Source organism: Acomys minous (genome assembly GCF_964271855.1).
Source record: "Acomys minous genome assembly, chromosome: 4".
NCBI lineage: Eukaryota > Metazoa > Chordata > Mammalia > Rodentia > Muridae > Acomys > Acomys minous.
Window position 1 is genome coordinate 84498712 of NC_140486.1, and position 70242 is coordinate 84568953.

Here is a 70242-nt window from a genome sequence, read left to right on the forward strand (position 1 = left end):
CCTATTTGTACTCCCTCTGATCTCTTTCAGTTGTCTTATTGCTCTACTTAAGACTTCAAGAATTATACTGACTATGTATGCGGAGAGAACGTGTATGGGTTATAGGTCTGTTTAAATTGCTTATTTAATCTTGATTGAACTTTGGTAGGTGGTGTATACGGAAAAAGTTATCCATTTCTGTTAGATTTCATGATGTGATGGAGACAAGTTTCTAAAGTATGTTCTTATGACTCTTTGCATTTCCTTGATGTCTGTCATTATACTCTTGTTTCTGCTTTCATTGATCTGAATCTTCTCTTCCTATTTTTTAGTTAATTTGACTAACAGTTTGTCAATCAATCTCGCTGATTCTTTTTCCAAGAGACCGCCTCTTTGTTTCATTGATCCTCTGTATTTTTGTTTGTTTGTCTCAATTTTATTGATTTTGGCCTTGAATCTGATTATGTCTTGCCATCTACTCAGATTTAGTTCTTCCTGTTGTTCTAAGCTGTTAAATTACTAATTTGAGATTTCTCCAGTTTAAACAGAGGCATTAACAGCTGAGTTCAATAATTCAGAAGAAAAACATGGCAAATTTAATTTTTTTAAAAATCTGTGACTTTTGAAATTTTGAAAAAATAGTCTTTTCCTTCCTGCAAGTGGTTCAGTAAGAGCCATGGACAAACCACTTTTCTATCCATACAAAAAGGTGTTATCCATAAGTCTGTTGGCTGTCCGATTTCAGACTGCAGAGCCAGAAGACACGGGCTTCTGTTTCCATAAGCTCCCTGCCTATAATTGCATAATTGCACAGAAAGCCGTCAACCACATTCCACACCTTCAGACACTCGACCCCTCCTCCACTTCTTTACACAGAGCCTCGGGTGCTGGGATGAAACAGCCTGGCAGAGAGCAACTTGGGGGAGACAGGCCTTGTTTGGGCTAATGATTCGAGGCCCGGATCCACCATGGCAGAGAAGGTCTAACACCAGGGGCACAAACCCTAGGGACAGTTGAGTGACCACACCCAGCACACTTTCTCCTTTTCATGCCCCCACCCCACTTTACATGGGCCTCTCCACCTCCAATTAACAAGTGACTTAGTAAACACTCACAGGCACGCTCAGAGGCTTGTTTCCAAGGTGTTCCTAGATCCTGTCAGTCACTCACGGGCACGCCTGGAAGCTTGTTTCCACGCTGTTCCTACGAGCACAGTGCTCCTTACAATTGCTCATTATGAGAGCCATGTGTGCCATGACGGGTATAACCCACAATCTACTTCCTCCAGCTAGCCCTTAGCTTCTAAAAGTACCAGAAACTCCCAAAATAGTGCCACCCTCCTGAGACCAAGTTTTCAAACACGTGATCCCTGTGGGGGACATTTCAAATTCAACCCACAACGCGTACATTTTTCCGTAGTCCCATCTCGTTATATGTAAATTATGGCCTGATTATTTCGTAAGAGTAAGGTTTCTTAGTAGCTAAAAAGCTACCACAATAAGCTCACACTGAGTCGCTGCCATCTACCTATGTCTGGCAGGTTAACTCTTCATACTAAAGAAACAATACCGTGTCTCTGTATTCACCTTCTTATAGTCAGGAGCCACAGAGGTTTCCCAGAATGCCTCATGGACACCACATTCATCTCTTCTCCATGAGAATTTCAGACCGTGTCACTGCATTTCAGGTAGACTGAGAATCAAACAACGAATAGTGAAAGCATCTGCCATAAGATAGAGACCCTTTCTACTTTATAGCATTACTTATAATGAACTCTAAGTAAAACTAAAGCATTTCAAAGTGGCTTCACTTGTATTTTGAATATGCCCTTGCACTGGGAGGCTGTTTAAACATAAAACCAGAACAGGAGATGGTCCACGGTCCATGTCCTCCCTGATGTGACTGAAGAAAGGTGCTCGCCACAGCCTCGGTTCAAAGCTCAGTTACACACTCTGCTTGGAGTTTTACCTGAATCAAACATTTGCGCCCACAAGGAGGGTTTTTCTCCAAATCACAAATTATTCATTGAAAAATTATTTAAAAGAACACATAGCATGCTGATGAGGTTGAAGAAAACGGGTCTTGCATTGCCTTGTGTCAAAGAGCAGCTTCAAATGTTGAGTATCTGCATGTGTGCATGCATGCGTGCGTGTGTGCGTGGGTACGTGAGTGTCCGTGATAGTTGCCTAGGACATCAAGAAAATGTTCTTTGTTGCTGTTACATCCTTTTACCAAAAGGGTCAGCATTTGTAAAGGGAAGAGACCCGAGAGCAGGGTGTGGTTTCTCCCTCAGCAGGCCAGTGGACTGCGGCCTTATGACTCCAATCCAAGCATGTGTGGAGATACAAATGCTGGTTTGTCTTGCAGAGATCCATAAAAAAAAAATCACCCAGTTTAAACAGAGGCATTAACAGCTGAGTTCAATAATTCAGAAGAAAAACATGGCAAATTTAATTTTTTTAAAAATCTGTGACTTTTGAAATTTTGAAAAAATAGTCTTTTCCTTCCTGCAAGTGGTTCAGTAAGAGCCATGGACAAACCACTTTTCTATCCATACAAAAAGGTGTTATCCATAAGTCTGTTGGCTGTCCGATTTCAGACTGCAGAGCCAGAAGACACGGGCTTCTGTTTCCATAAGCTCCCTGCCTATAATTGCATAATTGCACAGAAAGCCGTCAACCACATTCCACACCTTCAGACACTCGACCCCTCCTCCACTTCTTTACACAGAGCCTCGGGTGCTGGGATGAAACAGCCTGGCAGAGAGCAACTTGGGGGAGACAGGCCTTGTTTGGGCTAATGATTCGAGGCCCGGATCCACCATGGCAGAGAAGGTCTAACACCAGGGGCACAAACCCTAGGGACAGTTGAGTGACCACACCCAGCACACTTTCTCCTTTTCATGCCCCCACCCCACTTTACATGGGCCTCTCCACCTCCAATTAACAAGTGACTTAGTAAACACTCACAGGCACGCTCAGAGGCTTGTTTCCAAGGTGTTCCTAGATCCTGTCAGTCACTCACGGGCACGCCTGGAAGCTTGTTTCCACGCTGTTCCTACGAGCACAGTGCTCCTTACAATTGCTCATTATGAGAGGGTCAGCCATTGCTAAAACGCCCACGGCTGGAGTCAAGCAGCCTCCACAGGCACCGGCCAATCCCAGCTGGAGTCATGTAGCCACAGATAAGATTCCCCTAGAAGCCCTTTAAAAAAAAAATTTATTCAGATTTACATCCCGATTGTATCTTCTCCTTCCCACCCTCCCTCCCTCTTCCGCCCTATTCCCCTCCCTTCGACCTCCTCCCCCACCATGTGACCACAGCCTATCAGGTCTCATCCAGATAGCTCAGTTCCCCTTCCTCTGTGTGCCTCCACACCAAGGGGTAAAAGAGCCTGTGAGCTCCTCCTGGGAGGTAGATGTTTGACCCCTGAATGCAGGCTGTTTCTGCAAATAAACACCCTTAATTTTTATATACTATGTGAGTCTGGGGGTCTCCCTTCAGTGATTTTTGGACCCTTACACTTACAGAAAAGTGGAAGAAGCCACTCTTGCTCCAGGAAGGACACACACAACCTCTCCTAGAGTCTAGACACCAGAAATCACACACTGAAGGCAGATACCATGGTGTCAGTGTCAGCGCTGATTGGCTGTGTTCTCTGTCAGGGAGGGACAAACTGTAGCAAAAATGAATACAGCCCTGGCATAAAGAAACTGCAGAAATAAATACAGGAATAACTCACAAATTTAAAAATCTATAATCAATAAGAATGGGTAGATGTGGCAGCGTTCTTAGATAAAACTGCATTTTCAACTATTTTAAAAATGCTTCCCATTTGGCAGAACCCCAAAGGGACCTTGCCAAGCACTTTTCTCTGCACTTTTAAAGTGCATATGTATTTCAAGGAAAATTTAATCCATATGCTCTTCTCTCATTTACACAATTTATCAAAATGTTGCTTTGAATGAGCCATTTAATGTCTAAGGAAACTAAAGAACACCACTTTCCCTCCCAAGTAAGACTTTTAGCTTTTATTTTTTTAATTTCCTGAATTAAAAGTGTGTTCTGAACAGCATGGAAAACTAACTGAAAAATTACCAATTCTGTTTTAATATTCAGAACCAAGTAATATCTGATAAAGCGCGAACTAATAGCAGAGCACACGCTCCCTTATGCTACTGTTTGTGGCTTCCTGTCATAGTTCCGAGGGGCTAGGGGTTACCCGAATTAAAGGGACCACAGAAATGACTTTTCCCCTGTCACTTTAGAGAAATCGAGTCTGAGCAAACCGAGGAATAGGCTGACGTCACAGGGCAAGAGTCAGTAGTGGGCCAGCATATTCATCCAGTCAAGTGAGTTCTTTGCTTCTCTAAACCCCAGTTAGAATCTCACTCTGTAATGTGTGAGTGCCTTAGAATAATACAAGATCATGAAAACAGTTCAGCTCATCCTGTGTGAAATGAGCCCCCTGCTTTCCCCCAGACACAGGTTAGGAAGGCAGGGAGGGGGCAAGTCAGAAATTCAGCATCTGGTGTTGCCACTGCCAATTTCAGTCATCTGACTCACCAAGTGGCCTCTAATGTAGATCCTCTACTCTCTCCGAGAAGGGTCAGCTGTGCATCTGTTCAAGTGTGTGTGTCTGTGTATGCGTGTGTCTGTGTGTGTGTGTGTGTCTGTGTGTGTATCTGTGTGTGTGTGTGGTGTGTGTGTGTGTGTGTGTGTGTGTGTGTGTGTGTGTGTGTGGTGTGTTTGTATGCAGGCAAGTGTGTTTCATTGCCGGTATGTGACATCAGAGGACAACTTTCATTCACTGTGACTTGATTCAGATCATGAGGCTTGCAGAGCAAGCATCCCCATCCACTGAGGAGCCGTCTCACTGCCCCTGTTAAAAGACCTGCAAGTCCAGCAACACCAGACACGCTTAGCAAGAAGAAAGAATAGGGAAGGACATTGCGTCTGAGAGTCAGTGATGGAGCCTCCCTGGCAGGGCCACAGTCCACTTGGGGTTCAGCTTTTGTGGCCAGTGTCTTCAGATGCCTCATTTTCTCCAGGTGGAGAGATAGACCTGAGGAGAGAGTAGCTTGCTTCCCCAGGGGGGAACTAAAGATGATTGGAGTTTCTTTTGCTCAAGCCACAAAGGAGCTTGAGGCTACAGACCAATGAATGATTGATAAAAAGGTCCCTCTAAGCTTCTGTATCCTTGTGGCTTCTCAGTGTGTAGGCTGCAGAGCCTTCTTATACAAAGCAGTGACTACAAGAAAGTTCTCGCCCTCTCAACGCAGTGGAAGAGAGCAGGAATGCAGTACACATGTGCATCTTGCCTACAAGCAGTAATAGAGAGAGCCAGGAGCTCTTTGGTGGAGGGGAGCACCAAAAGGCTGCAGTGCGGTCACATCAACTGGGTGCTGGTTGCTTAGCCCTGGGAGGGCTACTGGACCTCTGCCTCTCTTGCTCCTCTGTAAGTGCAAAAGGACCCGTGGAACTGTTCGTGTAAAGCACTTAAGGCAATGTTTGCATAGAACAAAAACTCAATGAAAACAATTGTGGTCAGCTATCACTTTCCCCCACCTTTGTCTTACTCATTCAAGCAAACTGGCTCAATTCCCAGAACTTATGGCCAGCAAAGAAAAAGAGAGTGTCAGTGGGTTATTTAAAAAACCAACAAAGAGACCTCAGTCTAAGCAGGTAAAAGAACTTGCAAATCAGTGAAAGCGGTTTTCTAAACGCGACCATATACTCAAAATACAAAGCAAAGCCAGGCTTGATGCAGCCGCAGCGGGTATCCCTGTCACTCAGCGCGTAGCTTCTAATAACTGTACCACTCTATCTTTCTATCTTGATTTCCGGTTGTCACAATGAGCTAAGTAAGCTGGCTTGCTCATTACAAAATACCCAACTGGACAGAAGCATCGCAGGGTGGTCTGCAAATATGTACAGCTATTATGTATCAGTTCCGAAGAAAATTGACTTGAAAGCAGAAAGTTTTTATTTAAAAAAAAAAATAGTGTACTCAACTACACTTAGTGTACTTAGACAACCATTGTAACCCAAAGCAAAAAGCCTCACCAGTACCTCCAGAAGTTGCAGATCCAGAAATGGCTACATCAGCAAGGAGCTTGGTGACTTGATATCCGTGGGGTACATGTGAGGCCCAGTTCTGAGGTTGCTTGGTGACCGAAGAGGAAAATATAGTGGGGAAAAAAAATAAAGGTCGTTGCTGGGGAAATTGGGGTCCCTGCCCAGCATTCTAAGTCTCATCAATAAGATGGTTTAAGATTAACTCAAAAGAACGCTCAAGGACAAGTTTGCTCATGTTCAAAAAGAGAAATCACGGGTCAGGAAAACTGTAAATCGTGGTGAGCATCCAGATAGTGGAGAAAGATGGAAAAGGAGAAAGTCATGGCTTTTGAGTCAGGTGTCGAGGTTCAGCCATCAGCCACGTGCCTAAAAGAAGAGGACATCATAGAAAGACTAGGAAGATCACAAAGTACCACAGGAAACATACCCAGACTCCAGCCAGCATCCAACAGAAGAGAAGAGTCAGGCACTAGAAAGACTGGCTGACTTAGGGAGCCTCACCACAGCTCCATAGTGACTGCACAGAGAATGTGGACTCAGGGAAGAAACATATATTATCTCCTTAAGGGGATAATTATTCTAGTCCAAGTGGATGAGCTCTAATTCTTTGTGTAGTCAGGAATGTTAGTCCCCACCTGGGCCAGAGGTGAATTCCACTCTCTTGGCCAAGAAGACCAGCCCTTACTTGGCCTCGAGAGAACTCTGATGAGGTCTGTAGCCCTGCCACTCTGAAGATGACGTTCTATTTCCAGGTTTGAAAAATGAGACTGGATTTGGTGGTCATAAACATCTTTACCTTCTGGAAATGTAACTTCTGTGGTAAAGGGCTCGCCTAGCATGCTCAGTTGCCTGGCTTTGAGCCCCAGCATTTTCAAGTAGAAAAAAAAATGCAGTCCCCATGCTAACGTTTTACAGACCTATCATAACCTACAGCGGTGAGATGGCTTCTGACACTCCTTAACACTATTCTGTGATAATTGATGATAAACTAAGCTTGATGCTGGAATCTGGACTCCAGTCACATGATTCTGTGACTAGAAAAGTAACTGCTGTGGATCTAAATTGTTTCCATGATTATGTCAGGATCATTTTCTGTGTCATAGATTTGCAATGAAGGTTAAATAAGAGAGTTTGCTTGCTTCATGATAGATACTCAATACAGAGAACGCTAATACCAAGATGGCAGAAGAAGGCATGATGGAGTCAGATGTTGATGGAAGGCCTTGTACAACAAGTGAGCATCAGTTTGCATGCACATAATGCTTCCCAACCCAAAAGTTGCTCCTACTTTTTCCACATGCTAAAATGTTTATCAGTAAATATTGAAGCAATAGGACACCGTTCATTGATGGGATTAATAAAATTGATCTTTTGAAACAGACTTTTACAAAGCTAGAGTTCAATTACACCACATTCTTGACCATCACATTCATAGCATTGGATGCAGAGGCCTGATGTAGACAGTATGCATTGTATTAATAAGTAAATAGATGTTTAATATTAAAACAGTAGAAGTAATCAGAAACATAAGAGTAGTAACCAAGGGGATGGCCCAGCAGTTAAGGACACTTGCAGCTCTTACAGAGGACCTGGGATCAGTTCCCATCATGCAGAAGACCCATAGCAACTGTCTGTAACTCCAGCTCTGGACTATCCAATGCCTTCTCCTGACCTCTGCAGGCTACTGCATGCACACATGGTACAAATACATACATGCAGGCACACACACACACACACACACACACACACACACATATATACCCGAAGAAGCTACACACAGATATAGTGAAAAACGTCTGGTTTCAGAATATTTTCAGAGGTTCAAACTTCCTGTTAGGGTTTCTTATCACACACAACAGAAGCAGGTAAGAGTGATGCAATCCAGGTAGTATCTGTAGTTTATCTCAAGGGCCATCTTGAAAAACAAAGAGTTTGGTAGGCTTGGGAAACATCTGGTAGCCAAGCTCCACGTTCACTCGGAACAACCTTCATTGATGCTGAATCCAAGATTTCAGTTGACAGAGAAAATGAGAAACCAAACGGACCAGGCATTTCGTTCCTTTCCCTACTGGCTGTTAAGGACTTTCTCTTCCTTATTTCTGTTCCCTATGATCTTAACCAACAAGCCTGTAAAATATACTGGAAATAACGTGTGTTCCGGAATGGTGGGGAATGGCCCCGTCACACTTTACAGTGAGGCTTGAAAGTGAGAATGAAGTTGCCAAGGACAGGGAGCAGGCCTTGTGGGAGAATGAAGCCAGGGGGCTGAGCTCCCCAGGATCTCAGGAAGGAAGGAAGAGGCCTCAGATGGACCCCAGGGAATCTCTGATAGGGCATAAGGCCAAGCAAGGAAACTACTGCCTCTCTGTTTCTATTATTTCATGCTTTCTGTATTTTTCTCCAAGCTTACAATCCATTTAAAAATTTCTGGTACATAATAACTCTCTCTTACAACTTTTGCCCAGTGCTTTCTGGGCTTGGGGGAATATTGAAAAGTACAGTTCACTAGGAAATAAATCCAACCTGATTACTTAACCAAACTTCCTGAAGGGCCAAGGTATGAGTTCATATCTACTTCAAAAATGAACAGAGCACTGTCTTGTAAAATATCATCATTTCCTGGCTTTGAGAAGGAACTAGAAGGATGTGTCTAACCTGCGCAGAATATTCCAGTCAGGTCTTTAGGTTGAAACTTACATGTCAAAAGAAAAGAGAAGAAGAAGAAATGAAAGCAAAGCTCATGAGCTCGCATAAACAAATAGTTTTCAAATATCTCAATCCGCCCCATGTACACTCTTTTCTCTTCTAGGACCTTGCCGCCTCTCCTCATTTCAATCTCGAGTCAGGCATACTGGAACTGATCACCTCTCAGCCCCAATAAGTCCTTGTTAATTATTTTAACATTTCAGGTTTAGGAAACCTAACCCCAGTGTTTGGTAACTGCTCTCTTCCTTGATTTGTATGCCCTCTTATATTACAAGGGAAGGGAGTGCACGTGTTTCTGATTCATTTTTTACTTAACTCATCAAGACATTGTTTCATAAAGGCCATTTGATGGCCAAAGACTCTGCTTAAAAGTTCTGGTCCTCAAGCCATTGGCACAGACTAGGACAGAAGAGTGAACTCGCCTTACCTCCCCTGACTGGCTTTCATAGGAGGGTGGGATATCTGGAGAGAGATAGCAGTGTTTCGGGGTGGGTTGGGGGACTGCACTGTAATTTTGGGGAGTCTTTCTTAAGACTCTTTATGAGCTGACACCCAAAATAACCCTTAAAATGAGAATAATATTTTACCTCAGCTGCCTTGTTGTAAGAACCGCAACTCCAACTTGAAAATTTAGATCATAGTTCGATAGAGCATGTTTCTACCTGAGACTGTAATCCTCCTGTGTATTTTTACAGGGGAATGGTGTCTTCCTATTGGTTTCCTTTGGAGTAAAACTCACACCCTGGCCTTTTAATGTGTTTGCAGAGGGACAGTGGGAAGACACTCAGCACAGAGGAAACTTTTCCATTTCTGGCACAAAGGCGGAAGTTCTCCTGCTATTTTGTTTTGAACATCAAATATCAAAAGTTAAAGCTCCTCTAAATGAAATGACCACAGATTTAGCATGTATTGGCAATTAATTAAAAAATAATTATTTCCACTTTCTACTCCCCTTCCGTAACTCACTGTCACTCACTGGACTTGGGGTCCCTAGGTAGAGAGCCTGTCAGTTGACCAAGTCTCCAGAAAGCAAAATAAAATTCAAGAATCATTTTTGACCAAGATCAGAAAGCAAGTAGATTATGAATCAAAATAACAAGACATTACAGTAGATAAGTTCAGGTGAAATAACAGCATCTGTTGGTCTGATAATCTATAACAGCCAGGAGTTCTCTTTTTTTTTCTCTCTCTCCTATTTTGCTCTCGCTCTTGCTCTATCTCACTTGCTTTCACTCTTTCTGTCATGCTCTCTCTTGTTCTCCCTTTCTCCCTCTCTCTTGCTTTTTTACTCTGTGTGTGTCTACCAGTCTATCTGAGCATCTTCTGGTTTAATGGTGTGTGTGTGTGTGTGTGTGTGTGTGTGTGTGTGTGTGTGTGTATGTGTCTGTCTGTCTGTCTGTCTGTCTGTCTATGTCTATCAGTCTATCTGAACATCTTCTGGTTTAATGGTGTGTGTGTGTGTGTGTGTGTGTGTGTGTGTGTGTGTGTGTGTGTCTGTCTGTCTGTCTGTCTATGTCTATCAGTCTATCTGAACATCTTCTGGTTTAATGTGTAGAGAGTACTCTCGGACCAGGCAAAGAGCTGTCTCACAGTCAGTAAACACTGGGTGTCCTTTGCCTTGGCAGAATCACGCTGGGATTGCACATGGCTGGAGTAGAGCAAGTGTGCTGAAGGAGACAAAACTGCATCCTTCCCTTCTGGCTTTTTACAAGGTTCTTATGAATGGAGCCGTGTGAGAAGGGAGAAGATTTTTGTCACCAGCTGTATAGGCAAGTAAATAGCAGTCCTGAGGAAACCTGTGGCTCCACACCAATGTCCCCTGGAGATCTTGCAGCAAGTTTAGACCAGCCAACGTCTCTCCTTCTGAGGATGGGAATCAATCTTACCTGGTTCTCACCAAGAAATCTTTAGAAATTGCATAAACATCCTGTTGTGTCTCTATATAAGTGAATTGTTAAAAAGACCCTTTAGGAGATTATCGCTTGCTCGTGGGTGGCAAGGGGAAACCAGGAGAAGGACACTAGCTTTATTCCATGTGTACTGAAAACAACAATAACAACAAAGAAAAAAAAACACCTAAAAATCAGCCATGTAGGAGTTTTTAGACAGAAAGCAAATGATGACCACACAGCGTGGAAGTGACTGCATGGAGGGATGAATGACAGAGAGTGCGTCACAAATGTGGTGGTGACCAACCTTGGAGGCAGGAGGGAGAACATGCTTATGATGAGAAGACAGTCTCCAGGGACACCGGCTGAGTAAGGGAACTCCGTGCTGAGAGAACCACAGATAGGCTGTAATTACAAACAAGCCAAAGACGCTGAAGCAAAGGATGCCTTCACATGCACACCTCACGTTACACACTACAAAGGTGTCACAGCATAAGAACCTGAAATCCAACATACGCAGGGGTTTCTCAAGTGCCTCAAACGGTTAACAAATGCCAGACCCATCTCAGAAGTGAAGTTTCCTTCAGGACCTGCTCTGGCCAGGAAAGGAGAGGACTGCTCAGCGACGTATCTACAATTGTGTTTTCGTCTAGACTGATCTGAGAGCAGAATGGAGTAAGCTGTCCCTCCAGTTGGCTTTCTGTGTCCTTTGGTCAGTTTCCCTATGTCCTGTACCCTACACACAGTACAAACTTGGGTACTACTGTGCCTTAGGAGAAACGCAAAATTCCTTTCTGGTCCAATCAAAGACCATAGCTCCCAGAAACAAACTGATATCTCTAAAAACAAGAAACTCCTGGTATCTAATGGCCATTGTATTTATTTATAACTATTTCTGGTCTAGACTCTCAGAGGCTGGGTCACAGCATCATCTTTCTGATGTGCTTTCTTCCGTGTTTTGGCTCATAGAAAAGCTGAAAGCCCAAATACCTCAAGGTTACTTGTGTTCACCCTAAAAGAACTAGACTGTGCCAGGGACACCCACACACCACAGTCACCTACTCTCCAACCTCCGCAGCTACTCAGTGGCCTCCCACCCCTGCTCGCTTTCCTCCACAGCTGGGTGTAGATGAATTTACCTTCTCCACAGGCCTGAATGCTGCAAAGTCTGAAATTCCATAGCCACAGCTCTCAAACTGGAACAAGAGGGTCCTATCTGAACATGTGAGCACGATTAAGAAGCACAGGCACGTGTTTCTCAACCATCTTAGCACGGCTTGAAAAGCGTGGTGCACTGGTGTGGAGGACTATGGGTAACTTGAAGGGCGAAGCTGTAGTGATAATGTGTCTGTTGCCATATAGAAAAAGCATCCGCAGGTTTATGGGTATAAAAATAGGAAAACACATTTTAAAATGTCTCTGTGGCTCAGGAATTTGAGAGTAACCCAGCCGAGGAAGGAGGACTCATGAGATCATAGTGGCTGTGACTGAGGTCATTTTGGAGACGTCTTAATTTCCGCGTCTGAAATATCAGCTAAAGGCTCATGCGCCTGGTGGTTAGAAACACTGGGACTCTTCTCAGCTGTCTCCTCACTTGTCCTTTGCACACAGCACCATCGGGGGTGTGGAGTTCCTACCTGACAGCTCAGCTTCTCTGCCTAAAGGCATGTACTAGGGTATAGAGTCAGATGAAAGCCAAGCCATTGCTCTCAACGTAGCTTTCGTAATGCTAGCACTGTTTCCATCTGTTCATCTGTCCATCGAGTTTTATTGAACGAGCTGCTGAGGCTGGCCCATCTTCAAGGGTAGGCAAGTAGACCAGAGCTTTTGAGACAAGGCACCATGTGGCCCAGGCTGACAACAAGAAGACCTTGAACTCTGACCCTCCTGCTCCCACCTCTTGAGTGCTGGGACTTTAGGCCTGTATCACAAGCCCATATTATGGGCTGCTAGACATTGGACCCGGGACTTCCTTAATGCTAAATAAGCACTGTACCAGCCGGGCTACACCCCCAACCCTTAATTCTGGACCTTGTAAATTGCAGGACTGCCTAAGAATCTGAAGGTCTCTTTTAGGCGACCACCGTCAGGAACGGCTACTAGCAACAGAAAACAAGCAGCGAGCACCAAATTGTGGGAGCCAGTCACCACTTGTGTCTCTTAGAATCTGCATTGCATGAAACTCTGTCCTTAAAAAAAGCTTTCAATTGTACTTTTAGAATATTTTTATTTGCATTTTAACTGTTTGTATATGTGTGTGTCTGAGTGGGTATTGGACATGTGAATGCAATGCCCAAGGAAGCCAGAAAGGGTTTTCAGATCCCCTGGAAATGAAATTGCAAGTAGCTGTGAACCTCCCAATATAGGCCCTAGGACCCAATGCCAGGTCTTCATGAGCAGCAGAGGTTGTCACCACTGACCCGCCTTGCCAGTAACTTTTATTTCAGTCACACTTGTAATAATATCAGTTTGGTTTTCACTCAGTTGGTCAGCTGAAGTTGTGTTTCTTAATCCCAGGCATGTGCAAACAACTGACCCAGATGCAGAAATAAATCTCACTGGTTAATTCTTGGAGGAAATACATAGCCAAAGCTAGAGAGATGGCTGAGCAGTTAAGAGCAACTGCTGTTTTTGCAGAGGACCCATGTTAGGTGCCTATAACTCCAGCTGCAGGAGAGTATGGCTCCCTCTCCCGGCCTCTCTAGGTACCTTCTCTCTCTCTCTCTCTCTCTCTCTCTCTCTCTCTCTCTCTCTCTCTCTCTCTCTCTCACACACACACACACACACACACACACACCATTACAAAATAAAAATTTATAAATGCTGTTCAAAGAAACTCACAGTCATTTTACTGTTTCGTGCAACAGCTACACTAGATGCACAAGCAAGACAGAGATAAAACAAATAAAGGAAATTAAAAATAGCACAATGAAATCATTCTAGCACCCCCATTCTATGGACTTGGGGAAATCAAACTTCCAGCTCTACCTGTTTGGGAAGATCATAAGCCAAACTGTTCCCACTATAGGAAAGTATTTCCTACTATAGTTCTTCAGGTTAAGGCCAAAAGAGGACCTCCAAATCATGACACAGAGGCAGAAATGCAGTCACTTCTCCTACGACCCAGCTCTTGAGATATCTATGCCCTGTGCATCCAGACAGACCACAGCCTGGCTCAAATCGATCCTCCTGTGTACAAGGGGGTGCTGACACGATGGATCTCACACTGTATATAATGGGGGATAAGGTCTGTGCTGCAGGAGGTCCTGGTTCATCCTCCAGCTTGGGAGGCCTAAGAGGTAGCACAGGAAAGAGGCATCACACAGGGCAGCACCAGGGGAGGTCTGAAGGGAGAGACTCACCAAGGAAACCCAGTGATGCTCATAAGGGGCCAGGGCAAGTGACAAGCGAACAAAGAAGCAATACAACCCTGGCACAGTGGCCAAGGTTGGAGACTTCCAACAAGGAGGAGAAACAGCCCTGTGAATGAGCAGTGTGGGTCCAGGATGAAGGCTGTGGTCAGTGCCTCACAAATCGGCTGGCCCCCACATGGCCTTTATGAACTTCCGGGAGCACATCACTGACTGGTGGAGAAGCCCAGCACACTATTTCCAGGCAAACGGTCCTGTGGCTATCTTCCAGTCTTCCGACCAAATCAACAAGAGGGCACGGGGTGGGTGCAGTGTTCACAGGCACCTTCAATGAGTCCACACGTCAAAGGCCAAGTGTTCATTACTTCCTAGCATCAGTTAGCTTGGCTTATCCACCAGGGAGCCTCACACACACTGTATCTCACGAGATATGTTTATTCTAAAACGCCCCTATGCTACGTTTATTTCTAAGTACATATCTTGAGTTTTTGTTTCTCCCGCAGTGGGGGAAAAAAAAAGGTCCATCAGGACATGTTACGAGAAAAGGGAATGTTTATGTAAAACTTTTAGACAGAATTCAGGAAAAATAATCTTTCTGGTTAGAGAACATTGTTGGAGGAGGTGAGGAGCCGACTTCTCAGAAGGGCTCTTAATTGCATTTAAGTTTATCAGAAAATTGCCTAAGCGTTTATCAGGGTTGCTGGTTTCTTTCCAGATAAAGTTGGTTATGAAGTATCTTAAACACAGAAAGTTGTTCCCAAAAGCAAGTGCGGGGCAGCCTTTCCCCATCCACTTAACCTCGGTTACGCATACTTCATGCTTCCTCACGTCAGCGTGTTTCTTTTTTTTTCTGCTTCCAAGTGCTAGACTCCGGTGACCAGCTGCACTTCTTTCTCACTGGTTCAAGGCAAGATCAAATGTTCTTTTCTCACAGTGAAAATCTTCCCTCTATAGTCTACCCTAGCGCCCTTTCACTGCTCAAAGTTGCTTTCAGTTGTTCTTTCTTGTGTGAGTTGGCTTGGGTTTGATCATTTTTAGTGGTTTTAGATAGCCTAGGCTGCCTAGAACTCACTCTGTCAGAATGCCTCACTCTGGACTCATGGCAACCTGTTGCCTCTGAGGATTGTTAGAACTGTAACTGTGTTGCCACCGTGCCTGGGCCTTGTTTTGTGCTTAGCTCTTATTTTAACTCTAAGTGAGTATATATTTTTCTTCTGTGTAGACATACTAGTTTTCAAAGGTTCTAGTCAGTGACCTCATCGCTCTCCTTTCTTTATGCTCTGTGATGTTCAATACGTAGCTTCTTCCTCATGGTTCACCATGGATGCCGGATCCCCAGCCATCTTGTCTTTATTCTTGTCAGTGGAAAGGCAGCAAAGGATCCCTTGGCTCTTTTTCTTTAGGGTCGTGTTTCAAATGCTCCCACAGCTTCCCTGCTTGCCTCACCTCTGCCTTCACGGGTGCAGAGAGCCACTAGTAGTGGGGGAAAGTGAAGAGTGTGGTGTTTAAAATCCACACCTTCCTCAGGAGAGCATGGGAGAACAGATACCAAGAGCCAGCACGAAGTTTCCTTTGGTTGGGCCTTTTTAGTGCTTGTCAGATCTCACGGGCCAGGAAATTCCTGCTCTTACTTGTTTTCTCATGCTCTGGCCTGTTTATTGCTACTGCCTTCCCAGTAGATAGTCGCGGAGCTTATTTTAAGATATTTTTTGTCACTCTTTTCAATTGCACACGTGTGTATGATGTATTTTGATCATATGCACCCTTACTGACCTTTCTTACCCTCACTTTGTCTCTCACTAGAGCTCTTCTCTGCTGCATAGATTTCATTTTTTTAAACCACTGAGCCATCTCTCCAGTCCCCAGTTTTTATTTTTTAAATGGAACTAAATGCCAATTCCAAACTCTGGGTGATTTATATGTAACATTAAAATGTTGATTATGTGTGTTTACAAATGATTTCTATGTGATCGGATATATATATATATATATATATATATATATATATATATATATATATATATATATATGGAGAACCAGCTATGGAGACTGCTTTTTTGTATGATCATCGTGGCTCCCAGTGCTTTTTCATGTACCGCAACCAATAAATTTTAACCCTGTGTGGCCCACAAACGTACTGCTGCGTCAACATACGAAGCACGTTGTAAAACATGCACACATATGAACACCGGTGAGGTAAAGAGAGAGTGCGTCAAAGCCCTGATCCTTCATTGAGATGGACTTTCCGAGACTAAACCCCACTCTGTCAGCTGCCAGACGCCCCAATGTGCGCCGTAGTTAGCATCCATAGCAGAATTCCAGCTGAGAATCCACCCAGAACCTAACGACAAAGACAGGGGCAAAATGCTAACAGCGGATGTTGTAACATTGTTATGTCTCACACTGACAGGGAGGAAAGAAAAAAAGGAAAACAATTGCTGAAACTCCCACGTTTGGGATCTGACAAGCAAATTAAGTGTCTCGACAAAATGTCTACATTGAAAAGCCCATTTGGGCCTTCTCACAACATAGTTGAGTTTGCTAAAGAGTTCAGTCTCTTCTTGTTTACGAAGCCCTAATTTCCCCCACTCTTGGGTTTCACCAATGGGATAAACAAGGAGCGCGGCTGTTCTGTTCATTGTGGTCATGAGTTGCAGGGCCCCGGGAGGAGCAAGCGCAGGTTCCGTGGAGTTTGGATTCCACTGTGCACTTCTACAGTGTGTGTGTGTGGGGGGGGGGGGCGACTAAAGCTTTCCAAACGGAGCTGGGGATGAAGTTGCCAGGCCAGTCACACTGCGTTTCCCTCAGGACGAAGCCCCAAACTGACAGCTCTCATTTTGTATTAAGAGAATAAAAACCAAGCAATCAGGGCCAGGCGGAGCCCCTGCACTAAGGCTGCTCGCTGATATCAATTACTGTACTAATTAGCCTGACACAGTGTACTATTCATCTAAGTCTTTCATTTGCAGGCACAGTAAAGTGGTGGTGGTGGGGGAACCAAATGAAACGGTGGCCGTTCCATCCTGGGATTGCCCGTGTACAAGAGGGAGGACATTTGATCAGAGTCAAGCATGTAGACAAGACCCTAGGGAGAAACAAAACAGAACAGAATAGAACAGAACAAAGCAAAATGAAATTTAGAGAAAAGTCGAATAATGGCTTTTTGAAGAGTGAATCTGAAAAACCTTGCCTCAGGAAAGACAGCAGGATGCAGACAAGGAAGTCCACATTCTGACGAGTGGATGCGGAAGATGACGACATAGTAAGGCCGCACGGAAAGTCTATGGTAAGCTAGATTTTGAAAAAAAAATCTGTAACCAGGGAGGCAGCAGAACCAAGGTCAAATTGTGAAATGTATAAAAAAATTGTCAAAATCGTTAATGCCCTGATAGGCCAGTGCTTATAAAAGTGACAAAGGCAATAAGTCCTGCGCGGCTCGTCCGTTATGAGCCCTAATGCAAATGACAGAAGGAACATGTACAGCTAGAAATGATGGTTAATGCTGGCAGATGGGACAAGCGTTTCCATCACGGGGAATTACCTTCCAAACGTGACAGGCAAGCACGGGCTAAAAGGGGATGTGGTCTCCGGAAACAAGTGGGATGTTGGAATGGACCCCGATCTCCATTTCCAGAGGATTCTACAGGAACCTGGAGTCATAATTCTGAGGTCACTGTTGAAAGGGCTCATTCCAGACACAGGAGAGAAGATTTGAACGAAACAGATGCCGGCTTTTCTGCAGCGCAGAGCATGGGAGCCTGGGAGCAGACTCCGCACAAAGCTAAGGAGAAGACGCAATGGTAGCTTGCATTGCAGAACTCTAAAGAGAGCCGTGTCCTGCATGGACTTCAAAAACGACATGTCATAAGTAGCATCTGGCACAGGTGCCCAGTCTCTCGACATCCTGACATGATGTCGCCATCTACAAACAGAGTGGGTTGTAGTCATTACTATCCTGGGATGTATGTAGTTCACCAGCCACAGGTTGGAAATATCTAAGTTATACATATGGCCTCTTCAGGGTGCTAGACGAACAGCCGGCAGGCAAGCTCTAACCAGGTGCAGAACACCTGCGAGATGGTCCCTTCAGAAATGTGACAAATGGCCTTTAAAGGTATGCCATTTTCCTTCTTTGTAAAAAAAAAAAAAAAAAAAAAAAGGATTTATTTTCTAAGTACCTTTTTAAGCATGCAAATATAATACTTCCTTGAATGCAACATGTAATTCGTTGTGAGATAATGCGTGCATTTAAAATTCTTTTTTAATTGAGGAAGATTATATTAAATGTATAATTCATCCTGATTTTAAAGCACTAAATATTGGATTCTATCTTAGAGTTGAGAAGAAACACATGCATATACACACACTTGTGTATTTATAAGATTGAAATCATACATTTTATGGACTTGCATTTTATTTTAGTCTTCAGCTCAATGCCATGAATAACTCCATAAACATAATTTCTGATGAATCAGAAACATTCTGTAATTCATATAATTATTTCCTCATTGTCCTAAACTTTTAAGTTGGTTTTCTTACAATTTTATGATTTATTTTCCAAATACAATTTTCTGAATTTCCCATTGCCTTCCTGAAGCACACTTCTTCTTTTTTGTTTTTTGTTTTGTTTTGTTTTGTTTTGTTCTTTTTGAGACAGAGTCTCCCTGTGTATCCTTGGCTGCTCTGGACACACTTTGTAGACCAGGCTGGCCTCAAGTTTACAGAGGCCTGTCTCTGCCTCCCTGAGTACTGGGATTACAGGTATGAACCAGCACACTTGGCTCTGAAGTACACTTCGATAAACAGAGTTATTGACCAAAAAGACTGCATGGTGAGAAGATTCCAATTGTACCAGCTTACATGACCTCCAGTTTTCTGAAACTCATCGTCCAAAGACTTAAAATGATCTTTTCCATTTCTCTGTGCAGTTACTGTGGGGGAGGGAGGGGGAAGTCTGTTTCCTTCCTGTTTGAATTGGATTTCACTAACTACACAAGTTCGTCACACCATCAGGGCAGTATGGCCATCTTTGTTTCTCTTTGTCAATCACTTGTTCTAACAGTTCACTCATTTTTCTATCACAGATCTACTGGGTTTTTTTTTCTTCTTGTTTATTGATGTGTCATCTTTACAACGATCTAACCCATTTTGGCCTTATTTGTTTGCGTTTTCATGTTTGGGCATTTTGTATTGTGTTTTGTACATGGCATCTCCCTTAAGGCTTACGTTCTATGCATGCATTTTCCACTGGGAGGCTTGGGAATTTGCCCCTGTGGGTCAGTTTGCTGTTGACCATGCTGAGCCTGTGTCCCTGCGCTTGCCCTAGGTGACATTTTGCCTGCCTTTTGCTCTGTGCTTGGTGTTTTTTTGTTTTTGTTTTTGTTTTTTTTTGGGGGGGGTTGGTTTTTTTGTTTTGTTTTGTTTTTTTGTTTTTTGTTTTTTTTTTGTTTTGTCTTAAAGGGTTGGTGCGACATAGACACTCTCTTCCTTTTAACCTGTTGCTGAAGGTTGCTGCCAAGTTACCAAATCACACAGGAAGCGGCATTTTGTAAGATATCCATGGAGGAAGTCAAGCCTTTATTCTCATTATGGGAGTTGGGAATTCGGCACATTTTCACTTCTCCAACCCTTCACCACATTTGCCTTCTGGTTTTTGTTAATATCATCTAGAATCTAGATCTGGGATCATCATTTCTACCAAATTGCTACTTTTCCACATAATAACTTTCACAACAACTTTTGTGTATTCATTTTCAATGAAGCCGTGTTGGCATTCAGCTTTGTATGAAGGCAACAGTAAGTTACTAGAAGCTGTTTTGACACATATCTGCTGTCCTTCACACTCACTAACAGCTCCTTTCTCTTAGAACCTTTTCTGGTCTAGAAGCCTTCATTTTTAAGTGATTTCTCTGGCAGCTAGACAGTGAGAAGCCAGGGTCACTTGACCAGATGGATCTTCTTCCAGAGAGGTGCCAGCGCCCGAGAAGCAGAAGGACTGTGGACAAACTCAGGCTCGCCGGCTCCTCTTCTAAAGTTGCCTTATCATGCAAACCTCGAGGAAAGCGTGGACAGGAGTTTAAAGGGTTGCTTGATGTATTTTTAAAAGTTACAAATTGAAGAGAAAGTTGGAGAAGGTGAAGCCCTGAAGCTGATATGGGCAAATAGGAGAGAAACAGAGACGGGTGTGACAGGCGCAGAGCAGCCAGCTCCCATCATAAAGAACGAAATAGCAATGTGCCTGGGCATGGTGGCACCGACCTGCAATGCCAGTTCTTGAAAGGCTGAGGCAGAGGGTTGTGAGTTCAAAGCCAACCTGGGCTACACAGAGAGTTCAAGACCAATCTGTACATACTGAGACCCTGTCTAATAAATACACACATATGGGCTCTCTCTCTCTCTCTCTCTCTCTCTCTCTCTCTCTCTCTCTCTCTCTCACACACACACACACACACACACACACACACACACGTGCACACGCTCATACACTACCCTCTACCTAGACAGGAGAGGGAAAGCAGCTTCTGGGTGCAAGCTTAGGATAACTACAAGAGTTTCTTGGTCCAGTTTACGTAAACAAAAGTCGCAAGACTCTTAGTGACAAAAACTAAAGCTTTCAGGGCCTTCTCTGCTTTTAAGCATTAAGCAGTGGGGCCAGCAATTTGGTTTAGCAAGAAAAGGTACAAGCCATCAAGGACAGCCTGACTCTATGCCTGGCATCCGCTTAGTGGAAGCAGAGAACAAGCCCCTGCAAGCTGTCCTCCGCTCTGCACACACCCACTGTTGTGTGCTCGCATGCTCACAGTGAGTGAGATGTAATCACAAACATAGAATCATTTTGTAACTGGGTATAGAGAAATGTTAGCAGAAATCATGTGGCGTTGATTCTCCAAAACATTAGTCCACTTGCTCTCCATTAACTATGCTCTGCTTTCTTACCATCTAACTATGAATACCTTAAGAGTGTGTGTGTGTATGTGTGTGTGTGTGTGTGTGTGTGTGTGTAAGTGTGCATGTGTGTGTGTTTATGTGTGTGTGTTTATGTGTGTGCATGTGTGCACATGTATAGGTGCACATGTGTTTGCATGTGTGTGCATGAGTGTGTGAACATGCATATGTGTGTGCATGTACATGTGCATGTGTGTGCATGTGTGTTCGTATGCATGTGAGCACATGCGTACATGCACATGTGTGCATAAATATATGTTTATGTGTGTGCGCGCATGTGTGTATGCATGAGTGAATGGATGTGTGTGTGTGTGTGTGTGTGTTTGTGTGTGTGTGCTATTTTCTATCCCACTGAAAATCTGATTGCCCAAAGAGGCCAAAAAGAGAGAGCAACATTCCTACCAGGCATGTCTCAGCTTTGTGACTGAGGTCTAGTGCTGTGATAGTTAACTTCGTATCACTTTGGTTGGGCCACAGTGCCAGATATGCGGTCAAAACTTCTGGATGTTTCTGTGAGGGATTTTTTTTTGGGATGAGAATAACATTTAAATCAGTGAAACCTGAGTAAAGTGATTGTCCTCCATAACGTGGGTGGGCCTCGTCAAATCAATGAAAGGCCTGAGAGCAATAACAAACTGACCTCCTCAAGTGGGAAGGAGTTGTGCCAGCAGATGCCTTGGCCTCAGATTACCACATCACTTCTTCCCTGGATGTCAGTCAACCTGATGGCCAACCCCGCAGACATTAGATGACTTCCCAGCCACCATAGTCATGTGTGCCAACTCCTTAAAAGGAATCTTTTTCCCTTGCTCCTTTTCCCATTCTCTTTGCCTCTCTGTCTCTCTCTGCCTCTGCATCAGTGTCTCTCTGTCTCTGTCTCTGTCTCTGTCTGTCTGTCTGTCTGTCTGTCTGTCTCTCTCTCTCTCTCTCTCTCTCTCTCTCTCTCTCTCTCTCTCTCTCTCTCTCTCTCTCTCTGTGTGTGTGTGTGTGTGTGTGTGTGTGTGTGTGTGTGTGTGTGTCCTAGCTTTCTGGAGAACTTGACAAATATGTGTCTAAAGACAGCCAGATCTGAAAAGAAATCAGAACATATGAAACAGAATTCTGGACCCACTCTTTTTTTATTCAATTAATTTATTCAGATTGCACCTCAGTTGTTATCCCCTCACTTGTATCCTCCCATCCCTCCCTTCCCCCCTATTTTACCCTATTCCCCTCCGCTAGGTCTGTGACAGAAGGGGACCTCCTCCACTACCATACAGTCTGGACCCGCTCTTTAAGATCCTGCACACTTAAGGTTGAGATCCTATATGGAATTACACTGAATTATCTGTGAAGCATGGTGTTAATACAGTTGGGGTTGTAGTTCATCAAAACTTTCAAAATATCTTAATCTCTACAAATGCTGTACTTGGCCAAACAACATATTTTAAAAAGCATTATTTGAGTGGACTGAACTATTTCACTGGATGACAAAATGAGAATTCTTCTATAGAAATTATTTTATAAATAAGATAGCCTGTCTTCTGGAAATTCATATTCCAAACAGGTTATTTCCTGTTGGGCAGCACTGAGGTCCCTTATTCTGCACTGGGTGGGGACACAACATTGCAGATATAGAAGTTCCTTTTTTTCATCTCTTCTTCCACCGTATAACTCCAGTGAAGTCCAACATTTTGCATTCAGAACTGTGCAAGCCTTAGAGTTGATCCACCTTAACAGTTTCCAAGGAGATTAAGCTCCCATTTCCTTCAGTTAAATCAGCAGTGGACAGTGACCCCAAGGGAAGCCGGATGATGTCCGTGCATTGGTGGCCCTACACCAAAATAGAGCTTGTATTAGATAGGAGATGTGATGCTAATGAGTGTGATGAGCCACAGCGCACACTAAGGAGCTGGGCTTCCTGCTTAAAGATGTGGGAAAGTCAACAACAGGGGGACCCTCCATTGTACTCAGATATTCCTAAGTAAACCTCAGTCAGAACCAGCACCTCACCCTTATACCTTCCAGTTCAAACATCCTCCAGTCCGACAAACTCATTCTTAACACTGTCCCTGGTAATTCACTGGCCAGAATTTTCACATAGAACATGAGCAATCACCAAGCGACCTGTACGACTGCTACCCATGTCCGACGCCCTTGCGCTTTCTCCCATGAGTCCATGCTGGCCACCGTGAAGAGGGCTCAGGCCATTATGTCTTGACAATCTAGTTCCTTCCTCCCCTGCGTGTTTTTGTGACCCATGAGGCAATTTCAGATTGTAGCATTAATCTTCTCCCAGGATACACATTTCTTCAGCAGCTCCTCTTGGGATAGATTTGTGGCAGCCATGGAAGTCATGCTGGTTGAACACCAAGAGATTAGTAGGGCTCAGGTCTCACAATCAGCATCCTGCTACATGGTCTCTATCCGGATGCCTAGAGGGAAAGATCCATGTCCGCTTTAGTTACTGATACAATTTATAACATAGAGCTAAGAGCTACTGGAGTTTAAAAAAAATGCCACCAGGTAGTTATATCTCCAGCATCCTTGTCAAAAATTTAACCATTGATTAAAATAATTGACGATTATTCCTAATTCGAAGTCTTGTCATGACTGTCACTTGAGAAGGATTGTGTGATAGTGGTGACTGTTTATGATGAGCAGAGCCCCATTTTTTTTTTTTTACAAACGATACCAACCTTTAGTCCACATAGCCCACATGAGTAGAGAGGAGTCATAAATTTTTATCAAAGACAGATGGTGCTGCAGGCACTCCCATTAGTTCCTCTTGTTGTGGTGGTGACAAAACAGTAGCTAGAAATGATTAAGAGAGGTTTAGTTTGGCTCACAGCTTCAGGGGGGACCTCAGCTCATATGGCAGGGAAGTCACAGTGGTAGGAATGGCTCCTCCTACTCAGTAGGTGCCTGAGTAGGCAGGAGGGCACAGCAGAATCTTCCTGTGTGAGGACCAAGAGGCAGGGAAGACAGGCTGGAGCCAGAGAGGTGGATATGAACCTTCAAGACATGTCTCCCCTGACCCATGTGCCCTAGTTAGTCTCTGCCCCATAAAGGTTACACAACCTCCCCAAAAAGGCAGCCCCATCTGGGGACCAAGTGTGAAGACACATGAGATGTTTTACATTCAAACCCGAGACCCAACCTACTTTCTAGAGGCTGGGTGCCTTAAAAGCTCCACATTCTTTTAAAGAAGTTTAATTACTAACTCAGCCTCAATCACTCTAAGTTATATCTACACAAGCATTACGGCCACAGCACTATGGACTAAAGTTTTTGCAGTTCCAAAGCTGGATCTAAAATATTGATTAGACGAAAAACATATGCTGTCACAGACCCAACAGATGAGGTGACCTGCGGTTTTCTTTCGCTCTCTTCAGTTATTACCAATACCTCCCAATCCCCTGACTCAAGTACTCATCGTGCTAAATTAAGAGCCACTTTATATCAGGAGTGATAGCCCAGTGGCTAAGAGAGTGTGTTGTCCTATAAAGGAGCTGAGTTTGGTTTGCAGTACCCATCTTCAGGGCTGACACCACCTGTAACACCAGTTCCTCGGGTTGGCCGCCCTCTTCTGGCCTCCATGGGTATTGCACTCATGTGTACACATCTACAAGTCACACACACATGCACAAAAATTTTTTTAAAAAATATTTAAAACTTCCCAAAAAAGTTTTATTAAATGTCAGGTTAGCCATTAATCTGGTCAGTAAGAGAAGGAAAATACTTGGCAAAGGGTCACTTTCATGGTCACATGTCACTTTTCATACATAATTTATCTTTATGGTTTTTTTTATTTGTTTGTTTTTTCTTTTCGAAATGGGGTCCTGGAGCTGAAAGGAAAAGTGGACACATACCCCCTATCCTTATTCCAGAAGCTTCTCCAATTGACAACCACTTGCAAATGAAAATTTAGTTTCCTCCAAAGGAGTTTCACTGAGGAGTCTTTCTCTCTCTCTCTCTCTCTCTCTCTCTCTCTCTCTCTCTCTCTCTCTCTCTCTCCTATTCTACAGGATCTTTTCATATATATTATGATTTCCAGTTTAGTGTTTTTATGGGATTCCTGTGTCTAAGTCAGTTTCTTGTGCCCTTTTCTGGGCTTTTTTCCTTTTAATTTTGTGCTTTTGTTTGTTTTGTTTTTGTTTTTTTAGACAAGGTTCCTCTGTGTAGCCTTGGCTGTCCTGGACTCACTTTGTAGACCAGGCTGGCCTCAAACTCACAGAGATCCACCTGCCTCTGCATCCCCTAGTGCTGGGATTACAGGTGTGCACCACCACGCCCAACTTGATTTTGTTTTGAAATATTGTTATGTGTTAGTTTTGTTTATCTGATTATATTTTATTATTATCCCTCAGAAGCCTGTTTGTTTTGTAATGAGAGGAAGAAAGAAATTTGATTCTGATTGGAGGGGAGGGAAGGAGGAAGAGAAGAAAAGAAAACAGTAATCAGGGTACATATGAGAGGGGGAAATGTATGTTCAACAAACGAGGAAAATACTCTTCAAAAAGATCTCAGTGGCTGCTAGAACATGGTCCATGAGTGAAGCTGTTTGAGGAGAGTTCTGGAAGCTTTTGAGAAAACTTCAAGAAAACAAGTGAAGAGTCTTGTGACCTCAGTTTTTTCAAAAATCACAGAATTGATCTTGGCTTGTGCTTTTGTGTCGCTCCCATGTGTAGCTGATAAGAGCGAGTTTTCTTCAGATTATTGTCTGATACTCTAAATAAAGCTGGTTATTATTGCATGAGACTTTAGTCTGCCTCATTTATCGGCTCCATTTGGCCAGGCCCCACAGCCTCTAGAGCAGGGAAAAGACATTCCACGTCCTTTGTCATTAGGAAAACTCAAACCAAAATAACCAACTCATGCTATCTCCCAATAGTTTCAAAATTAAAAAGTCTTGACTGGGGTTGATGACATGTGGAGGCACTGGAACCCTCATATACTGTTTATGTGACGTGAATGGTCCAATCATCTAAAAGAGATTGGCTTTTTTCAAAAGCTTCAACATATGTTTACACATGATCCAAAACTCCTCTCCCAGATATGTACCCCAAATGAATAAAAACATTTGTCTTTGCAGAGATCTGAGTGTTCATAATGGCCAAAAAGTGGAAGCAACAAAGATATCCATTTTTGTGGATGGATAAACTAGGGTACATCCATGCACTAGAGGGCCACTCACTGATGAGAAAGAATGAAGATCTGATACAAACTAAAAGAAGGATGAGTCTCCAAAACAGTGTGGAAACTGAAGGAATTCAATGACAAAGGACCCCATGGTGTAGGACGCATCTGGATGAAGTGAATTTATTATGAGTGAGAACGTGGTTGGAGCGGCCAACAGAAGGGAAGAGGAGGACAGTGAGGGGTTAACAGAGAGCACTTGTGGGCATCATGCTTATTTTTGTAGTGACACAAATATTAAATTGTATAATGTAGTAAGTGCACAGAAATGCCATCAAACTGTATAATTGCAATGGGTGAAATGATGTGTAGGTTATTAATAAAGTTGCTATACTGCAATGATTAAAAAATGAAAAGAAATGGGGCCCCACTATGTAACCTCAGGCTGGCCCTGAGTTTGAAACATCTCAATCTCCTCAGTAACAAGATCACAGATATGTGGCATGCCTAGGAACAGATTTCTACTGCACAGAATGGTTGTGCAAAAACATCTTCAGGCAGTCAAGGGCTTCTGTGCTTTTTTTCTTTCCGTTGACAATATTTTGTTAATTGAAACTTATAAATACTTGGCTAGTGAGACACCATCAGGCAAAGTCACGTGTAGCCAAGCCTGGTGACCCATGTTTAATCCTCAGAGCCCACAGAGTGGAAGGAGATAACTGACTTCCGTGGGTTATCCTCTAACCTCCACGTGTGCAACACGTGCACACACATGTGTACACACACATGCAGAGAGAGAGAGAGAGAGAGAGAGAGAGAGAGAGAGAGAGAGAGGAGGCAGAGGAGGGAGGGAAGGAGGAAGATCAAGGGAGGGAAAAAGACAGACACACAGAGACAGAGGTAAAAATACTAATATTTTAAGACATCTTACCAATGCAACTAACTTTTCCTCATCGTTCCTCACATTACTGTCACTTTCCTTTTTTTCCCCACTAGACTGATTTTATTTCCATGAATAATGTGGAGTGCTACATAGTCGCCTCGATGTGTAAAACCTTTTGTTGCAGACTATGACATATTAAGATTCAAAAATCTAGCATAGAACTAATACAAATGGAAGTACCATCTTAAAGACTTGCAGGCCAAAGAACTATTCAGCCAACACTGGCCACCGTTCTCCAGCGTTTGGCCACAATATGGCTCTACATCAGAGTCTTAGGTAGCATACAGTCTTTGTCCAGACAAGGACCTCCCCACAGCGGCACGCGCGCGCACACACACACACACACACACACACACACACACACACCCCTCTTCCTATCTTTCTTTCAGGCCAAAAACCCATCCTATTTTATGTTCATTTAACTTCGCAGGATCTTTTTTTGAGACGAGAGACTTCTGGAATGTATAGGTAGCTCCATCCTTCCTGTGTTACTGGTGGATGTGAGAGACTTTCTCTTACACATGCATATGCAAGGGCAAAAAATAAGAGGATTCCTGAGTTACCCAGACACTTGCCTCTAATTCAAATGACTCAGTCGATAACATTTTAAAAATACTCTGTTCCCAATCCAATGTCTCAAGAGTACAGAATCCAATTTGCAGCCCCGAGAGCCTGAAATAGACCAGGTTCAGACTACAACCAGGCAAACACAACAGTGACAGCAGAGCAAATTTCTCTTATACTGGACTGTAGCGTGGCAGGAATGCAGAGAGAGGTCCCCGAGCAGGCCAAAGGCCGCGCTCACAGAAGCAATCATAGACGACCTGGCACGTTCCTGGGAGGCTCACGCTTCTATTTACTTCACGTGTGAGCAGTCTGACGGGAGTCTCAGTTGGCAGCATGAAAAGTTATCAGAAAATAAATTTTACATTTTCCTACGGGGAAGTGGGTAGGCTCCACCGGGCAGATTTCCGCGTATATCTGGGAGTGACTGAGGGCATGCCAGGAGTGCAGGGAAGTAGCCCCAGACGTACTGCTAACTGGAGAAGGAAGCCAGCGGGCCATCATCTCCACTGTTCATCCTGAGGGTCAACAAGAGATGCGACGTGGATGGTAAAAACCAACTGGTTTTCCAAAAGGAACCCTCCGATAGCCAAATTTATTCTTCTTTGCCATGCAGTAAGAATAAAACGGCGCTCACGATGCTACACAGCTTAGATTGTTTCCTGGAGAGCAGTGGCCTTTAGAGCCCAGCTGATGACATTTTTTAAGTTAATTCTGGGGTGTCAAAGGAGTTGGCAGTGCACTCTGAAGAACTTCATCACCCAGGCTCCTGAACCTCAAAGGGCACTTTATACTTCAGATACAAGAATTCCTTCACTGTTGCCTGGGATTACACGTCGTTCTTCCCCAAGTTCACTTACACACTTCAAATGACATTTGACAAGCTGCCCGCCACGTGTCACATTTGTGCCAAGTGATTAGAGACTATGTTCTGAAGTGACTGACAGCTCCCCAACAGGAACAACGGATTACCTGTCAGACTCCGCGATATGTTTTTGATATAGTAGAACCAAAATAACAACCAACTACATCTAACTCTAGGTTAAAAGAGGGAGAGAGTCCTGTTATTCCAGTAGATCCCCGGTGGCCGTGAAAAACGTGTCTGCCTGAGTAACAATTACACCAGTGCTAGATGGGCGTCTCACCCACCGCTCACCTGACCGCGACGAGCCACATACGTGCTCATTCCCCTGTTAAGTGCAAAGACAGTACTGAATTCAGGAAGCTCGCTGGAACAGAAGAGCAACTTGGAATTCTAATTTTGGAGACAAAAGTTTGCTAATTAGTATTAAGGAGCTGACATTTCCTGTAAGTTGGGGACTTACCTCCAGGTTGCCGAGCCATGCATTAGAGGCAACGTGTTATAATTGGTTCGCTTTGGGTTAACTGGTGGGTATTTTTAACATCTGAAACCTGTTATTTTGTCGTTGGGGTTTATCCTGCTTCCCTATAGCTTCACAAACTTTCCATTTTAAATTCTAGAACTTCCATGCTAATTATAAACTTTTATCTTTAAAAGTGGTGCTGCCTTTTAATCATTTGCCGTAGTTGGGTTTCCTCTTTCTTTCTCTAAAACCTTCTAGAAGATGGCACTGTTCTTAATTTTGACTGAGGGGGGAAATGTCTACTTGTCTAGCAAAGGGGCTTATTAATTCACCGGGAAGCCCGGGTCAAGATAGAATGTAATGTAAAACCAAATGTTGCCAGGACTTATACTTGCAGTGTGCAGTGTGGATTTATCTGTAGCAGAAGACGAAAACACTCTGACCACTCCTCTTGCCTCTGGAAAACACCATTGGCAAGCACTGTTCCTTCCACACCAAAATTAGCCCCAGCCAAATTGCTCAGGCCATGAATGAGGAACTGGGTCCCTACAGGAGTGCAAATGTGGCCAGGGCAGGACCTAACCTGCTAAATACACAGGACCCAGGACGAGCTGTTCCGAACCCTTAGCCCTGAGTAATAAACATAGTCACGGAATGGCTGTAGATGCGCACACGAGCTCAAGTATCAGCAAACAGAAACTATGCTACCGCTGCTAACAACAGCCAGGCCTGGAGCGTACTTCCTTTTATCCAGCATTCAGGAGGCAGAAGCAGATGGACCTCTGTGAGTTCAAAGCCAGCCTGGTCTACATAGCAAGTTCCAGGATGGCCAGAGCTACATAGAGAGACGGTCTCATAGTAAAACAAACAAAACAAACCAGTAAGAACTAAGTTGTTTTTTTAGTTCTTTCCATGTGGGTCCGTCCTCTTTAGTAATTACACTGGTATTTTATCTACATTTTACAGAGAAAGCAGGGTTAAAGTTTACCTCACAGACAATACAAGCAGATACACAAGCTGGAACACATAGCCCTCACTTGTAAGCCAGAGGCTTTCAGACCTTGACCTTCAACCCAAGGGCATTAGAATAACACACACACACACACACACACACACACACACACACACAGCCTTCGAATACATTCCCTGGCCCCACGAGCCAATAACTTGATTCTGTGAGCATGAGGGAACATAGGGTTACTTCTTTCTCAGTAGCTGTCCAAGCAATGCTGACCCCAGCCCAGGGTCAGAAACCACAGCGCTACCTAGGACTTCCCAACATGACTTGTATCAGGTCACTCCAATAGTAACACTATTTGTACAGTCCCCATGGTGATGTGGACAAAGCTGCCTCCGGGCAGAGATGGCATCCCTGGACCTTCTGGCCCCCCTGGCTATCCACAAGCCTGGAGTGTCAGTATCCCAGCACACTGATGAGCCAACTCTACCTGCAAAGAAGCTGAGCTGCCTCAGTGCAGTGTCCCGATCCTGCCTGTGAGAGCCCAGTTGCCTCAGTGGCTTGATGATGTTACCCAGAGAAACACTCATGAACTCCTCCCTGCCCCCCCCCCCATCTCCCAAAGTTGCCAAATTTTCAAAATGGCTTTACTTTCTCCAGGTCCCCAAGGGGCATCTTGTTAATCAGTTCCAACCTCGATGAAGAAGTGATTGCCTTAGTGGCAGAGCCTTGGCGGTCTTAGAGTCAGGATGTTAGAGCAGGAAAGATCGTCTGGTTATCTCTTGATCTATAGAAGGAGTTTTTCTAGTTGTGATGACAGAATCAGCCCATAGCTTACAGAGCTCTCAGCTGATAAATAGATTTCTTTGAACTTCTCTGGAAGGTACGAGCAAGGAGACTACCTGAAGGTTATCTCCTACAACTTGTAGGTTTTAAATCTGCATTTGAATCTTGACAGCTGCTCACAGGCCTTACGATCCCTAAGGCTGGTCCCATGCGTCTTCTTTGGAGATTCTGTGAGAAAATGTGCGGCATAGCAAGCATCCTCCACATACTAGCTGTTATTATCTCAGCCACACTTACGGAAGATGCTTACACAGCACCATAGGCATGAAGCTCTCCGCACACTGTGCTGTTGCTAGGACCGTGCCTTGAGCGGGGGGGGGGGGGGGGGGGGGGGCGGGAGGGGAGATATCTGTGGCTGGCCACTGCAGTTCTGCAGAAGGAGCCCCCTGCCCTAAGCATGTGACCACTCATGAGTGTCCCTGTTTGAAAACTCGGAGTCACCATGACTTCTGCTCGGCCACTTACTCCTTTCTGTTCCTCTCTCCAGGCCCTTCAAGTCTAGAGCACTCTCTCTCTCTTTCTCTCTCTCTCTCTCTCTCTCTCTCTCTCTCTCTCTCTCTCTTTCCTTCTTTTCAACGTTTGCCCAGTCTTCTGGCTAATGTTTTCTATTAGACTTCCTGGTCCTCAAAGCACAGCAGCTCTGCACAGTAATGGACTGCTTTTCTTGCCTGAGTGAAAAATCTGGCTGGAAGGACAATACAGGCGGTAAACTTTAAACCCCTACCCAGATCTAGCCAATGGTCAGAACAGTCTCCACACTTGAGTGGAGAGTGGGATATGACTTTCTCACATACTTTGGTGCCTCACATTTGACCATGTCCCCTGGAGGGGGAGACCTGGTGGCACTCAGAGGAAGGACAGCAGGTTACCGAGAAGAGACTTGATACCCTATGAGCATATACAGGGGGAGGTAATCCCCCTCAGGAACAGTCATAGGGGAGGGGAATAAGGGGAAAATGGGAGGGAGGGAAGAATGGGAGGATACAAGGGATGGGATAACCATTGAGATGTAACAAGAATAAATTAATAAAAAAAAAAAAGAAAGAAAAGAAAAATCTGGCTGGGAAACAGACACCTTTTCTTTACAGTTGTTCTATTTCCCACCTAGAGCACAGTGCCTGGTGCAACAGGGACCAGTGTTTGTATGTAGAACAAACAATTTCGTTCCTGTGCCTTTCCTTTAAATATAATACCCTAAGTATCCAGAACTTCCTTCTTACTTAGTGAGACCTGTGCATCTTAAAAGTCATCACTGCTTTCAACTTAAAAAGAAGGCCTGTGGCACACGCCAGTAATCCCCGCACTGGGGAGGCAGAGGCTGGTGGATCTCTGTGAGTTCAAGGCCAGCCTGGTCTGCAAAGAGAGTCCAGGTCAACCAAAGCTATGCAGAGAAACCTTGTCTTGAAAAAACAAAAAAAAAAATTAAAAAGGAGGCCTGATGTTAAATTACTGGCTCCAGGCTCCAGGCTCCAGGCTCTAGGCTCCAGGCTCCAGGCTCCAGGTTCCAGGCTCCAGGCACCAGGATCCAGGATCCAGGATCCAGACTCAGGATCCAGGCTCAGGATCCAGGATCCAGGATCCAGGCTCAGGCTCCAGACTCTAGGCTCAAGCTCCGGACTCCAGGCTCCAGGCTCTAGGCTCCAGACTCAGGATCCAGGATGGAGGCTCAGGCTCAGGCTCCAGGCTCCAGGTTCAAGGCTCAGGCTCCAGGTTCCAGGCTTCAGGCTCAGACTCTAGGCTCAGGCTCCAGGCTCCAGGTTCCAGGCTTAGGATCCAGGTTCAAGGCTCAGGCTCTAGGATCCAGGATCCAGGCTCAAGCTCAGGCTCCAGGCTCCAGGCTCAAGCTCAGGCTCCAGGCTCCAGGCTCAGGCTCCAGGTTCAGGCTCTAGGCTCCAGGCCCCAGGCTCCAGGCTTAGACTCCAGGCTCCAACCTCCAGGCTCCAGGCTCCAGGCTCCAGGCTGCTAAAGATGGGGGAGATCAAGGTGGAATCGCAAGGGAGGGAGGTGAGAAATACCACACAAGAGTTCTACTCACCTGAGGCGAGTTCAGGGTTCACTCATTCAAGACTTGGTTCTTCATTGACAAAACCAGCTGGGAGATTATGTTAAATACCAAAATTTGCAGATAGCAGACTTTAAAACCGTTAGTTTGCTTCATCAGGACCATTGAGAGCAATCACCTATAGGCTTTCCAGGTCCACACTCTTTTAAAAAATAAATTAACATTTTCTCACTCTTCTTCCTGTCTTCTCAACTACCCCACACAAAGCCCTTTGCATCAAGAAGCTGTGCACTGATTTGGATAAAGTGGGGTCAGTCAGAGTTTATCTCAATGAAGGGAGGAGGCTGTCCTAGTTCCCCGAGTCTAGGTGTTCAGGTCAGAGAAGGTTATAACTCAGCGATGTGGCTTCAGTGTACAAACACGTTTGCATGCGTCACGCATGTACAGAAAAGTGATCAGAATGGGCAAACAGCAAAACACGAGCAGTAGCTACATCTGAGCATTCGAAATATATTCACTTTAGAGTTTCCAGTGCACGCATCAAGCATGTTTTGTAGTAATAATGAAAACGACAAACAGTTTCAAGCTCATCTGATTTGTCTTCCCATAAATCCGGGCGTGCGTGAGCCTCTCGCCACTGTGCGCCACAGAAGCTGCCTTCCAGCTCGCCTCTCGTTCCCAGGGAAACGAAGCCTGGTCCTACTTAACCTTCTCCCAAACACAACATACGAAAGTGGTAGAGGCTCAAAGACAGGTGCTGGATTGAGGTGAAGGGTCAGACATTTGGGCTGTGGCCGTCCCGTGTGTGCGCTCAGCAGCTGTAGCCCAGCTTCCTGGTTCTGAAGAAACTCTCATGCAGGGAGGTTTACAAGCTCCAGCTGCACAAAATTAAGCACTTTCAAAGTTGCTTGTTCCCCTCAGATAAGCTTACTAAAACAATAAAGACCCACCTAAAACACAGACTGGCCATGGGGTAACCTTACAAAGAACGGTTTTGCTGCAATGAGCAAAATTATGTTGAGGTCCAACCAAAGGACCTGGAAATTTGCTATTGTGTATTTGGTTGGAGTGAAAAGTTTTGGTAAGAAACATGGCCAATGTTATCAATACCAAATAATTTCAAAGTTGTAGAAGTCACGCTTTTTAGGATTATGGTTTTCCGAACTAAGACGTTGTTCTAAATAGCTAAAAGTCACTTCACTTGTGGCAATATTACAGTGTAAAGTTGGCTCAAGCATTCCATTAACACCACAAATAAATTTGTCTTCCATTCACTACGTTTACCAGAATGTCTCAAAATCTGTACTAAAATGTCAGTAACGTCAAGAAAGGTTTTTCACGGTGTGCTGTCATTGCGTCATCACCAGTGGATGCGATTTTCGGGAGGAGAGTGATCTTTGGGCTCACTCACCAGGACCTCAGCAAATGTTGGCCTCCGTGTGCTCCTGTCTCCCTTCCTCTGCCCTGTGCACAGGTTAAGACCTCAAGACTCACATTTGATGCATAATCGTCTCTTAACTTTGGCAGAGAAAAATCATTAACCAACCAATGGGAGACCAAGAGACACAGACCTTCTTGCTCATCCCGGTACCAGAGACGGGACGGAAGCATAAATCTGAATTCCTGAGTCAATACCCCTGAGGCACCGCGACACTGCGAAACTCCCTTCTCTGCTGCTTCTCCCTAAAGACCTACACAAACACATGGAGGAGACTCTGTGAGAGCCAAAGATGAAACTACCAGATTTTTCTTAAATAATGTACCACAGGTCAGACTGGCTTCATTCTTTTAAGGCCTCAATGATACTGAACCAGGCACTAATTTAAAGCCTCAAGCCACCTTGAGTCATTCAATAGAAACAAAAATCTAAGCAGGGGGCAGAGGAGACTAGTAATTTAAAAAAAATAAATAAATGCAATTGGGGAAAAGAAGATGTATTCTGTTCCACTAGAAATCTGATTCCACTCTCCCAGGCTAACCGAGCCTTGTTCCTGTAGGATGAATAATACCTCTGTAACTCATCAGAAGAGCCTACGTTTTAATTTGAAAACTAGTTCCTATGTTAATCTTTAATAGCCTGTCTTCTGGACCAACAGAAAGAGTTAGAGAAGAAGGCATTCGCAGTGGCGTAATTAAGGCCTGTGAGAAGCAGATGTGGCGCTGTTCTTCCTCCTTTCAGCCAATGGCTTGCTGTCACCGAGATCCACCATTTGATCAGTGCATCTGGCCCCAGGGCTTCATGGTCTGCAAGCCACAACCTACTAATAAGCACCCTCCAGCCTGTTTGCTAAACAGATCTGTCCTGGCAGGCACCCAAACACTGCAGCCCTTGAAACTTGGAGTGCTTCCCCCTTGCGTGGCCTATTGTGTGGCAAGCAAGAGAATAAACCGTCCCTCCGTAGAGGCCGTGCAATTACAGACCAGTTAGTTATACAGCTGTGGCTCGAGAGAGTGCTTACCTCAACCAAATCGAGGCCTAATTTATTTTTGTATTGTCTTTGTTGAGAACCAAACAAACAGCTCTGCACAGCTCATGTATACAGTACAGAGGATGGCTTTTTCTCTTGTAAACAAGATGGCAACTCTTGGCTCGAAGAAACCAGCCTCGGTAGCTGTAGGCTCTGTTTTTATGGTTGGAACGAAGCCTTTGCTTGTTGTAGCTCCATTAGATTGTTTAAGGAAACGTGGGAGACTGCTGTCTTTGATAGAAATCTGGGGTGTTGAAGGTTGGGGAGTCTGTTGTCTGCTGTAGACACCGGATAAGAAGCTGTCAATTTAAAGTGAAAAACTGTAAACAACAACAACAAAAAAATGGAATATCCTTTCTTTGTGTGGAGTGTGGTGAAGTGGCTTTGACTTATGTGTGTTGATCTAGCAGTGATGACGTATGGAAGAAAAGGCCCTTTAGAAAGCACATTTGTATCTGAATTAATGCCTGCCAAGCTCCTCATTAAAAATAAAAATCCAGGGAGAATGGCAAAGTAGAAGGATCCAGAGGATCCTAGAAGCCTACAAGTAGAACATTATGATAGGCAGATTTGGGCCCAGGGGTCCCGCTCAAACTAAGGCACCAGCCAAGGACAATACAGGCGGTAAACCTTAAACCCCTACCCAGATCTAGACAATGGACAGAACACTCTCCACAGTAGAGTGGAGAGTGGGATATTACTTTCTCACATACTCTGGTGCCTCACCTTTGACCATGTCCCCTGGAGGGGGAGACCTGGTGGCACTCAGAGGAAGGACAGCAGGTTACCAAGAAGAGACTTGATACCCTATGAACATATACAGGGGGAGGTAATCCCCCTCAGGAACAGTCATAGGGGAGGGGAATAAGGGGAAAATGGGAGGGAGGGAAGAATGGGAGGATACAAGGAATGGAATAACCATTGAGATGTAACAAGAATAAATTAATAAAGTAAAAAAACAAAACAAAACAAAACCAAAAAAAAAATCCAAGTTCGTGAGGATATTAGCATCAGACTAGCCAACCTACCTGGAAACAGCACAACAGTGCAAGGAAACATTTATTTTTTCACTCTGTAACTTGTGTTTGTCACACTGTTTGAGCATCTTTAACTCTGAGGCAAGCCCATTAAATGACAACTTTCACCCTTGAGAAAATATGAGGCAAAGTAGTGATCCAAATTTAAAAAAAAAAAAAAATCTAGAGTGATTTTTGAAAATGCCTTCACAGATAATAATAAAAATAAAAACAATAGCTAATAAAAGCATAAGTCTAGGCTGGAGAGATGGCTCAAGGGTTAAGAGTACTGACTGCTCTTCCAAAGGACACGGGTTCAATTCCCAGCACCCATATGGCAGCTCATAACTGTCTGTAACTCCAAGATTGGACACTCTCACACAGACATACATGTAGGCAAAACACCAATGCACATTTAAGAAAAAAAAGCATAATCCTACTTCAACTGAGATGGCGGGTCATATTTATCTAAAGCAAGTAGCACAACTCACTGAAGCTCAGTAAAATGAGGCAGCCTCATCCACGGTCTCAAAATGGGGTGACAGGACAGACACACTCAGAGCCCCAATCCTTGGACATTTGCAAATACCTCCAAGTATAATCTATTGTCACTAAACAGATCAACTTAGGAGACTACCAGGGGCAAGACTGGAAGCTTGTAAATTACTAGACAGGATTCTTCTGAATCAACTTTTCATTACATTAACCAGCTTGACTTAGGTATTTTGAAGGTGGTTTGGAACACACAGAGAATCTTGGGTGGTGCCATCTCACTTTTGGCGACTTACTGCACCCCACTCCCCCACCTCCTTATAGCGTGACCTGTAGCAGAGACAGAAAGATCAGCCATAGGTGTTTGGAGCCAATTTCGATAGCCACCTCTCCAGGGCTATACTTAGAAGGAAGTCTGAGAGAAGAGACTTAAAGCTGGGGGCTCAAGACATAGCTCAATGGATCGGAGTGCTTTTACAGAGGACCAGAGTTCGGTTCCCAGTGCTCAAGTCAGGAAGCTCACAACCACCAGAAACTTCAGACCCAGAGGATTGAACTTGTGCTGTTCTGGCCTTCATGAGTACCTGCACTCACGCATACACACACACACACACACACACACACACACACACACACACACACACACACATAGAATCAAATCTTTAAAGCTGTCCCCAAGGATGAAAGTTATCCCAGCTGCCAAGGAGTCCCAGGAAAACTCAGCCTGAAGCCCCAAGCTGAATGGCATAGGAGGTTATGCATGCCCCCCACTTCCCGCCGCTCACCCCCGCCCTGTATTCCTGTTGTGGCCTGTTTGTAGTGGCTTTTCCACTTACATTCAAGGCACATTGTGGTTTTTGTTGTTGTGTTTTGATTTTTTTTTTCTCCAAAGTCCTGGTTTTTACTTTTTGTTTTCCTCCAAAAAGATGTACGTATCTGAAGTAAAGATGTGATTAGATGTTCTGTTAGCGCTAACTGTTGAGGTGCCCAACTTGACATGCATGAGTATGTATCGAATAGACATTTTAATGCTTTCCCCCGACACGCAACCGTTCCTACCTCTGTCCTGGGTAATGCTTGAATCAGCTACTCCTTCAATGATACTATAGAATAACCCGCCAACCTAAATAAACTGACTTAAAACATTCATTTCTTGCTCACAGGTCTTCAAGCTGGTGATGGTTTGTTCAGACTAGCAGTAGGCCGGACCCCATGCCCAGGAAGCTGGGCTGTGACCTGATACAGCCCTATGGTGTGTATCTTTCTATCCTTTGGATCAGTGGCTACCCAGAACACTGGTGTTTCATAATGAGTGGCAGAGAGTTAGGGCATTGACCCCGAATGCACACACTAAAATTTCCATCCACACTCCATTGGCCACACAAGTCAAAAGACCCATCCTACATCAGTGTGGCAGGAACAAACAAACAAACAAACAAACCTTTATTTCTAGTGGGAAGAGCTTCAAAATCATAGGGCAAAGGATTTGAGCGATTCTAACATTGGGAAATCATAACACATTTGGACCCTGGGTACAACTCATCTTAGATGATATTTAATATGTATTTGTTTTAAAGTATATTTTAAACATTAACTTCTACTTGTGTTCTAAAATGATCCGTAATTTAAGTAATTCATGTGGTTATCAAACACCAAAGTGTTTTATGAGAATAAAATGTACACTAAATTCTGTTAACTTGGTGGACGTGCAATACAATAATGCAAAAATCCTTTTGATAATCTCTGGGTATAAAAATATCCCCATCCAGCTCTCAAGGCAGAGTTTGAGCTGTGACCTGACCACATGGATGGGAAGACTAAACCCCGGAAAACCTTCTCCTTCCTGCGCAGCTCCTGCTACTCTTTATAATCCTTATTCCAGGTTCCATGGGTGTAGCTGTAAACAAAAGCATTAAAATCCACGCGCTTGGACTTACAATTGAAATATAACATATAAACAGTAATGTTATGGCTTGAAAAAGGATTGCCCTCCATAGGGGTTCACATATTGTTTTAAGAAGTTTAGGAGGTAGAGTCTAGGGAAGTTATAGATTCAAAAAACAAACAAACAAACAAACAAAAAACCCAAAAAACAAAAAACAAAAAACAAAAAACCCACATGCCTTTGAAGGTCATGTCTGGCCCCTGACCCCTTCCACATCTGCCCTGAGTTGAAGCAACTCCACGGCCATGAGCTCCCACCACAGTGATACGCTGTGCACGTTCCCAAGGCTAAGCAACCATGGAACGAGTGAGCCTTCCAAGTTGTTACCTCAAGCACCCTGATCACAGAGTGACTATTACAGACATGATGCTTAAAAAGGCATGAGACTGAATCACAACGATGAAGTGCCTTCTTCCTCCCGTGTTGACATCAGGTTTGGGGAGAAGTCCATAGCACCCTGTCCTCAGGGTCCACCCCTCCCCCTTCCTGAATTGGTCTTCATTCAGACCTGATCATAGAGGACTCAGTTTCCCTTCAGAATCTGAACGGATACAACTGTGCTATTTCTGTTGCTCAAACCCGAAAAGGTCAGACACGAAAGAATTCTATAATGGAGTGAATAATTGCTGTATAATCAGCGTCCCCAAGAAGTCATTAAAATAATAATGGGATAAAATAAAGAATAGCAGCAATGTGGACAACTTTAAAGGTGTGTCCTGAAATCCTAACAAACATCTCTTGACGTCTCTGGTCCCAAGGCTTTATGGAGCAAGCAAGCACTCTGCGGAGAAGACGGCATGGGAGAGATTAGACAAGCAGAAGGCATGCGTGCATGCACAGTTTTTGAAAGGGAAGTTTTCCATGAGAAACGGCTGACAAAGAGAGGCGCTCAATGGGAGTAGAACAAGGGGAAGGACGTGACAGTGCACCTGGGACATAAGAAGACCTGTTGAGAAGACAGCTTTAGCAGGGACAGATAGATGCGGAGAAGAGACTGGCACCTCCAGGAAACTGTCCCAAAGGAGAAAAAATAAAAAATAAAAAGCAAGAAAGGGTAAGCAGGAATTCTTAAAGGCAGACACCAGGGTGTGGTTAGGCTACTGCACTCAAGAGATCACAAGAGCTCTGATGACATGTACAAGAGCTGCACAGGACTGGGCCTGTCAACAGTTCATCACAGAGGTGGAAATGGGCTCCGAGGGCCCTCACCTCCTCAAGGAGCTGCAGGCAGTGCGTGGGTACTGCAGAAGAGAGAGTCCTTTACATCAGTGTGTGACCTTGGCAACGTCACTTAAGCTCACAAGGAAAATATCACCAGAAAGAAAGAAAAAAGATAAAGACATGAAAGTAGACAGGGAAGTGACAGAGAGGAGGAAGTGGGTCAGAAGGAGGCATCAAGAGAGGGCAGGAAGAGTGGATATGAACAGAGGACATTATACGCATATATTAAAATATCATAGTGAAATCCATTGTCATATGTAACTAATACATGCTAAATGAAAAATTAGGAAGTCACAATCCATTTTTCTGACCAATGACACACACAGAGAGGTGGAGGGAAGAAAGGGAGAGAGACAGCGAGAAGAGAGAGAGAGAGAGAGAGAGAGAGAGAGAGAGAGAGAGAGAGAGAGACTTTACCACACCAACAGCAAAGGGAGTGGGAGTCCTTGAACCAGGAATCTTATACACCACTCCTCATTGTCTTTCCTTTTTCCCACAGGCAAGACAAAAAATATAAGCAATCTTTGCTGAGCAGAAAATGGGAATTAAGATTTCCACTCCGCTGGTGAAATGTATCCCCGTCACTCAGTGAGAAAACCCAGGATCAAGACTGCTCTGCTAGGCACCCCTGCTCAGCAGCCCATCTGCCAAGCTTAGGTCTCCCTCCATCCCCAGCTTCTTACTACATGGCCTCTGGATGTAACCACCAGTTTTGAAACATATGGTCACGCTGCAGGTCAGATGATGGGATCTCTGTGTGAGGGTCGGGACTACCTTCCCAGAGCCAGCTTGTTCAAGGCCTCTGGTCACACCGAGGCTTCATTCCCCATTCCCATCTTACATGGACTATGGCTGGGCACATAATGGATGACAGGTCACAAAGTTGGGCGTGTTCTCTCTTCTCCAATAGTTTTGGAAAGAATTGTGTTGGTAAAGAATTCATTTCTAACCAAAAGTGCTAGTTTCATTACTCCAATGTTTTTCATTATGACTTCAATGTCTTTAATATATAGGACTATTCATGTTTTCTACTTCTTCCTCTAAGTTTTCATAATTCTGAATTTTCAAGGAATTTTTCCCTCCTTATCTAAATCACTGGATTTATCAATTTATTATTATTCCCCTACTGCCTTTCTAGTGTCTCTGGGATCTGCAGAGTGAATTTCTCATTCTTGATATCGGCATTTTGGGTTTTCTCTTTTTGACACACACAAAAACACTGGTGTGTGTGTGTGTGTGTGTGTGTGTGTGTGTGTGTGTTTGTACATACATATATTCATTTCGTGTGGTAGTTTTCATTCCATTTTACTATATCTATGAAACAAATCTGTCAGCAAAAACCCTACCTCAGATTTTATTTTATTGAAAGTCTATTTTCTTCATTTCCAACAAAAAAAATGTATTCTATCTTTTCCCTAGTCACTTGAGGACAGTTTATTGACAGTTGACTTGGCTAAGTTGTAAAAAGAAGCCTTGCATAGCTTCTTCCCTGAGCCCACAGTGCATTTTTTTCCCTAAAAAGCTGTGATTTTTTTCTTAAGTTTTGCTTGTTAGTATTTGATTCTAATGGTTCATTATCTGGTTTTATTGTTTATTATTTTGGGATAGAGGTGAGTGCCCTGGATCTGGGGTTTGTAAGAAGATGTTTTACTGTTATTAATAGTTTTCTCTTTTTCTTTCTTTCTACAGAGTCTTTCTATGTAGCCTGGAAATCATGATCTCCTGTTACAGAACACAGCATTGCAAATTAACTTTGTATAATGTGTTTCTTTAAAAGAAAGTGGCATCGTAGAAAATGTACTAGAAAAAAAAAAGAGAAAGATCTTAGTTTTGTTTCCAATTCTTCTAATAGTTAGCTGTGCTTTAGCAGGACTTATGGCCTCACCTTATGGATTTGTCTTTTATAAATTCAGTTGTTTAAAACATTTCTAGATTTATTTACTTTATCTGTGTAATATCTTTCTTGCATGTATGCACCATGTGTGTGCCTGGTTACTGTGGCTACCAGAAGAGCCATCAGATCCCATGGACCTGGGACTGTGGGTGGTTGTGAGCCACCATGTGGGTGCCAGGAACCAAATCTGGGTCCTGTCCAGGAGCAACAAGCCATCTCTCCAGTCTCCTGAAGATTGCTCTGCAAGTTAAGTTATTGTCAAAGCTGTACAAAAAAAAAAACAAAAACAAAAACAAAACAAAAAAACAAAAAAACATCATTGCATGCCCCTGAGTTATCAGTAAGGAAACCTCCCAGGAACAGACTCTTCCCAGGAAAGCCTCGTGTTTGCTTTACAGCCAACCACCTTGCTCCATCTGAGATTTGGTACCATGCTCTACAGAACACCAAAGAGATGAAATAACACACAGAGATTTTTTTAATCTGGGATATTTTCCCAGGAAAAGAGTTGCTTATGGCTTTGGAAGTCATATCAAAATAACACCGGCCCCCCACACACATGTTAACAGTACATGTCACACTAGAAAACAGATATTAATGAGGGCTTTTTAAAACAACCACAGTAGGTTTAAATAGGATGCAGCCTTCTGATGACAGCTTTGACTGCAGAGAGCCAAAATGCAGCCAGACTGAGAGAGGTATGGGTACATTACTAAAAATACAAGGAGGAATGTAAAGTGCCTGGTCAGGTGGCAACCTGAATTCACACTTGGGGTTTTTAACATCAGAAGCAAGAAAGTCATTTACAACTCTTTTCAGAAGGATGAGGCCCTGCTAAGTGTTGGGAATAGGCACCCATATGTGTAATGACAGAAGGTGATTTGCCTTATATGGAGAGTGAGGGGGCAGGGAGGAGAATGGCAGCACGAAATGAATTCTCAGTATAATTCGGCTTTCTTCTTGATTAGAAAAACACGTATTAATAGCAATTTGAAAATGAAGGGTACTTTTAAAAAAAAAAAATAGTGTTGTCTAAATGGTCTGGTGTGGACTTTGAATGCTGGGTTGTGGGAGTTCCGCATGCTGGCCTTTGGTTTTATTAGGTACTGCCGTGTCAGGACACTGGAACTGAGCATCTCCTGTGAGTCTGTTTTGGTCGTAGTCATGGCAGTAAATGACAAAAATAAAATTAGGATTCTTCCATGGCTTTTAAAGATACTATTAAAAACCCAGTTCTGGAAACTTAAAAGGGACGGTGCCATCTCCATCAACAAGTCACAAGGAAGCGGTCATCTGTGCTCAGGAGGGAGGGGAGGGGTGGGGGAGGGGTGGGTGTCTGTGCCCAGGGTTGTAGGTTCTGGAACTAAAGAGTCATGATGAAGGAGTTACTCTGAAAGGAGCAGCCAGCACTACTCCATTTATGAGGAGACTATGGGCCTAACCGATACCCCCAACCATTTGAGAGCTTGCCTATGCCCCCGACCCCACCCTCACACACACAACTCAGAACCAGAGACAGACTAAAAGACTGAGGGTGTAGGTCTGACAGGAAGAATCCCATTACCTTCCAATAGAGGTATGAGGCGTATAGGCCAGTGGATGCCTGAAACCGTCAACACCACTCAACGCTGCTCCACTGTTTGTTCCTATGTACCGGCAACACTGCCACATACTCACAGAGATCATCCGTGTGTCTCCTTGCGTCGTCGCCTATGTGCTCTGGGGCCATTATTAAGTAAAATAAGAATCACAGGAACAGTCAACTCATGTGTGCCACTAAGTGACTAGTAAACAGGTAGTATACAAAATGTGTCTATGCTGCCTGAAGACTTGGTGTGTGACCCGCTGGAGCAGAACACAATGGTACAAGATTCAATTATGCTGCTTGAAATAGCATCCGATGTAAAACTCTGAGGTTGTCTGTTTATGGAATTTTCCACTTAATATTTGTGAACTATGGTTAACCCACACATAACCATCACAGTGAAAGGCAAAAACATAGATACAGGGGCATCACATTCTAGTAAAAAAAAAAAAAAAAAAAAAAAAAAAAAAACAACTGTCAGGAATAAAAAGCAATATTCAGCCAAACTGAAAGAAAAAAATCATAACTATAGAATAAACCTCAGGAAAGGGAAAAATCTGAAATGTTATCTTTATTAAAAATAGCCTAATTTCCAGATCTTTGAATAGTCAAGGTTTTAATAAAGTGATACAAGTAAGTTTTCAGAACTGTCAGCTACTTTTTGCTGCTGCCACTGAACATGTGAAATATTAGGCATTCCTCAGCTGGCACTGTTAATAACATAACTAATATTTTACATGCAAAATATCCAGTTTAGTAATAGTCTAGAGAAAACCATATGCCTAGAATATACTGTTGTCTTTCAGTTTCACAAAATGAAAATAGTTAAGAACTGATAGCAATTGTCTTGGTAACTTTAAAACTGTGTCGTCTCTGCCCATGTCTAGACGACTTCCTGCAGCGTGGACTGACATCCCACAGTCTGGAAGGGGAGGCATCTGGAGTCAATGTCAGGTCAGGCTCCCCTTGAACCAGGCATGGTTAAGACTCCTCCTTGTCTTCTTAGCTTTGGTGGTAACTGTCAATCTTGGCATCCTTCAGTTTGGAGTTCCATTTCTCCCATCTCTACTTCTGTAATCGTGCCCTAGTGTGTATGTGGTCTCAGTGTCATCCTAGAAGGACAGTGGTCATCTTAGGTTAATATTAATATGAGTCATATTAGATTAAGTGCCCCTCACCCCACCCCAGGCTACATGGCCTCCACTAATTATATCTGCAAATACATGGCTTGTTTGTTTGCTTTCAATTAAGATCATCCTCTTGTGTTGAAGGTTATTTTTATATAACTGTGTTTGTTTCTCTTAGCTTATTTCTTAGCTTGGATCTCACACAAATAATTGACAGGTTTTTTTTTATATTTGTTTATACAGCTTTACAACACAATCTTAAGCAGTTTGTCTGTTCTTAATCCTCTATGTTGTTCTGACTCCATCTTTGCCAAAATCCCCATGTTACTTGCTTTTCAGTTTTCTTTGCTCCAGCTGAATCTTTTTCATTTCTCCTGCACCTCTGAATCCCCCACTTCCTCACCTAACTCCTCTTCCCCTGGCTGCCAGGAAGGCTGGCCCTATTCTCTCCCTTGCTCAGCCATTGGCTATAGGGAGCAGTGTTTATACAACACTGAGACAGGAGATACTCAGAACAAGGCTTGCAATCAGACATGGGGGATACAGAAATCAGCATTTGAATTACACGAGTGCCTTATGTCAACACTATTAGCCTACTGGTGGGAGTTGAGAGGTTTTGGCGGACATACCATTCAACCTGTAACAGTCTCCAGAGCATTCCCTAAAGCAAATGTCGTTTTACAGTATAATGAGGATAAATGTGCACCAAGCCCCTCACTTGTCTCCTTTCCGTTACACTCTTTGTAAGTCTTCAATGGCTAGATCTTGGCATTACCTGATGATGAGATCTACTCTAGTTGTCTTAGGAGACTGACCTTTCTATTACAGGTTAACAATACTGTCACTTCCAGGCACGAGAAAGTAATAGGGAACATGTTTAAACTGCTTGTAAAGCATGGGGTAAAGTGTGAAACATGGAGACACTGGCCTGCAAGAACAACAGGCAGTCACCCTTTGAGAAAAACAATCAGGCAGAAGACATAACGGACCCGTCTGGTTCCCTGGAGACATGCCCTAAGGTGTGTCGCAGGAGAAGATGGGATGGCCAAGGACTCACCCAGAGTCAAAGAGACAGGACAGAAGGCTCTGTCGCTAAATAGCTTCTCCTAAGAGTGACCTTGACTCTAGATCCACCTTTCTAATTATACATTTAAGAGTTCATAGGAATTGGTATCAGTCCATAAGTAAATATTCTTCCCAACATGCTATTTTGGTCTTGAATTGGATAGTTTAACAGTTATACCTTGATAGAATTCCAGAATATAAGGGTTTTTTTTCCTTAATAAAAGTTATATGTAAAATGCTTACCTATATTTGAAAGAAATGGTCTATATAATATAGACCATCAGTTATATTACTGGCATAACCTGTTTATAGTACACTATCTGGCTGATTTGATATTAAGGAAACTCACTCAAGCTCATAATTATTGATCACACACAAGTCCAGGCATGCCAGAAATAGCATTTGATCTTATATATTTTAACTTCCAGAGACTGAAATACAAGCCTATCTGGAAATATTGAGCTGAATACCAAGACTAAGGCCAAAGTTCTCATCTTTCAGAGCTAGAAAGAAATAGGTATAATTAAAACTGAAAAGGAAGAAATAAAAATATACACATTTCTTTACAATTATGGAGGCAACACCTCCAAAAAAGGGAAGAAAAAAAAAAACCAAGAAAAGAAAGTTTAAAAAGGAACCTTCCAAAAGGGGAAACGTTTGCTTTTCATTTATCATATTTCAGTGTCTCAGTTTTTGTGGTAAAGGAGTCAACATGGAGACCTGGCGTGACAGACTCATGAATGGACAGAGCTAGCCAAGTCCTATGCATGACCTACACTCGCTTGATTTGCACAAGCATGTGGAATGCCACCTGGGCTCCTTTTCATGCATGTACCTATATTAAAGAAAAATGAAACCAGCTTAGCCAATCAGAATGAAGCCACCAACTACTGCTAGGGGTTTTCCAGGAGACTTGACGAAAAAGGGACACTCAAGACCGCGAGCAGTGAGATGCATTTTCCTTGCTTGCTTCTGTGTTCATGCTGCAGCCTTGTCCTGATGGACCACTGCGGGGCTTCAGAGAACCTCTAGCTTGAAGCTGCCCAACCCAGGAATCACTGTTTGCTTAAACAAACAAACAAACAAATAAAAACAAAAACAAAACCACTCCTTAAATTTTCATTTTTGCCTCAGTTCTTTTTTTTCATCATACTTTTCAAAGTAGGGATTTTAAAAACATTTATGAGAAAAATTATCTGAACAGTACATGGGTATCAGGCTCATCAAAATAAAGTATGTGTATTTATTTGTTCTTGCTTTTCCACTATCCATTTTTAAAGACCCTGTATTCTGCTTATCAACAAAGAGAAGAATGACATTTTGGAGAGATGTTCTTTCCTCTGGTTTCCACTCGGAAGACAGCCCTCCCTGAATTGCCTACCTCCTCAAAGCATCTGCAGTCTATGTGCCACACTGTAACCATGCGGCCCTTGGCCATTGAGCTCATCTTCAGCAACATGACCACCTCTCCACTCAGTGGTCCATGGCACCAAATCACACAGGATTGATTAACTTTTACCAGTAAAAAAATAAATAAATAAATTTACTTGGTTCAAATATATTTAGGTAGAAATCCCTCCAAGACTGTTGATTTGTGTCTATTTATAAGCAATAAAGAACCCACTATCTTTTTGCCATGTTGAGGCTCAAAGCCAAGGATTTGTGTAGGTGGTTGGCAAAGGTAACACGGTTTGAGCTGTATGCCTTTCCCACAGCATCCCCAAGGTGACCCAGCTCAAGATGGAGTAAAGTGTGAATCACTGGAGATGTTGGCATTCAGGGACAAAGCGAGGTCACCCTTGAGGAAAACAAGCAGATGACCTAACTGACCAGCCCGTCTGTATCTAAGTATCAAAACAAATTTGTTCTTCTTAGACCTTACCTTTTTTTACATGAAAGCTCTAAAACACATCCCAGGTGGTACAAGGCACTGGAGGGCTGCAGGACATGTGGCCACCCGCGAGGGTGGAGATGGCTGTATTGGTGGGACAGTGAGCTATTCACACAAAGGTTCAGCATAGGAGCCACAGACACCTGAGTCCCACTGTAGCTGTCACGCCGGCCCCAGATGCCTGCCCCGCACTTTAAAATCTATACCAGAAATGCTTTCTGCCTTGTTTGAGCCAGTGTTGTCTCATGCTGTGTCATAAATGCAAAGCACTCCTAAGGGACACACAATAAAAATCTCACTTCATCACTTCTGGTGGAGATAATCACTGCTTGTGGGGTACATAGTATCAATACCTTTACAGATTAGGAAACTGAGGCCCAGAGCGATGACAGTAGGATGAGGACAGTGAAAATCCCAGCAAAAGGCTGAGGCAGGATGTTCGGACAGTAACAGGCCCTGAAAACAGAAGCCTGACAAACTATGCTGTGTCCACCGCCCATTTCCTCCAATATTAGTCTAGGATAGAAGAAGCTCTTAGAAACTTACTCACGTGAAGTGTGAGGGCTTTGAGGGTCTGCTTCAGACTCTCCGCAGCAGCTGACTGTGATTTGCCTAGTGCTCTAGCAGAGGCATGGTTTTGCCACCTGCAGACAGTTTCTGGGATTGTGTGGTGCTTGGAATTCTGGGAACTTTTCAGATGGTATGTCAATGCTAGGGTGGGGTTAGTGGTCTTTGGTTCTTTAGGGAGGTCGGTGGGGGTTTGTTAGCAGCCGTGGTCAAAGAAGAAACAAACAAAGAGATTAGATTCAGGGATTTTCCTAATTCCTCTCTCCCATATATCCTTGTTTCTCTCCTATATAGTATTAGGGGGTGAAACTGGGGGAATAAAAGGTGGGAAAAAGGAGAACCCACAAAGTAGCAAAGACCACCTACAAGCAAAGAAGAAAGGAATTAGACTCAGAGATCTCTTTCTCTCCCCTCCAGCCCTCTTTCTATATAATGTGAAGGGGTGGAACCAAGGGACTAAAAGATGGGAAAAAGGAGAACCCACAAAATAGCAAAGACCAGCTGCAGCTCTGTGCCACACATCCTACATGTATATAAAGTAAAAATAGTGAATAAGAACAAAAGATCTGATTTCAGAGGTCAAGAGTGGGTGGAAAACGGTTTTCTCTCCCTGCTAGAAGATGTATTCTTTTTGCATTTTACTGGGTATAAGGAAAATAATGGGGATTTTATTTGACAGGTGCTAATTTGGAAATTGCTGCACATCATTACATTGGCTGAGCCAATCAATGCGGGACTCAGGAGACCTGCAGGGTGGATCCAGCCAGGCTGCAGATGACTCCAGACTTCAGACACTGCAGTTCCACACAAAGGCTCCCCAAGTCCTCGCCTCTCATGAGATGAAGTTGGTAATATTTCCGGAGGCCTTTCCCTACCTGTCAGCGCCTCCGAGTATGAGTGTGTTATCTGTATTCTGAAAGTCACTTCTTCGAAATTCCCTGGAATGTAATCTAATTGGTTTGTTTTCCCACATTCACCCACTCCCCGAAAGAAAAAAAAAAAAAAACAGCTCTTGATTAATAGAGGCTCTTGACTATTTAGGAACTGTTTAAATCGGATTTTACCATAATACTGTTTACCATGAGGCCTAAGAAAATTGGTGGGATTAGGGTTACAGCCCTAATAATTTGCCTTTATAGATCTAACCTGAAATAACAAGCACAAAGGAAAAATAAAATTAGCAGTTTCCTGAATGATTCCTGAATAAACGTAAGTATTAGAAACTGTTGACAAAAAAAGTAAGGTGGGAGCGACGGTTCAAAGAGACAGATAAGGAACCCTCTCGGGTTCTAACGAGGGGCTTGGTGGAGGTCTGGCTTTCACCCCGCTTCTCTCTCAGCTGTTCTGCTTTATTTCTTGGGGTGTTCACTGTCACCATGACTAATGCCATTTTTTGCAAGCAGTCTCTCCTATCCATAACTTTGCTATGATCTAAAAATAAGCGAAATTGAACAAAACAGAACAAAACAATCCTCTAGAAGCCCAAGAAGCAATACAGAATGTTAACCTAGCCTGTGTCCCTAACAATCGAATTACTGATCCTCAAGCCTCCCTTGCATAGGGCTATGTGTGAAGACCGAAGATGGAGGAGCTGGAGCGCTAAGGGTTAATTCACCCTTGTTTCCTCTTGCTGTGACTGTGGCTCATGGGGGTGGGGGGGGGAGGGGGGGTTGGCGTGTGTGTGTGTGTGTGTGTGTGTGTGTGTGTGTGTGTGGTGTCATGTGTGTATGTAGTGTGTGTGTGTGTGTGTGGTGTGTGTATGTGTGTGGTGTGTTGTGGTGTGTTGTGGTGTGTGTGTGTGTGTGGTGTGTGTGTGGTATGTGTGTGTGGTGTGTGTATGTGTGTGGTGTGTTGTGTGTTGTGGTGTGTGTATGTGTGTGGTGTGTGTGTGTGTGGTGTGTTGTGGTGTGTGTGTGTGTGTGTGGTGTATGTGTGTGTGTGGTGTGTGTGGTGTGTGTGTGGTATGTGTGGTGTGTGTGGTGTGTGTGTGTGATGTGTGTGTGTGCGGTGTCATGTGTGTGTGGTGTGGTGTGTGTGTGTGTGCGGTGTCATGTGTGTGTAGTGTGTATGTGTGGTATGTATGTGTGTGTGTGTGTGTGTGTGGTGTTGTGGTGTGTGTGTGGTGTGTGTGTGTGTGGTGTGGTGTGTGTGTGTGGTGTCATGTGTGTGTAGTGTGTATGTGTGGTATGTATGTGTGTGTGTGTGTGTGTGGTGTTGTGGTGTGTGTGTGTGTGGTGTGTGTGAGATGAGTGTGGTGTGGTATGTGGGGTGTGTGGAATGTGTGGGGTGTGTGTGTGCGTGTGTGTGTGTGTATGTGTGTATGTATGTGTGTGTGTGTGAGAGAGATATCCTGGCTTCTACTTGTATTTTCTCGTCTCTCTCCCTTCCCCTTTGTCTCCACCCTGTCTGGGTGTGGATTTTCCTGTAAGGACAGGTGCCATTGTGTTCCATCTAAGATGACCTCGTTTGAAGCTCTCTAACTCATTATCTCTGTGAAGATCCCGGTGGTTCTCAACCTGTGGGTCGTTTGGTGGGAAGGGGGGTGGCCAATGACCCTTTCACTGGGGGTCACCTAACACCACTGGCAAACACAGATATTTACATTACAATTTATACCAATAACAAAATTACAGTTATGAAATAGCAATGAAAATGATTTTATGGTTAGGGTCACCACAACATGAGGGACTGTATTAAAGACTCACATTAGGAAGGTTGAGAACCACTGCTTTAACCAAATTAGGTCACATTTACAGGTTCCAAATGAACATATCTCTTTTTTGCGGGGAGAGGGGGAGGGGAAAGTGTTCTGTTTAGATTTCTGTTGCTGGGTTAAAACCACAATGAAAAACAACTTTAAGGTTTACACAGCTTATACACCCTGACCACAGTCCAAATGGCAGAAGCTTGGGGCAGAGGCAACAGAGGACCGCTGCTTATTAGATTTCTCCTCATGGCTTCGGGAAACTCAGGACCACCTGCCCAGGGCTGACGCCTGACACAGTCTGGGCCCTTCCACATCAGTCATCAATCAAGAAAATGACCCACAGGAAAGCTCAAAAGTCCAAGCTGATGGAGGCAACCCTCAGCTGAGGTCCTGTCTCCCTAAATGACACCAGTGTGTCATGCTGACAAAAAACTAGCCAGCATAGAGTCAGACCACGATCCACTACCGTATACTATTTCTTAAATCGGGTCTTACCTATTTCAGGAAGATTTACACGGTGCGGGTACCCATGCCAGGTATCAGCTGAACTCTTCTCTCTCTTAGGAGCACAGGTGAGATTCACAGGACTCCCATTTCCATGCCCCCAGGGGAAGTGCAACCTCTCTGAGCGCTTGTGCAGAACCCCACAGTAAGAAAGGAAAGGCAACAGCAGCTGCTAGCTAAGCTTGCCCAGGCATTTCACCATGTAGCCAGTGTCTCATCCCTTACCTTACTGAGCCATGAACAAAATGTGGCCTGTTTAATTAAGAATGACTACCCACCCACGGTTCGTACAAAAGAGATTTCACAGAATAAGCAGTAACATAGAGGCTAAATGTAGGAGGCAAATCCCCTTAAATTAAGTTCTCCAGCATCATTCCCAGGCTAACCTTCCTCTTCCGAGCCTCCTCACCCCACCTCCCTCCTCGCCTTCCTTATAACAGGCCCCTTGTCTGTCTTTGCTCCTCTTTCACGAGCCCGGTTCTGAGGGCCTCACCTTTTACCCTGTAATTTCATTTAAACTAGCTTCCTTTCCAAGGCGGTTCTGGGATTCGGCAGGATGCTGGTGTTAAACCATAGGCCTGACTCTCCCATCTTACCAAAAATCGCTTGCCGTCTCTCAGGAAACATGTTCAAGATCGTCCGTTTGGTTGTGCTTCGACTAGGACCCCAAACATCTTCAGTGACATTGCTCTAAAGGAAGTTTCCGACTGATCTTTATCACTTCCTATAAGCTTCCCAGAGCTGAACTTTAGACTAGGAGAGGAGGGGCACTGGGAAGGGAAGGCGGGCGTTACATAAAGAGCGCAAGGGGCACTGGGAAGGGAAGGCGGGTGTTACATAAAGAGCGCAAGGGGCACTGGGAAGGGAAGGCGGGTGTTACATAAAGAGCGCGGTAACTGCCACGACCCCAGCTGAATCTCAATCTACAACACAAAGATAGGCGAGTACTCCACGATGTGGACCCAACTCTCTTCCTCAAAATAAAACTTGCTTCTCAAGCAAAGCTGTGAGGTACTACTCTATCAGAACGAAAGCAAATGACACCTGAGCAGGACTGGCTCCCACAGGCTGACAACCAAGGCTTCCAATAACCCCAGACTGGCATGTGATCCGTTTGTGATTCCTGCTGCATAGTATTTGTCCTTCAGATAATCAGAGAAAGGCAGGAAGAAGGAATTATTGTCCAAAATGTGGACAAATTTTACAGCAGCAGTGAAGGCTTGCAAACTTTAAGAGCCTGGGAGAGAATGGGCGGAGTCTGCTAGGGAATGGGCGGGGCCTGGCGGAATGGGCGGAGCCTTGGAGGGAATGAGCCTCACTTCTGCTTAGGCATCTACTCTGAGGTGAGATGCGGGGAGTAAATGCTGTTTGGGAAGCAACCCTCCCTCCCTGGGTCTAACAGAAAGGATTTTTGAAAAGATGCAAGTCTGAGAAATAAGAGAAACTTGTCGTAGTACAACCATATCCTGAGTTCAAGCCACAGGCCCCAGTGAAACTGCAGCCTGTGTCAAAATGGAAGATGACAGACTTCAACGACCAACCGGACTTCTGTAACCGATGTGCTCGAAAAGCTCATTTCTAGAAAAACCTTTAGCTGAAGAAATAGAAATTAGGAGCAGCATAATTACACGGAGGACTCCCCTCCCCCCCCTGCCCCGTTCATTCATTAACATAATAACCATATCCTGTAGGAACTTCCAGTTTGCCAAGCCAATTACAATAGCACAAGATAGGGAGGGGCTTAAAAAGAGACTTAAGAGCTATCGAGTCCTCCATCACAGAGATTCCCTGAGAAGTCACATGCTCTAACTCCTTATTATTAGACAAAGCCTGCAGTTACATTGCTTCCTGTAGTGGAGAAGCAATTATGCTTTTAAAAGTCTTGGGAGGTGAGGGTGGAGGTGGGGATCCACAGTTTCCTCGGGCCTAACAACGCTGCGCGGAATCCAGCTTAATGTGATCCGTGCCTCTAAGGGCTGTGTTCTGCAAGAGAGAAATGCCGGTGTTTGCGATTACCGAAGAGTAGACTGAGTCCCTGTGCCCAGGAGTGGGGACCACAGTTTGATGAACACGGGGCACTGGGTCCTGAGGCAGGTGCAGAATGAGGGAGATTTATGGGCGGTGCTGGGTGCAGAAGTCCCCAGCAGTGGAATGTGAAGTAAATCAGCAATTGACAAAGCCTCCCACTCACAAAACAGACTCAGGAAAGCGATCAGCCACCTCCTTTCTCTGCTTTGCTTAGGCGGTTCTTAAAATGACAATTTGGTGCTATTCAGTAATTAGGAATGACCTTTTCATTCATAACATTAGCGCAACTCACCTCCAAACCGTTCATATATTGAGTTGAAGTGGGGGGGGGGCGGGGTGAGGAAAGGACAGGGGAATTCTTTTTTTTATTATTTAATTAATTTATTCAGATTACAACTCAATTGTTATCCCATCACTTGCACCCTCCCATTCCTCCCTCCCTCCCGCTTTCACCCTATTCCCCTCCCCTAGGGTCTGTGACCGATGGTGACCTACCCCCCCCACCACCACTATATGGTCATAGGCTATCAAGTCTCATCTTGGTAGCCTGCTTATTCTTTCTTTGAGTGCCACCAGGCCTCCCCACCAAGAGGAGGTGGTCAAGTAAGGGGCACCAGGGAATCCTTAAATCCACAGTTCACGAAGTGCTGCAGTCCAGGAGGAAGTAGCACTGGTGTCGGATAAGGGACACAGACCGCTATGTTGACAGACAAAGTGAGCCCCTATGGAGAGGGCATTTTAAGGAAGACGGTGTTTGGAAAGAATTTGGGGAGGGTATGGATTTGGGGGTACTAGGGTTGGGGAACCCTCCAGATGAATAGAAGGTCTGAAAGGGGTCTGAAATGCAGAGAGGAGAAAGGCAATTGGTGCTTAGTTTGACAGGCAGCCGTGAGCCTCAGAAAGTATGTGGGCTGGCAATGCTATAATTAGGACGTAGGTCAGGAAGGAATTCAGCCCCATCATTACCTCAGACTGGACACAGGCCGGGAAAGGTCCGAGTGAGAGGACTGCCCCAGAATGGTTGCACAAGGCAGAGGGAGAAGAGATGGCTGAGCTAAATCCTATGGGGATTTAGGTAAGGGAGCTGGCAGAGTCAAAGAAGATACCAAGGCACGGTGCCCAAAAGAGCATCACTAAAAACTTAAATGTGAACTACTTAGAAACATGTCTTCTAAATGAAGCTGCTATATCTAGAAAAGCAAAGAGATGGCAGTTCAAAACTATAGCATGTCATAGGGCTGGGCACAGTGATGGCATGTGGGAAGAGAAGACCTTCAGGACAGCGACAGGGGACGTTGCCAGGCCCGCAGCTCTGCTGTTCTGCCTTCAGGCCAGCACAGTCCACAGCTGCCACTCACACGTGGTGAGTCAGGACCCAAAGCTAATCAGGACCATTTAAAAACCTTTATACCAATTTAACCAAACAGACTTATGCTTGTAGAGAATAGAATGAAGTTTTAAACTGTGCTTAGCTATTTGTGTGTCCTTTTATCTCATTTTTCTAGTAACTTATTATTAAAAGTTTGCAACTCCACAGTGGATAAAAGGGAATGAAAAGAGATTTTCCTTTGCCAGAATGTTCAGAGAAGCATCATTTACGGATTTCGTTTCACACTTAGACGTTTTCAGGTATTTTTATTTGCTGTTTTATTTTATTAGCACATCTTCATATGAGCAGGGCAAGCCAGACTCTCCAGTCTTTAGATTTAAATTATACCCAAGTCACAGAAATGCACGTGAGGTGGAGAGTGAGTCCGGAAGGTTGTGCTTCTGACTCTGGCCATGGTGTGTAATGCATGGACCCTGCACCATGGAAGTTCTCAGAAGCAAAGCCAAAATGCTCTAAACATGGGACTACTGCTACAGGTTACCAGTATAGACCTCTACAAAAGGCATCCTGCTCACAGGATGATGGACAGTATGACCAAATAGTCAACGGATCACTCAGTTGACAAACATCTGGGGTAGACAGGAGAGAATCCCCCATGCCACAATGCTCACCCTGCACTTTGGTACAGGTGCACCATTAGTGACAGACACTAAACGTTCAATTTTATGAGATCCGTCCTCCACAGAAATATTTCACAGGATAAACTGTTGTTCTGGTTTATATGCTGGTGAGCCCCCGCTCTTTTTGACCTGCACATAACTAATTAAATTTTATAGCTTAGCATAGGGTCCTATTTCACTTTTTCTTGATTGTTCCCTAGGTATATCTTTAGTGACGGGCAGGAAGAGTGTGCACCTGCCCTTCAGGTGAAAAGTGCTTTCACAGAGGTGGGCAGAGCCTTTCCACACGTGGTGGTGACTCTTGAGTACCTGGATGCCACTGCTGTGTGTTCTTATGGAACTGGATGAGTTGCAAGGCAGAGGCCTTGTCTGGCAGAGTCTTGGCTCTATCATGACGCCCAGTGTAACACCAGGCCAGGCAGGGCGCTTGATAAATAGCTATTGAATATTTATGAATGAATAAAGCAGACTCAGAATAAGTCTTACCTATTATCCTCTCAACAGGGACACGCAAACACAGATAAATCTGTCATGTGGCTGTGGACACTTGCCCTTGACAGCCTTTCCGTTCACAACCCTGCATTCATTCAGAACATTCCAAGGTTTTCTTTAGACTGGCCTGTGCCAACCCGATTAGCTTTGCAGCTGTTGAGAAGTGAATGGGACAGAAAACATTTTCATAGGTCTGCCAAGCCCGGAGTTAACTGCCTTTTAAAAGGGGCTTTCTGATAAGGAAAGAAGCTTCCCCTGCCCTCGGGCACTTAAACGTGTATCTGTAAATATTTAACAGCAATAAAGAAACCCATGTGGATGAACGGACCCGTCCCTCAGATCTTTATGGGGCACAGTGACCATCCGCTGCTCACTTAAAGACATTCCTGGGTTTTTTTTTTTCTGCCTTCAGAGCTTCCAGCCTCCCCGCATCATTTACTGACTTAGTCAACCTTAAGCAAATACCTCTTTGCGCTCTGACCCCCAGCTTGCTCATCCAGGATTCTTGGGCAGGGGGTGGGGGGGGATACCTGACTTGCTGGCTCGCTTTAGGAGTCACAAGTGTAAAGGCTAACCTTGAGTCTCTGCATAGAAGAACTCTGCCCAAGAGCTCTCAGGAGCACTCCCCTTAAAGGTAAAGAAACCGTTTGCCCTTTGCCCTGATTCAATCATTCTAGCTGGCGTCTTAGGAAGGGAGCTGTTGCAGATGCCCTTGCCATGGTCCTACTAGGGCTGAGTTTTACAGGGAGGATGTCAATCAAGTCCCTTAGTGTCAGTGTACCTAAGACCAAGTCTTCTCTGTCCAAGAGACAGAGCCGCCCACATCACTGAGTTCACAGGCCCAAACAACCAAGCCCAATTTACAGCCCATTGGATTAGCTGTTTGACTCGACGGAATGGTTGCCTGATTGAATGGGTTAATTCAATCCAAAGTGGTCATCCTTGAAGCCCTATCTTGTTCCTAGCATACCGCAATAAAAGGAGCACAGGAGGAGTGAACCCGGGAAAACAGGACGGGCTGGCTTGGCTGCCAGTTTAATGAGCCTTGGTGTCTGAAAGGTCCTAGGCTCAATTTCCAAAACCACTTCGCTCCGTGTCCCCTCCTTGCGTGAGCCCTGTGAGATGGTAAACAACCCGAACTTTACCTGGAGCCTCTCTGCCCCTCTCCCATCCCACATATATGACCTCAAGTGACTCACCTGGCTGCTACCTGCCTTCATCTCTAATCCTGCCAGCCATAAATGGGGATGCTGTTCGTGGGTTAGTTGGGTTAATATGTATAAGCATGGCTTCAGCAAACAACAGGTTTTGTCTTTATACTGTCCTTGGTTTACCCAAAAACAGGCACTGCAGTGGCAGCCTTCATGACCAGAGTCTCCAAGTTGCTTGGGTGCTTTCCCGTTTGAGGTAATTCAGCTCCTAGTGAAGACGTTTCCATTTCTCAATTCAATAGGTAATTTTTTTATGGCATTCTCCAAGATACCGATGCCATATTAGATAAAAAGCAAACGTAACTGTGAAGCCGGTCTGGAAGGACCCTATTGGAAACGCTCGAGTCAGCCCCGCGGTGAGCAGAGCTGATCTTGTTGATTAAAACAAGTACTCTCTCCGTGAGGCAAAATGTAAGGAAAGAAAGTTTTAGCATGCCAAGTTTAGAGCCCCTACACCTTCCCTGGCAGAGCTGGCTTTCTGGGGTCACTCCCAGTAAGGGCTCATGGGGTCCTACACGTAGCCCCATGCTCTGCTGTTATCATCTCTAAAGTCTTAACTTTTGAACAACGGATCTGGATCTCACGTTTTCATTCTCAGCAGAGCGCCCCCCCCCCGCATCCCCTCCCCCGGCATCCCCCCCCCCCCCCCCCCCGCCGAATCATTTAACTGGTCCCACCTCACTTTCAGCTACATCTGTAGACCCAGTAGTTCGTATTCTCCCCACGGGAAGCTCAGCAAGCATCCATAGCATCCACGAAGCAACCTAATGCTAGTGTTCCTGCCTATACAGGGGGCTGCCTCTGATGCCTACATGGACGCCCCGCCCCATCCCATCCCCGCAGTGTCTCCATCCATTGCTTCCTTGGAGTTTTAGGGACCATGAGGAGCAGATGGACCTAAGGCAGTCAGGGTGATCTACTCTCTCATCGTTAAACAACACTTCCCCCCCACTCCCCGGAGCCTCCAAGTTTCTCAGTACGAAATGCTGAGATAACAGCTTGGATCTCTCACGCACCCCAGCTCTCTCTAGTTCATGGCTGGTCCCGAGGCTGTAGATGTCCCCGTATTGTTTTTCTACAGCATGAGATAAAGACAAGTGCTTTAGTTGTTTGATTTTTACTGGGTGATTAGTCTAGGCATGATAAGGGGGAAAGCGTGGGGAGCATTATTTTATTTGAAAGCCAGAAGCACATAATGTTTATTAATAAAGAGCCTGGTTTACATAGATTTTATTATTATTGAGCATAAAATGGTTTATATTACAAGCAAGGGTGAAATTACTAACTAATTAGCCTGTGAAGATCATGTTTAATGGAATATATAAATCTAGGGTGTTGCCTTTTCGTTTTTTCAGACCTTACGGGTCTTACTCATTAAGCGTGCACATACGCAGCCTTTATGTTGAACAGGGGAACGTGAGACACAGCTCAAGGTCAGATGACGAATTGTGTGCACTTGCCAAAGTCCAAAATCTTGGGCCTTTAAATCCCTCAGCTCTGTAGGAAGTCAGATGCAACACACAGCTGCTGTAAGCGCAGAGATGAATTCAAGTAAAAATGGTGGCTGTTGAGGAAAGCAAAGGAAGAAACCCATCTACTAAATTACCTCCCCTCCCTCCCCTCCCCTGCCCTCCCTTCCCCTCCCCGCCCCTCCCTCCCTCCCCTGCCACCCCCTCTCCTCTTCTTCCTTCCCCACTCCTTTCCCCTCCCCTCCAGCCCACTTGACTCTTCCAAAGGAGATTTTCCAGTAACTCGAAAGATCCTGCAGCCTTTGTCAACACCCCATACCCAGATATTTCAGCTAAGTTTTGTAATGACAGGATAAAATATGCCACACATGCACTGCAAGAAACTGTAGGTCACATGACGTGCAGTGCAGGGGAAACCAATGGGAATATGTCCTGGAAGAAAGTTAAGTCCCAAAATTTGGGGAAAGGAATAGGTAGACCTAAATATTTCCTTATATTTCTCATTGAACAAAATAGGGGCTATGTATTCAGGCATCAGCAGTGCCAGGGGATGTCACCCCATTCAGGAACGTCACTGCTTGCCTCCAGGGCAGCAACTTCTCACTCTCCTACCTCTTTTGCAGTGGGGTGTTGCTTTCCACAGGGACTAAAGCTGTAAGGATGCTTGCAGCCCACGCACCACCTCCCCCCGCCCCGAAATCTTGATGATATTAGCTGTAGATTCCACCATCCAGTTGCTCAAAAGTTGACTTACACGTGTGTCACAATTCTAACCTTTTTGTTCAAAATTCAAGTCACCATACAGTGCACTCCTGCTTTAGGAAGAGTGAAGAGGCCTCCGTCCAGAGGCTTTCCTTGCATGGACCGGGAGTTCTTTCATCTGCCCTTCAGGGTGACACAAGAAACAAGATCAAACAGAAACAAAACTCCCAGGTTAGCTACTCTGATAACCTCGGGCCCTTTATCGGTTTCTTGGTGACCGTCCCAACAACCCTAAGTGATTACAACATTATTCACGATGAAGATAACGCTGCCTGCTGCCTTAACGTCCCTGTCATTTCGTTTTATGGGAGTGCTTTTGTTTTAATGCCACAAATCAATGCAAATCTAGACATACCAGGCCATAAGATTTGTATTCAGAAAAATCTGTTTGAAAGACTCCAGTGTTTGCTCTGGGGCGCTCGCTCCTTGGACACCAAGAGTGTTTGGCCGCTCTGGGAGAGCGCCTGGCTGCCTTATGTTATTTAAAGATGAACACTGCCCCCTGCTGTCCACAGGGAGCGTTACCGCAGGACGAACTCGGCTGGAAGGTGACTATCAACCACCTTCCTAATAAGGGGAAGGGGGGGGGGCGGTAATTTTAAACTTAGTTGTCAATTCAGAAAAATTACGGACTCAAAAATTTACTACTGAAAGGCAAGACAGTTCATTTTATTTTATCACTGTTTCTAAAGCCATTTTAGTGAACTATTATCAGAGGCAAGAATCTATTTAAAGTGAAAGGCCCAGAGGAGAAAACCTCTGGGGTGCCCTAGGAGCTCTGATGAACAAGACACAGGTAAAGGAAACTCTGAAAAGAGTTTTGACAGGTTACAGTTTGGCTACAGTTGGGTGTAGTGCAACCTCAAGTTTCCAAGAGCTGCTGCAGCCACGAAACTCAGCCACCCAGAGTCTGTCCTGCAGCCCCTCAGCCTGCGTTCCACTGGGAGTCTCCAAACCAAGGAGGCCCAGATGTTCTTAGGTGTCAGAACCCCACAAGGGCACTCCAGGAGATGCCAACCCACCACCCCCATTTCTATCCGGAAACCAGGGGACCCAGCTCTCCTTCCGGTCTTGTAGAGGTTATCCCAGGATCTGAGCACCCAAGAAGCCCCCCCCCCTTTGGCAAATGTGGGAGGAGTTGCTTCAGTGGACCCTGAAAATTATCATTCATGCTTCTCCTGCCAAGGAGGTGACAACCTGAAGCGGGAACTGGAGCGAAGCTCTTGGATTTAAAACTCCAGTTGTACACGTCCACACTGAGGCAAAACCGTTTTGCTGCTGCTGCTGCTGCTGCTGGAAGGCAGCGTTGTCAGTGTCGGCAAACAGCTGGACAAACGTCACCAGGTGCCCATTGCATCAGCTTCCCAGATGATGCAGTAACTGCTCTTTATAACGCAGGCACTTACTTCTACAGAATGGGACCAACTTGCCTTTTGTGACCCAGAAATGATCTCCTCTTTATAACCTAGAAATGTGAGTATTATTAAGAAATAAGCGCCTCGCGTTCAAGAAGCTAATGGGTACAGCAGGCCTTGTGCTCACGCCGTCTCTTGTGTCTATGAATTAAACTCAGAAGCCAGACGTGTGGGCACACACCTGTGCCATAGCCCAGGTAGGTAATGAGTTTGAGCCAGATTTGTTCTCCAAAGCTACATACAGGGGAAAACAGAGAGGGAATAAAGGGGAGAGATGTGAGAGAGAGGGAGGGAGGGAGGGAGAGAGAGAGAGAGAGAGAGAGAGAGAGAGAGAGAGAGAGAGAGAGAGAGAGAGAGGAGGGAGGGAGGGAGAGGAGAGAGAGGGAGGGAGAGAATCAAACCACATAACCAAAGATGCCAATGTACTGATAAATTCCCTACAGAAAAAAAGCCATCGGACCATTTTTATATTTTAATTATATTTCATATTTTAATTTAAATCAGACTTGTCTTTGCTCCCCCCTCCATCTATCTGGGGTCCCACTGAAAGGTCAGCTGTGATCCAAAATTATTGTTGAAAACTTCCATATAAGAACAACTCCTGTGCTTGAAGCTGAGGGGTTGTGCGCTGTCCTGTTGAAGTCTTGCACAGATGCGTCCTGCTCCCCTCCCCATGCAGTGTGCATTGCCCTCTCCTTGGTTAGAGAGCAGCCTTTTAGATACCAGGTACGTCGCTGTGGCACCCCGCGCTTTTGTTCTAATAACCTCTGCAGAGTAACATCACAGCACATCTCAATGACTGTGTCTCTCTCCTCATTTCTTCTTGTCATTCAGGGATGGCGTCGTCTCCCCGCCATCACAAGGAGAGCACAGTAAGAGGCAGAGCAGGAGACAGGGAGAAGCCACACTCACATAGCTTTTATTATGCTATGCTTTTATAATTGTCCTTTCTTTAGTATTTACTGTTGTCAATCTCTTGGTGTACTTTACTTATGAATTGTGTCATTATAAGCATGCCTGTGTAAGTACTGGTAGGGCCTCTGAAAATGGCAGAGCATCTTAGACTGTATCTCCCACAGATAAGGAGGAACTCTTAGGCTGTATGCCCTGAGTGTGTTGTGTCAGAAACACATTTTAAGGCACTTGTCTATGTCTTTCCACCACATCAGGATTCATTGACTCATCAATAAATTCACAAGCCCCATCGGTTTTGTTGGCCGTAATTTCCCAAAGTGGTCCTGCTTTCCCTTGATGGCTGGCCACCGGCAAGCTTGGGTTCTTTTATTCCAATCTTAATTACTAAAGTCAACTCGCAGACGCCCTGCTAACACTCCACAAGATTTACACGCACAGGGGTTGAGGGACGGCAAAGAGAGGGCTGAGGGAGCTGAAGAGTTCAGAGAGAATGTCCTGAAGTCAGGGGGAGACAGTGGCTCAGAGTCAGTCTGCAGAGGAATGCTCTGCAGGTGCCAGCTCTTCAGACACAGTTATCAAAGGCTGGCCTGGGTGACAGGTCCCCTGACGGTCAGTCTGAAGTGGACTGAGTGTCACGGGCAGGAGGAACTACACACGAGCTGTAGCCAAGATCATAACAAGAGTCCCTGTGTCCTGTGCATGCTTCCTGGACACAACTAAGGACTCAGCCAGGTGACTGGTGGGCATGGCTGCTACACTTTGGTCACGAGGTGTCCCCTTTCTCACAGTGTCAGGTGAGGAGTTTCCATCTGGGGTGATTAATAGGCTCATATGTCACGTGTTTCTGGTATGGTTTGGTATATTTTCAGGTGTCATGATTTATTGGCACAAATAAATTATTTATCAGTTTCTGCCTCCTGGTGTTGGCAGATGGTGGCTGTTTACGCGCACAAACAAGATGTCGAGTCATTGTTTTTGGCACTTACCCTCAAAAGAGAGTAATTCGGGTCAGGTTTGTTGCTTTATAAAGTGGAGTCATGTTAGGCTAGATACAGCCGGAAAGCTGCTATTCCGTGCCCTGTGGCACGCGGTCTGCTCTCCCAGGACCTGTCTCTGTCTTCGCCACTTACCCTGATGCCTGCTGCGTTCATGGCTTTGTGCCGAGGAGATTTTGTTCTGAGAGCCCCTCCCTCTTTTCATTCCTTGCCTTCTCAAAGCAGCCCTAACAAAGTGCTCTGATTCTTCCTCAGTGTCATGATATTAATAAGGACAATCTCTGTTGAGTGCTTACTGCACACTGTAAGCTACAGAAGGCATTTTCTTCATGGGATAGCTCCTCCATTGCCGTTAAGACTAGAAGATACAATGATGCCAGTATCTCCACCTGATAGACATAAGGCACAAACAAGTTTAGTCACTTGCTTGAGGTCAATTAGAAATTGAACGAGAGCTGGGATTTATACTCAAGAGATTTTCTTGGTTCCTATATTATGAAATGCTCATGTGTCTATTAAAAAAAAATACAAGAAATTCAAGTAGAGAGGCCACAGTCCAACTTCTCTTCCAATACCCTGAGCTAGAGGAAAAATCCTTTAAAAGGTAATGACAGGACGATCATAAAGAGCCTCAAATGGGTCTCACGGAAATCCAAATGTCAGGATCTTGGTGGGGGGGGGGCAGTGAAATAAGAGAGTATTATAAAGAAGATTGGAAGTGTTATTTATTCTATTAAAAAAAAAAAAAACAAAGCTGCCTTCAGGGTTTACCTCCAGGGCCAGCTGGAGGCTAATCTCCTTGCCAACCTTCTGCTGTCTGTCACCAGGAGTTAGAGGGGTGTCAACACCAGCTGTTTGGAACAGTAGTGGGGAGTGTCACATGTGGTGACAATAACCACAGTGGCCATCCCAAAGCCAGCATGTCTCTGTGGCCAACCCTGTGGTACCCGCAGCAGGGAACAGAGGAGTAATGAGCCCCGTGGATGCTGAAGGTCACACACTGAGGAATAAGACTGACTTAAGTCCAGATCTGATCCCAAAGGCCTTCAAAAGATTCCAAGGAGCCCAGGGCTTCTAGAACATGGCTAGAGTCTTAGCTGCCTTGGAAAATGGAGTTCACCCTTTGACCTCCTTGAGAAGGGATGCCATAGTTTTCTCTGCCGTGAATGGGTATAGAGGACATACGACGTTGAACATATCATCTAATTAATTAATTGAAGACCAAAAGCAAACCTGAGAGCCAAGGGAGCCCTCCTGGAGGCTAAGTAGAAGCCAGTCCATGAGAAGGCTCCAGGAGTTTGCACAAAGTCAAGTGCTGTGTGGAGTCTGGTGCTTTCCCTGTCTCTCCCTGGCTTCAAGGCATTACGTTAGCTTCAAATTCTCCGGTACTAAAGGGCCAGGGCTGTGTTAGTAAAATAAAAGTATAGATTTCCCAGAGTCCTTCTCACCCTACGTTTCTGGCATGATACTTCCCATACTGAATGAAATAAAAATTCCTCCCAAGACTTGCTGACATGACTGGTAAATAATTTGCATTTTCTGTGGTTTGCATAAGAACTTGAGAGCCCAAGTGCAGCTATAGCTTGCCTTTAAAAATAGCTGGATAAAGAAATAAGCTGGCTCTCTTCCTATTCAACATGCCTGTTGCTAGGCTTTTTAACCACAAAGCAGGCCTCAAGTGTGTGTGTGTGTGTGTGTGTGTGTGTGTGTGTGTGTGTGTGTGTTGTGGCATGCCCGATGCCACAATTCCATAGCTATAAATGGTGCTTTAAACTACCAGAGACCAGAGACAAGCCATCCTCTTCACGGAATGGCTTCCATTTCCAAAATACCAACGCTATTGCCTCATGCTGCCATCGTCACTTTAGCCTGACAATGGACTATGCAACCCCCTGTTATGGACTGAATTTTGTCTATTGACTGCATCCGTTGCCTCCCTAGCCCTGGTGGAAATGGGTCTCTAGAGAGGCAGTTAACGTTAAATGAGGCTGAAGTGTAGAACCCGAGTCCATTAGCTCTGTGTCTTAATAACAAAAAGGAAGAGATGTGAGTGCCATGGTCTTTCAGCCTCTCCTGACAGACAAGCAAAGGTCACTTCAGGACACAGCCAGGGAGAGTCCTCAGGAGAAGCTAAGCCTTCTGACATCCTGATCTTAGACTGCCAGCTTCCAGGATGGCGAGGGAATGAACGTCTTTTGCCGTCCCTCCCAGTCTGTGGGTTTCTGTCATGGCAGTCAGGGACGACTAATGCACACTGTAGACACCATGGTGGTGGCTTCCAAAGTACTCTCACCACCCTTCAGAGACTCCATCATGTGCGAACCTCTGAATACCCGTCGATTACCTGACTTCTTTAGACCCAAAGACTTGGCCATCCAGGAGCCGCCAATGATACCCCAACCTCTGACCCTTGGCTACGGACCAAGAGACAAGAAAGCAGTCCTGTTACGTGAGGGTTTCGGAGAGGTCTTGGTGACGTGATACGTAACCTCTCACTAGCCTGGTTCCTAGCCACACAGTCACAGTGTGTCCACCCAGAGGATCGGGCTCCAGATTTTGCAGCATGCTGTGGAGACCTACTTGCCTCCATGTCCCCACACATCAGTCTACCACTCTGCCTGACAGACTGTCACACCATGGCTGTGCCTGGCTTTATCTCCTGCATTCATTCATTCAATGAATATTTATTGGTTTATTATGTGCCAGGCACTGTTCCAGGGAGCTGGGACATTACAGTGAAATAAGAAAAAAAAGAAAAAAAGAAAAAGAAAAAGTCTCCCTCTTCATCGAGGTTACATTCTACTATAAGCCCTTATGATTAACTATCTTTTAATCAAGCCAGCTTTCTGTTTATCTCATTGTAACACTGCCCTTTAGATTTTACAACATGCCATTTTCAACTCAATGACAGGTCTCTGTTCCAGCCGCAGTCTCATCCTTTCCCTTCATTTCCTTCCATGAGTAACATCACCAGTACCCCCAAGTTACCAACAGAGGCATGCATGGAAGGAGAAGAGCCAACGGGAGCTGCCCTGCCCTGCCGGAGGCATCCACACACATCCTACCAAGGCAAGAGACGGGGAGAGAGGGGTTTCCAAGAGTCTAGGACACAGAGAAACTATCAGAGTACAAAGCACAAAGGCATCGGATTCTTAGCTCTACATAAACCCTGAACTGGCAGTAAAAGCACAAACACGATTCCCCATTCTTTCTCCGCAGGGATCTTTCTTGGCTGATTTCTTATAACTCAATTGCACCAGTTCAGACAGAAATCAGCTAAGGTCATGACAGTGAAATGCATATGGCACGGTCATCATCAGGGACCTTGGGTAGCAGTTACAAGCATGAACTTAAAAGCTGGAGCACTGAATTCACCCTGTAATTATTTTATTTTTGACTATAGAGAGTTTCAATCAAATTGCTATCCTGGGCTCAAAGCACTGTTTTCTGAAAACATCTAAAAGGCAACTTGTATTTTTGTCTAAAACATACGTAGTAACTTAAACGAGCCAGCAGCAGGAACAGGAACTTACAGGGAGGGTAAGAAATGTGTCTGTAAAGCTAACAACCCCAGAAGTCACCTTCCTCGCATTTCTAACTGTGTTTGAAGATAAAATACCTTGTTTTTTCCCTTCTACCCAAACCAACAGATGATTGTCGGTGTCACAAGGTGTAAGTTAAACCAAGCGAGATGCTTGAGACCGGAGCTCATCGCCCCTAGTCTTGCATTCTTTCAAAACTCTGAAAGCTTCGTCATCTCAGAAGCTCACCCTTCCCGAACTATCATGGAGAGGATGGTGTCTGTGGGACGTGGAGGAGAAATTTGAACAGGGTTCAATTCCACTCCGGGAAGATGTTTCAGATTTGGTTTTTTGCCCAGGAAAGGCAAGTGAGAAATCTTGGTCTGAGTCAATCTGAACATCAGGCAAAGCACCTCTGTCCAGACACTTCTGTCAGATTAACAAGAAAAGTACACAGGCCTGTGAGGAGCTCAGCACCTTGTGCCAGATGAAGCCAGGCTAAGCAGTGTGGAAACGGTAAGCGCGCGTGTGCGTGCATGCGTGCGTGCACGCGCACACATGATTTATCATTGTAATGAGTTTGTCCACTAAGCATCAAGCTGGTTTTGAAACGTGTTATATCATTTCTGCACAGGGCTCAGGTTCTAATGAAGACCTGCGTGAAGTCTGGAACACTCGTGAATGAGGCTGTGGCGACAAAAACTCCATTGAGGGCTGCGAGCAGGTGGATGGCGGAGACCTCCAACAGACATGGTGTCCTATCCATTAACATTTGCTGAGATGTTCCAACAGGGAGAGTCCTTCCCAAGCGTTGTACCTGAAGATGGAAGGATAGTCCACCCTTCTGCCCAAGTGTGCTGCTTCTTAGTGCCTTCCTCACACTTGCCCTGCCTCACACCTCTGAGTTGTGAGTTCAGATTCAGACACTTTCCTAGGTTTCTCTTCTTTTCTTTTTGGGCTGTTATTGACACAAGCAACATTGTTTTTTTTAAATATAATATATATATGTATTTTAATATATATTTATAAAACATGTATATGTTAAATAGAATATTATATAGAATATTTATAAACATAGTTATATAAATAAACTTATTCATAAAGCTCCCTAGATGTCAAATGATTCTTACAGAACAACTTGATGAGTTAAGTGTAGACGAATCAGAAACACGTGGATTAAATTCCCCTCAGAATATGCATGGATTTAAATATTTAAAGGAACTGCGCTTGAGAAAAATGCCTTTTGAACTTTTCTGGACACAGAATCTTCGTTTCAGGTTTGCTTGACAGCTGCCCCACTCCAGGTCAACTCGCGTGGTAAATCTATACCCGTGTCTATATGGGGGTTTCAGAGTGGGGTCCCCGAGTTGTCCACGACTCGGCAGCCCTGGTGATAACTGTGGTGTGTGGCGTGTGCTGTGAGAAGGCCTGGAGGCCTCCAGCTTGCCTGTGTTCACACTCACTGAGGTTTGTTTTTGTTTGGCTTTTCATCTGAGAGAAGGAACATTCTAATGATTTCCACTGCCACCGCGCTCCCACCCCTCCTCCCATCACTTTCTTCCCATCGCCGAAACCCTCAGGGAGAATCTACTGTGTGTGACAAAGAAATATGTCTTTCCTCTGTGTTCCAGACCTTGGAAAGCATCCAAGACCCCCTTTCCCCGGAGGCCAGTTCTCCTCCGTTATGATTTGCATTTCACCGCCATATACTGAACCCGGCGAGAAGTTGAGAGCTAAAAGTGGAAGGCGAGAAGCCTCCATTTTCCAGAGCGCTTTGAACAACATCTCTGCTGCCAGAAACCCAAAGCCAAATTCGATTTGAAATTTATACAGAAAAGAACATCAACACGACCACCCTCAGTCTCTCCTTCCCGTTCCCAAGACCCGTCTTGACCCGCGAACGTCTATTTCATGTTTAATTTAGTTCGAGATTGCTAATTAATATCTTTTTTTCCCCTCCTGCCCCCACCCTTTCTTAATCTTGCCAGTTACTTTCATGGTGTCCCAAAATTCTTAAACTTCCCCCTTGTCCGTGGATTTTTAACTTGTAAAACCGAACAAAGCCACTCTTGAAACCTGAGCAAGAATCTGAAAAAGAAAGAAGAAATTGAGTCAGGAAAAAACAGTCAATTTGTTTTTTAATTGATTCCGTCTAAACCATCTGAAAGTACTTGGAATATACTCCACACAGGGAAAGAAAACCCAGTCACCTCGTCCCATAAAGGCTATCAGAAGCGTGCTTGCAAGAAGGAATATTTACGTAATATTGGCTACTCAGACTTAGCACCGCACTCCAGGGCGCTGATGTTAGCCACAACTCCCAAACTGAACATATGTTTTTCTGAACGGTTACCACGGTATTCCCCGGGGATAGACTGCGCCCCCTCTCCGCCCCCCCCCCCGCCCCCGCACAGGGAGCATCAGCTGCTTCCTGCTTCCTGTTTCCTTCCCTGTGCTCACACCTTAGGGAAATCAGGTGGAGCCTTCTCTTCTCACATCCGGGTCCAAGAGGCCCCAAGGAATACTTGCCGTCTAAATACTGCCTGGGGAGTGGCACTTTAGCCCAGCTCAGCCCTCACACATCAAGTTATCTAACCCTTCACATATTTGCTGAAAGCCTTAGTGTCTCCAGTGAGGAAGGAGAGTAGCCTGCAAGGCCGAGGGCCACGTGGAGACAAGAGGATTTACCAGACTCTCCCAAGGAACCTTTGTGTGTTGTTCCCAGTCTGCAGTGACCATCCTTCAATCCCCCAAGTGGGAGGGCATAAAGGTGACAAAGCCTCTGGTTAGGTTCACTGTTTTTTCTGCTCACTGCATGTGCTCTCTCTCTCTGTCTCTCTCTCTCTCTCTCTGTCTCTCTCTCTCTCTGTCTCTCTCTCTGTCTCTCTGTCTCTCTGTCTCTCTCTCTTTCTCTGTCTCTCTCTCTGTCTCTGTCTGTCTCCTTTCCTCTCTCTCTCTCTGTGTCTCTGTGTCTCTGTCTCCCTCTGTGTCTCTGTCTGTCTGTCTGTCTCTCTCTTTCTCTCTGTCTCTCTCTCTCTCTCTCTGTCTCTCTCTTTCTCTATCTCTCTCTGTCTCTCTCTATCTCTCTGTGTGTGTGTGTGTGTCTCTCTCTGTCTCTCTCTTTCTCTGTCTCTCTCTCTCTCTCTCTCTCTCTCTCTCTCTCTCTCTCTCTCTCTCTCTCTCTCTCTCTCCTGCCTCCCAAGCCCTCTGGCTTACAGGATAAAGTCCAGACCTCTCTGCACATAGAGGAGCTGGGGCCTGGCAGCCTTTCTCAGCCCTTCATTATTATCCCTCTGAAGTCACCCAGGTCCTTGTCCACCCAGGCCCCCCAAAAGCTGGTTCTAACCAAACCTTGACGCCCCCCCCCATCATTACCTGGAGAGTGGGAAGTAGGGTGCCGTGCAACATCGAGGACACCAGAACCCAGGAAGAGCTAACCAAACGCCAATCACATAAGGACTGCAGAGGCCAAAGGAGCGGGGAGAAGAGACGCTGACAACTCTGGTGTGGGTGGATGGCCACAGTCGATTACTGGCCACATGGTACCTCTCAAAATTCTGAGTCTCAGAATCAAAATAACAACCGTGCTTGGCTGTTTATCAAAGATAAAGAAGCAGGCTTAAAAGAGCTGTCGTTTCACCCCGGCATCCTTTGCCACCTCCTTGTGCCATTCTGTGCAATTATTGTAAGTGCTACCATATGAGCACATATGAGACAACACAAATGAAAACAGTCACGGTTCCTCCCTGATGAAAGGTAGGAGGTTTGGACTTGGCACTCTCACTGCCATGACCTCTCACCTGCTTTCCCTCAGATGACCCCTTCCCCGGCTCTCAGGAGCCCTGATAACCTTGCAGGCCTGATGCCCGACTTCTCTTCCCAGCTCATCCGTGCGAAGTGGATGCCACAGCTAACTTCCCTCCGCCTCTCTCTCTCTCCATCTGCGAAATAGCCCAAATAATGCGAGCCACCTGCTTCCCTCACAGGAGTGTGGTGAGAATTAACGATATTGGGCTGATGCTGACAGCTCTCCAAAGAGCTCGGTGCATTTAGAACAAGAGATGATGCAGATAACAAATGCAGTTCCCTAATCGCAGGACTTTGAAGCTGCCCATATATTTTCAAAGCCAGGGGTAAGGGAACGTCCGATTCCCTATTTGTTATTTGAAATGGTGCCCAAAAGAGAAGGGGACAAGACATGACGGAGAGATATGGCCG

The 70242-nt window shown here is 44.8% G+C and overlaps 1 long non-coding RNA gene across 1 annotated transcript; it reads right to left on the reverse strand.

The window, feature by feature from the left end:
• Positions 1-43898: 43898 nt before the first annotated feature.
• LOC311596136 lies at positions 43899-52021 on the reverse strand. The gene is made up of 2 exons (XR_014778725.1): positions 51803-52021; positions 43899-44457 (listed from the first exon to the last, which is right to left on the reverse strand). It is a non-coding gene; the product is annotated as an uncharacterized lncRNA (long non-coding RNA).
• Positions 52022-70242: the final 18221 nt, after the last annotated feature.